The sequence below is a fragment of the Notamacropus eugenii genome, chromosome 6, assembly GCF_028372415.1.
Source record: "Notamacropus eugenii isolate mMacEug1 chromosome 6, mMacEug1.pri_v2, whole genome shotgun sequence".
In the NCBI taxonomy this organism is placed as follows: domain Eukaryota; kingdom Metazoa; phylum Chordata; class Mammalia; order Diprotodontia; family Macropodidae; genus Notamacropus; species Notamacropus eugenii.
In genome coordinates this window covers 378,839,576-378,911,664 of record NC_092877.1, presented here as the reverse complement: position 1 = coordinate 378,911,664, position 72,089 = coordinate 378,839,576, and the positions used below count along the sequence as shown (strand labels likewise).

Below are 72,089 nucleotides of genomic sequence, written 5' to 3'. Positions count from 1 at the left end.
GGTCATATAAGACCCCATGCTAGACGACAAGGATGACTTTGTTTAATCTACTAAGCATCAACCCTGAGTGAGTTACAAAGCAAGGAGACTCCCATGACTGCCCCCAGTGCCCTATGGAACTCCTGTTCTATTGTTAACTAACTACCCTTCTTATTCCCTCAGACTGAAAATTACTCTTTATATATTTTCCACTTCATTTTCTGTAAGCTCCATGAGAGAAGGGGCTTCTTATTCTGGTTTTGTCTTTGTAAACTCAGCATCTAGAGTAGTGTCTGAATATGCTAGGCACCTAATAAAAATCTTACTGAACTGAATTAAAATGAATTGAATCATGGTAGACCATGATCTCTGAAGACTCAACATTTCAGGAGACCTTGAGGGCACTGAAAAGACTCAGGGTGGCAGTACATAAACTGTGGAATATGGCCGCCAGCGGTGACCAACACACAGGAAGTTCTGTAAAAAACAACGTCCAAGACTTGGATGACCAGAGAGGCAGGTGGGTAGATCTCCCCACTGTTCCACAGACTCCCGATGAGTCTATTAACATTTCACAGCCTCCAGGGTAGTGCAGAATTCAGGCTTAGTTTATTCCTCCCTGGTCTTTGGTTCTGGTTCTCCAGACTCTGCAACCATGCCTCAACAGCCAGCGTAGAGTGGAGGGGCTTTCTCCCCCTGGACTCCCCAGAGCTTCATCATCGTGTCCCAAAGAGACACCTTCTTTTCTTTGTTTTCCTCCTTCTTCTTTCCAGATCCATTTTACCTCTCATCTTTCCTCATCCTGGAGGACAGAGACTGTTCTTTTTGGTTTGTATTTGTCCACCCAGCACTTAGCAGGGTGCCTGGTACCCAGCAACCAATTAACAAGTGAGTATTGACTAGCTGGTTGGCTGAATTCAGGCTGTCATTGTGTCTGGGCTGCACTCAGAGGCCCCCCAAACACTCCAATATACCTCATAGCTCCCAAGCAATTATTCCCAAAGCATAGACCTCATCAGGCCTTCTCTCACTCAAGAAACCATGAACTCCTTGACCAAGAAAGAAAGGCATCACCAAGAATCCAAGAGGATGAGAAAGTCTGGGAAGGACTGATATGTGGACTGGGAAGAGGGATTGCTGGCATTGCTGATGAGATCATTGATCCATCCAAGTACAGAAGGACAAGTATGAACCTGCCCCCTACCACACACACCTCATTCCTTGGATCAGTATGGGGAAGCATAATGGACTCAGAATCCTGGAGGAAATCAGGGGCAGCTGGGAGTGGAATTCATAGGCAAAGCATTCCTGAGACCACACCTCAGAGCAATGGACCTAGAGTCAGGAAGACTGCTCATATCCAGCCTCAGACACTAGTTATGGGACTGTGGGCAAGTCATTTAACTTCTGTTTGTCTCAGTTTCTTCATCGGTGAAATAGGGGTAGCACCTATCTACCTACCTTGCTGTCAAAATCAAATGAGATAATATTGCAAAGCACCTTAAAGGGTTAACTGAGTGCTCCCTGCTGCTATAATCATCGTCATCACTGTCATCCTCCTCCTCAAGGCCCTACCAAGATGCCAGAGATTCCACCCTCCAACTGACTCTCACTCTAGCCATGGGAACACAGGACATAGGGGAAACTGGAATCACACCCTGAGCCTGGCCCAGAGTCATATGGATATCTTACCTTGTTTCCCTTGGTTGGAGAAAAGAGAAGAAAGAGAAGGTTGGAGTTTGTTGGGAGGTGAAATCATCAGATGAAATTCAGTAGAGTCATTAGATACGGAAGGGGTCATCTCAGGGAGCCCAGCCTCCTCATTCTGCAGGAAGGGAAAGAAGTTCAGAGAGGTTAGAGGGAGCTGCCTAAACCTCAGGTGCCAGTAAGTGGCAGGCCCTCCATTCGAACCCAGACCCACCGTTTTCATAGTCTGTGCTCTCTCCACTGAGGTTTTCACCAAATAGTTCATTGATGTCAGCCAATAACAAAAGAACTCGGGAGAGAGAGACAGAGACAGAGACAGACAGAGACAGACAGAGACAGAGACAGAGAGAGACAGAGACAGAGAGACAGAGACAGAGACAGAGACAGACAGACAGAGACAGACAGAGACAGAGACAGAGAGAATAAGAAAAAATCAGCCAATCACCAGGGTATCTCATCTATATCCTAGGATGACCTAGGATGACAGATGTCAAGCCAAATGACATTAGGGACCTTCTTGTCCCAATGCCTCATTTTATAGATGAGGAAGCAAAAGCCCCAAGAACTGCCCTGATTGGCCCAAGGTAACAGAGAATGGCCAAGCCCACCCTCAGCCCCAGGTGTCTGGCTGCAAACCCAGAGCGGGAATGGGGTCTGAAAAATGGAGACAAAGTTTGAGGGAGGGATGAAAAGCCCCTCCAAGATCATCCTTGTTGCAATGGCTCTTTTGAGGGAGAGGCTGTGTGGGGTAGTGGAGCGACAGCTGGAGCCAGAAAAGCCTAGGTTCAAATCTTGCCTCTGGTTCCTACTAGCTGTGTAACCCTGGGCAAGTCACTTCACTTTTCCAAGTTCCAGTTTCCACATCTATAAAATGAAGGTTATGCTATCCAGACTTCCCTGCCTCCCAAGTCTGATGTGAAGCTAAGTGAGATAATACATGCAATGCGTAATGTCAACCTTTAACTGCCACATAAAAGATCCTTACTGGTGAAGCAGCCCACAGCTCCAAACCTGTTATCACAGCCTCCTCATAGTTAAGTTGGAATGATCTCTCTGAGTCTCAGTTTTTTCATCTATAAGGTGGACATGGTAATACCTGTGGTCCATGTCTCTCGCAGTGGCTGGGAGTAGCAAATGAGATCATATCCGTAACACCCTTTAAAGCCTTGTGTAAACATGAGCCGCTGTGATTCTTGTCATTATTTGTCTAACTCAGCTCTATTGTAGGACAGAGAGAGATATCTGGTCTCAGACTCAGGAAGATACGGGTTCCGATCCTGACCCTGACACATACTGACCGTGTGATGCTGAACGAGTCTCAGGTCACCTAACCCTTAGCACCCCAAGAAGGATTCAAAGACTGTGAGTTTCAGAGCAGATGCCAACATGGGTTGGCCAAGAGTGTTTCCACACTGGGAGTTACCCAGACAGATGAAATGATGTGTCCAGACCAGAGTGGGGTGGGGGTAGAGGGAGAGGGGAGTGGGACTCAGAGAATGCAAACACCAAAAGATGAAGATGCAGAGGTGGGGGAGGAGTTCTTTCATGAGAAGTAGGGCAACCTAACAGTGCTAGACTCAAATTAGGAAGACCTGAGTTCAAAATCTACCTCAGTCATTTACCAACTGTATGACTCTGGGCAAGTCACTTAAGACCTCCATGCCTTCATTTCCCCATCTGTAAAATCAAGGGATTGGATGTGATGGCCTTCCAGCTCCAAGTCTATGACACTGGGGTCACAGCCTGTTCAGATGACACACACAGTCACTCGATTCACACTGGCAAAATGTCTCCTCAAAGGACAGAGCGGTATACAGGAGCCCCCAAGATCCTGAGTGCTCAAGGTGGTGAGAGTTATTCTTGGTGATAACAGAATTAAGGGGAGGGGGAGAGAAATAAAATCAACTTACCAACTTCTTTCCCAACGAGTTGTGTCCTATTTTAAACCAAGACCCAGGCCTGGCCCAGAAACCCACAGATCCATCCGTTTCCTAACTGGGGGAACTTGGAAGCCCACTGTCTCCTGTTCAGTTCTTAACTCAGTCACTAAAGTCCACTCAGGCATTGGCTGTGGGAAGGTGTTCTTACCTAGATGCCTCTCCTCAGCAGCTCCTGCCCATCATTTTACTTTTCCTCTCGCTTAGGTCTCTCCTGCTCTTGTTCTCTCTCCCTCTGGTCTCTTCTCTCCTGCCTGCTCTCCCTAGCACTCTCTAATAGAGGGGACACTCAATGACCAGGAAAGAGTCATGAGTCAGCAGCAGGGGCTCAGAGTGGCATCCAGACAAGTGGTCCATTGTGCAGAAGCCAGGGACACGCGCGTGATTGGCAACCTCCCAGGGGATGGAAATCATCCAGGGATTCACAGCATCTAAGAGCAGGGTTGGAGTCCACATTCAGTGATGTGCACAGTCAACACCTCCACACTCCAGAAAGTGCCGGGGGACACTCCCACACACCCAAGCCAAGTGAGAATAACAGCTGGGCTGGGAGATAGCAGCTCAGAGAATGAATTAATGGAGCTTTAGGTCCTCAGAGAGGGTTTCCCTCTGTAAGGATAAAGGGGAGAGGAGAGAGAGAGGAGAGACAAACTTCATTTTTTCTACCATCTACAGTCAAAAGACAGTGTGGTCCCCTGGAAGGTACTCTGAGCTTTGACTTTGAAAATACCTCCCTCTAATAATTTATAAGATCATAGACTATGATGTCATGTACATGAGTAGATTGGTTTGGCCATGGGATAAAATATATGAGCAAGATCAACATGAAAAAGTCGTTGAGGCCAAATTGGGAAGGGCTTTAGAAGCCAGCCAGAAGGATTTGTATTTTATCCTCAGGACAATAGGAATCCAGGGGAGCAACCATATGCAATTATTGAACCTCTCTGGGAATCAGTTTTCCTATTCATAAAATGGGTAGAAAAATGCTAGTTCTATCTACCCCAGTTTTGTTGTTAGGATGAGGTAAAGTCATGTGGCCTCTTTTTTAAACCTTTGAGTGATCAACACCAGTTGTGATTATGGCTGTCCCATGGACTCCCCCTAGGCACTGTGCCCACTCTGACCCTGGCAGAGGGCTCTGTCTACACTGACTTGTTGGAATAGACCACACCCTCCTAGGCCAGGCCTGTTCCTCATTGCTGTCAGAAGCATCCCCATCTTTTCAGTGACTCAGACTTGCAATCTGATGGAAAATCAGGCCAAGTCAACAAGAAGGTATTAAGTGCCTCTTGTTTGCCAGGCACTGCTGGGCCCTGTGAAGTCAATATGTAGCATTTCCAATACAGTCTTTCCATTCCACCAGGGTGATGCCACGAGCTGTACTCTCCCTGGTGGTATTTGGAAAAGAGCCACACCCACCCACTAGCTTGTGCCAAGGTCTTTGAGAAGGTAAAGATGGCATCAATGCTCACAACCAGTCTATCTCTCAGCTAAGAAAGAAACTGCCAATGAACCATGCCTGGTGTTCTAGGATGCCCAGGATCATTGTCTGTCTAGACCTCCAACAAGGAAACAAAGGTTTGCTGGGGAATCTGGGTGTTTGTGGGATGCACAGTTTAGCATATTAGTAGAAAACTACTTTGTACTAAGTTGTTGTGGGTCTGAGCACCTTGCCTATTTACAGAGCTGTCCCAGAGAATAAGGGGGACAATTCATGTAACTGTTACTTGTTGCTGTCTGAGGAGAGAGAGGGCAGAAGAGTTGGCACTAGCCTCAAACACATTGTGACCCAAAGGGCCTGCCAACCAGCTGCAGACAGAAGACATTGTCCTCAGCCATACCTGAAGCCAAGGGGAACCTCAGCTCAGATGGACCCCACCTTCCCTGCCTAGAGCTTCGGCTGCAGAGATTCCTAGAGGGCACAGTCCAGACCCAGAGCATGGACACACTGAAAGCCAGTTTGGTCCTTTCTTCTATAACTTCAGGTGCAGAGAGGCAAGCCTAGAGCTGGGAAGAGGGGAGGGAGAGGGAGAAGAGGAAGAGGATTATCCAATGCCATCTGCCCGGCCCAGGTATGAGGCAGGCCAGAAGGTGAGGAGGTCACAAAAACATTAGATCCATTCCTTCTGTGTGACCAGACTCACTTCTGATGTTACAGGAAAATAGGAAACCCAACAACCACACTAAAGACAGCCTTGCGTGTAAGCGCATCCATGGACATGTTTGGAGTTAGGGTTTTTCTGTCCTATTATGTGGTTGCTACGTGTCTATGTCTCCTTGCTCATGTCATGCTTGTATCCTGGTGAGATCTGCATGCTCCTGGCACTGTCTGCTCATTTGTGGGTGTTTTCATCCTTATGATTCTACATAATCAAATATGATGGCATTTGCAAAGTGCCTGATACAGGCACAGTAACATAGTAAGTGTTTAATAAATGCACGTTTTTCCCTGCCCTCTCTTCTAAGCTCCTGAAGCAGCCCACCAAGAGAAGCTCTGCCATGCACCATGTCAGCTGCACAGCTTGGGAACGGGACTTTGCTCTGGATGGCACTGTGGGATGATCTGGCCAATGGGATGGTCATCCTTGAGTAGTTTGACTAGGAGAGGCCCTGGGAGCCAGTGCACAATTGGCATGCCCCAGAATCTACCCTCAGGGGAAACATGGGAGGTTTGGGGGTCAGAAGAGCTGGGCTCAAATCCGAACACCATAACTATTCTTCTGTGACCCTGGACAAGCGCCTCAGCCTAAGTTTCCTCCTCCATCAAAAGAGGGGTCAGCTTCTGAGTTCTCTCTGGGCTAGAGCTCTTGGTCTGTGCTCCAATTCTGCCATTTTCTGCTTTGGTACATGGCTTGTTCATGTAATGAGCGTTAAATAAAGAACCTCCTATGTTCAAGGTACTACCCCTGCCCACTAGGAAACTTGGGGCTTGGGGGAGGGGAATGTAGCATTTATCTAGATGAGTTGAGGAGAGAGTGACCACAGTCAGTATATTTGCACTTGATTTCCATCAATTTAGGTCTTAGGATTTCACTACCTAGATGAGCCATATTTATTGCTCTTCCAAATCTAGGGCATTATGTTCAGTTCTGGCTGCTTCATATTGAAGAGCAAATCTGGCCTTAGACACTTACTAGTTATGTGACCCAAGGAGATTCACTTCACCTTGCTCTGCCTCAGTTTCCTCGTCTGTAAAATGAGGATAAAAATAGCAACTGCCTGTCACAGGCATTATGAGTATTAGATGAGCCAACACACTGAGTGTTCTGCAAACCTTACAGCACTACATGAAAGCTGGTTCTTATTATGATTGAGTGAACCAATCCCTACTCGCACAACCTGCCCTCTAGTTCTGCCTCACCTCTCACTGAGATTATTATAATAGCCTCCTCGTGGGTTTCTCTTCTCTCGTTATCACCCATCTGCAGTCCAGCCTCCGTGGAGCTTCCAAGACAATCTTCACAGGTATAACCTCATTACTCACCTGCTCAACAGCCTCTCATGGCTCCCCACTGCCTCTATGATAAAATACAGCCTCTTCTGACTGGCATTAAAGGTCCTCCACAATCCAGCTCCAGCCAGCTTCTGCAACCTTCTTCCACATTCATCTGTCCCCTTCACACACTCTGACTTCCAGCCAACTGGACTGCTAACATTTGCCAATTAGACATTCCATCACCCACCTCTGTGGATTCTTTCAAGGTTACCCATATCTACTCTTTCCTCATCTTCTACCTTTTGGAATCTTCATTATCCTTCAGAAAGCTCAGGAACTTGTCTTCTATAGAAAGTCCCTCCCATTCTCCACAATTGGAAACAAGCCCCCTCAAGTCACCTTATGTTTACTTATAGGGTGTACAATGGTTGGGTTGTTGGGGCCCGGGAGAGGAAAGTAGGGTCATTCTTCCTATCCCCTTTTCAGACATGTTCCAAGGTGTTTTACTTAGACCAGACTAGGTCAGAGGCATGGTATGGGTTGAAAAGAATCTGCTTATGAAAGTTCTACCTAGATTCTTTGCCATTGTGCTAAGGATAATTCCCAGGATGATTTATGTGGACCCAGGCTGACAATCAGGTATATGATGGGAGTTAGAAAGAATTTTCTAACCATAATTCAATGAATAATTACAAGGAAAGATCCCAAGTAGCAATAGAAAATTTTATTCAAAACATGGACCAAAATACCTGAAGTTTTCTCTAACTAGCTGGCTGGATGCAGCTGCATAGGCTTGAAATCATAAAGAGCTGAAATGCCCCTGGCACCAATAGCGTAATGTATAGAATCGGGCTTAGAGTCAGAAATATCTGAGTTCAAAATCTGCCTCAGACCCTTACTAACTGTAATCCTGGGCAAAGCAAAAGCTCTGTCAGCTTCAATTTCCTCGACTCTAAAATGGAGACCTTTTTCACAGGGCTGATGCAAAGATCAAACAAGATAGTATTTGTAAAGAACTTTGCAAGCTTTCAAGCCCTGTATAAATTCAGCTACCATTAATGCTGTTAGTATTTAGTCTAAAAGCTGTCAGCAAGCACAGCTGCAGTTCGAGAGAGGTGCCAGAAGATGGCAGAAGAGTGAAACCCAGAGCAAATGCCCATAGAGACCAGAGCAGCCCAGAGAGTGGCTCAGAGTGGTTTGCCATGACTGTTGGATGGGTGACTTCGGATGATGTTGGATGGAGTCCAACAAAAACCTCAGCTTAGAAAGGAGAGTTGATCTGACCTGTTCCCCAGCCAGGCACGTCCCCTGGCCACGTGTTTTGCTTTTTCCTATACAACTCTGTCACAATTAATATAAGTTCAAATAATGAGAAATATGACTTAACGATACCAGGTCACAGGTAACTTGAACTAAAATTCAATGTGGTTCAAGCAAGCCAGTTTTATCATGCCCCTACATTACAAGCGGAAGGGAAGTACCAACACTTGTGTTATTTTTTAAAAACTCTAATAAAATAGACGAAAGGAAGAACACTTCAGATGTAAACACTACCAGTGCAAATAAATAAATAAATAAAGGATATTACATTAGAACAAAAATGTGTTGTAATGGAATGACAAGAAGGTGGTCCTAGCAAGTCTAAAATAGGATGAGATGTCAGGATGCCTGAATCTACAGTATGGAATGTTATAAAACACAAGCAAAATAAGAAGAAAAAGCAAAGCTGTATCCGCTTTTTGTGGCTAACAAACTACTACAAAGAACAGAAGCATTTGTTGTTTAGTCTTGTACAACTCTTCATGACTCTGGAATTTTCTTGGCAAAGATACTGGAGTAGTTTATCATTTCCTTCACCGGCTCATTTTACAGATGCGGAAACTGAAGCAAACAGCATTAAGGGACTCACCCAGAGTCACACAGCTAGTGTCTGAGGCCAAATTTGAACTCAGGTCTTCCTAACTCCAGGTCCACTACTCTATCCACTGCATCACCTAGATGCCGATGGATGGGTTGATTCACTTTAAAAATCAAGTTTAACTGCATAATGTTAAAATAACAAGAAAGGCAATTCGTGCAGGTAAGGAAGAAATAGCTAACTATCCTAATTTTGGGGAAAAAATAGTCAAAAGTGAATATGCTGATCAACTAAAATATTAATGTGGACGGAGTAGGTGTAGTCTGGAAAAGAATGCTTCCCAGAGCTTAGATGTCTAAGGAAATACAAACTCAAGCTGGATTTCCAGTCCTGAGCACGACGACTTGGAAGAAAAGCTGTAGACTCTTGAGCCTTCAGGTTGTTTACCCACTGATCATTTCCAAAAGAAAGCCTGGGTGCTCAGAGCCATTTTTTGACCAATAATCTTCAAATGATTTTAGCCCAAGCATAATAATATCACATTTAAAACACTATTGATTTTGAAAGCGCCAGTTCATCCTACAGTTCAGTCAATGCTGCTAAACCCATTTTAAATGACAATAATGATGGTCTGTTATATCATCAGAGTAAGATTATCTTTAGGTACAATATTCAGTCATTTTCAATTTTCAATTTTGCTTTTATTAACTACTCTGTTATTTTGTAACAAACTTGAATCAGAGACAGATTTTTCTTTTATTTTGTTATGTTACTAAACAGATTTAAAAACTTATTGAACAATTTTTATTGCAAATTTTTATTGGGCTGGAACCAATTATTATATTTTTCAAATAATTATCATTTCAAATAGTACATATTTAAATATCATTTCCTGCTTCTAAGAAAATGATGAGACATTTTCAGATGGTTGGGAGGACAAGAATGGGCTTTCTGCTTTTGTTTAACTTTGTACTCCCTAGGACAGTGCCTGGCACACTCATATACACTTGCTGACTAACTTCATGACTTCAACATAACAGATCTGGCTCTTAGGGTCAACCATGATTTTATATCCCCCACGCCTAGCACAGTGTCTTACACATTTGGAGGCATTTAATAAATGACTATTGTGTTTAATTGGTCGTAACAAGGCTCTGCCTCTTCCCTGCTTGTAGCTCAATAGGGTAATTAAGCTGGATCTATAGATTAGTCTAGAAAAAGACTGAGTGCCCCATGCCATAAACACCATACTCTGAGAGTTTGAAGGCTAGAGATGCCACTTCTGCCTGGAGAAATGAGAGAAAGTTAATGAAGGAGATTATACATACTTGTGCTTAGCCTTTAAAAGGTAAGAATTGCAAAAGAGGAAATGAGGGTAGCATATTTCAAAAGGATTGGAACAGGTAAACAAAGTCGGTGGAAAGTTGAAATTAAAGTGCAAGGAGTACTTGGCTTCAAAGTAAAGGTCCTCAAGCTCTTATTTTGAATTCCTTTCTGCCTTATTAACTTTTTCAGTTTTGTCAACTTTTCAAGCTGTAGAATTGAGGGGCTTCAACGTACAATGACTTTTCCCACAACAGAACTCCATTCACAAGGGCAGCAGCCCAGGTACAAAGCGATCAAGGTACATAAGGCACACAGGTCCCTGTTTCCAAGATCTTGGTCTTTTTCCATGCTGGGCACATTCAGAAATACATTAAGCACCTACCATGTGCTAAACTCCCTGAAAAGGCTATCAACAACACATGCCTCCACTTTTTCTCCTCTCATTCTCTTCTTAAATCTTTGCAGTCTGCCTTCCTCCCCTCTCATTCAATGGAAACTGCTCTCTCCAAAGTTACCAATGATCTTTTAACTGCCAAATCCAAAGGCCTTTTCTCAGTCCTCATCCTTTTTGACCTTTCCGCAGCCTTGGACACTATTGATCACCCTCTCCTCCTTAACACTCTCTTTTATTTAGGTTTGCAGCACACACACCCCACCTCCCCCCACCCCCAATCTGTCCACCTCTCCTGGTTCCTCTCCTACTTCTCTGACTGCTCCTTCTCTGTCTCTTGCTAAATCTTCATCCATATCTTTCCAACTAAGAGCAGGGTCCCACAGTGCTCTATCCTGGGCTCCTCTTCTCCCTCTATATTATTTCACTTGGTGCTCTCAGCAATGCTCATGGATTTAATTACCACCTCTATGCAAATGCTACTTGTATAGCTTTAACCTGCCTCCTGACCTCTGCTCTCACATCTCCAAATATCTTTCAGAAGTCTCCAGCTGAATGTCCCTTTGACAACTTAAATTCAACACAGTCAAAATGGAACTCATTATCTTTCCCCTTCTACTTTCCCTATTACTGTTGAAGGCAGCACTGTCTTCCCAGTCCCCAAACTCAAACCTCAACTACTCAAGCCCTCCTACCCAACCCACAGCCAATCTGCAGTGAGGTCATCTGTATCTTGGCAACTTCTCTCATATGTGCCTCCTTTCCTCCTCTGAAACCACAACCACCATAGCACAGACCTTCACCCCCTTTACCTCTGGGTTCCTACAGTACCAAGTAGGATCTCCCTGCCTCATATCCCCCCTCTGATCCATCCCCTACTCAGCTATCAAATCGATCTTCCTAAAACACAGGTCTGAGTCAAAAGACTCAAGTTTATTAAATGGGGTAAAGATGTGATATTTCTCCTCCAGGATCAGATATGAAGCCCTCTGTTGGACTTTCAAAGCACTTCATAATCTGGCTCATTGCTACCTTTCTAGTATCCTACCCCTACCTCCATCCTCCCCTGGACATTCTCTGTGATCCAGTGACAGTGACCCCCTTGCTATACCTTAATCATGACACTCCCCCTGCTTAAATTAGGTCATTTTTCTTGGCTGTCCCCCATGCTTGGAATCCTCATCAACACCTGTTGGCTTCTGTCAAATTCCAGATAAATCTTACCTTCTCCCTAATCTTAGTGCCTTCCTGCTAATATTATCTCCAAATATATATACATATGTACACATACATATATACATACATACACATACATATATACATACATGCATATATCTTGTTAGTACAGTCTTGTTTAGACTTTGAGCTTCTTGATAGCAGAGACTGGTTTTTCAAGTTTTCCTTTCTTTTTATCTCCAACACTCCAGTACCTGGCATACAGTAGGTGCTAAATAAATTAGTTGACTGGCTGCTATGTCCTGGGCAATGGAAAGAGTGTTAGTCCTAGAGTCAGAAAGACCTTAATTCAAATCTAACCTTAGACACTTACTGGTTGTGTGACTCTGAGCAAGTCACTTAACCTTGTTTGCCTCAGTTTCCTCATTTGGAAAATGAGCAGGAGAAAGAAATGGCAAATCCCAAGAAAACCCCAAATGGAGTCATAAAGAGTCAGACATGACTGAAATGAAGCAACAACTACAAGCGTGGGCTCATGCGGTCAGAAGATTCAGATCACAAAATTCAAAGGTCATCTGAGCTAGGGCTTCCTCCCTTTTTTTATTTTATGAACCCCATTGCCTGGCAATCTTCTGGTGAATCCTGTGGGTGGATGAATTATGCTTTTAAATGGATAAAACAAAATATGTTGGATTACAAAAAATTCAATTATAATGAATTTTAGTCATCAGTTTAAAAAAAAACAAGCTCACAACTAAGTCCAAAGGGCTATAAAGCAGTGGATATCATTTGGCCACCCAGCAATACCTCTAACAGTTTTATACTCCAAAGAAATTGAAGAAAGAGGAAAAGGATCCATGTGTACAAAAAATATTTACAGCAGCTCTGTCTGTGTTGACCAATAACTGGAAATCAAGGGGGTGACCATCCATTGGGGAATGACTGAACAAGCTGTGGTATACAATTGTGACAGAATATTATTTGGGACAAGGTAGGTAGGTTCAGAAAAATCTAAGATGGCTTATGTGAATCAGTGCAAAGGGAAGTGAGCAGAACTAGAACAGTGTAACAGCAACATTGTAACTATGAACAACTGTGAAAGACTTAAGAACGGGACATTGGAACTGAGTTTTGCAACAAGCTAGGGACTCTGAAGAGACGCCACAGTGATGACAGATAGTGTGTCCTGTACAAGGACAGAGAGGAGGCCAGCTGGGCTGCAACAAGGAGTTTGTGAAGGACAGTAATGGGTAATAGGCAGGACCCAGATTGGGAGGGACTTTAAATGCTAAATAGACAGGCTTGTAGTGTTGCCAAGAAGCAAACGTGGCCCCTGCATGACCTATGCTTTAAGAATCTCATCGGATTATAAATTTAAAGCTAGAAGAAACCTTGCAGATCACGGGATGAACTGATCTTAGATCTTGAGCTAGAAGGAACCTCAGGGGTCATCAGGATCAAACTCCTCCTTTTACACATGAGGAAACTGAGTCCCAGGGAGAGAAAGACTTGAGGTCACATGATGAGTAACTAGCAGAGTCAGAATTCAAACCTGGGTGTTCTGACTTCTAGTTCAAGGCTCTTTCCATCACATATTTGGGGAGCCCCCTTGCCAGCAGCCTTCACAGCACAGTTTAGGAGGCCCCAGTTCAATCTTCCCTCCATGGGTCTAATGAAGTCAACATGGCCCAAGCCCAAGAAAAGTCTCAGCAACCCTTGGGGTGCCCCTGCATCCTCTGTGCCAGGGAAGCTTACATTCCTCTCCCAGAGGCCCAGGTTTTCATGAACCAGTTCTTCTACTTTAGCCCAAACACTGATACCAGATCCTCAGGGTCCCTGGCCAGAGGAAGAAAGAGGCCCGTTCATCGGTGATTTCCCAGCTAGGCTCCCTTGTCTTTCACCTTCTGGCACCAGCTGTAGGAAGCAGGATCTCTCACATATCTGGCCTCTCCTGTATCATGGGGATTTCACACTTCCTTTTCTCTCAGTCTGACCCAAGATGACAATTCTCCAGGTCTATCAGGGTGGGCTTAGCCCAAGCTCAGGGGAGCTCTGGTCCTGGCAGCCCCCATGAAAACCCCTTTAAATTCCAGCTGAAATACAGATCGGGGGAGGGGAGAGGAGATCCCTGCCCTGTGATTCGGGAAGAGGAGAGGCACTATGGGAAAAACTCCCTTAGGAAAACAAAGTGTGTGCTCTGAATCCCAGAATCAAGTTATGATGATCCAATCCAATTTAACAAGTACTCATTAAGCTCTGCTAGGCCCCTTGCACTGGGCATACAAAGGCAAAAACAGAATAATCTGTGCCCTCAAACAGCTTACTGCTTACTGGAAGGAAAAAATCTGTCCCCAGCCAACAACATACAAAATAAGTACTCAGTGATGGGGGAGGGGCAGGGAGCATGAACAGCCTTGGGGATGGGGATCCCCCAAGGCCTTCGAGAAGAAGTGGCACCAGAACTGAGGCTGGAAGGAAGCTGGTCTGAGGCTCCGAGAAGGAGACACAGAGGATGGCATTCCAGGCATGAGGGATGGCCTGAGCAAAGGTATGGCTGCAGGAGGGGGAATGTCATGTTTGAGAAGAAGGAAGGAAGGAAGGAAGGAAGGAAGGAAGGAAGGAAGGAAGGAAGGAAGGAAGGAAGGAAGGAAGGAAGGAAGGAAGGAAGGGAGGAAGGAAGGAAGGAAGGAAAGAGGGAGGGAAGGAAGGAAAGAGGGAGGAAGGAAGGAAGGAAGGGAGGGAGGGAGGAAGGAAGGAAGGAAGGAAGGGAGGGAGGGAGGGAGGGAGGGAGGGAGGAAGGGAGGGAGGAAGGAAGAAGGGAGGAAGGAAAGGAGGGAGGGGGCTTGCACCAGAGTGGCAGCTACATGACTGGAGAAAAGGAGCCATAAGGAAGAGATGTTATGAAAGAAGCTACATATCCATTTGCTGATGCAAAGGCTATTGGGATAAATGACTTCTGAGATCTTTTCCAACTCTGAAGTTTTTCCAGTAGTATAAGCTGTCTGCTGCGCTCCTCCCTTATGGCACAGCCCTTGAGCAGTTTTAAAGGGAGGGAAGCCAGGATTCCCCAGGGACCCACTCCCAATGAAAACTGTCCCTTGAACCAGATATTTCCAGAGGCCCTGCAGAGGGAGGGCTGCCTTTCCAGTCTTCAGAAGGCAAACAGTGAAGCTTACGCTGAAAGGAATCTCTGACACTGTTTTCTCACCTGCAGGGAATTTCACAAATGGGAGGAAGGAAGGGGCGGTATCAGGAGTTCCCCAGAGAATTCTGGGTATCACAAAGCAACTTGTCCCCTCTCCATCTCTTCCCATTTGGGATTACCAGGGGACAGTGAGAGTCTTTCTGGTCTTTCTGCTGGGTCTGCCCACATGATAAGAGAGCATCCGCCAAACTGCCCTGGTTGGGATTTTCTGATACAGTTTCAGTTTTTTATTTTTGTTTTTTTTAAGCTCATCTTCCTCCTCACTTCAAAGGACCCTTAGATCTTCATGGCCAGGTGAGACTGAAGCTTAGTTAGATCATCATTCCTAAGAGCAAGGACTGTTGACCAGCATGAGAAACACTCATGTAACCAGGACAGTGCTATCCAACATGTGCCCATTGACCAGAGGGAAGGAACTTTCTTACATTCCCTATGTGCTCCCCTCAGCAGGTGCCCTCACCTCCTGCTTTGCTGAGATAAAGCTCATCCAAACAATCTCCTCAGGTCCCCTTTTCCACACATCAAAGATTGTGTATCAAACGATACTGGGTGTGAACTCAGATCCTAGCTCTGTTCCTTGCTCCCTGTGTAACTGTGGGCCAGCCATTTCACCTCTGCAGTCCTGTCTGCCCATCTGTAAATGAGGAGGTGGAGATGGCTGACCCCCAGGGAACCTTTCAGCCAGTGACCTCTGATCCCATGAGCCTCTCCTTCTCTCTGTCCCAGAGAAAATGGTCAGTTGGCCCCTTTTCAGGGTTACTTGCCCTCTACCTGTGCCCTTATTACCATCTCCTGCCTTCTGTTCTCCTGCCTTCTCTCACTAAAGTTATTGTTACTTCTCTTTTATGTATATTCAAGCTCTTCCTCTCTATGGCTACTTCTCCCTCCCTTCAAAGGTGCTCAAGCCTCCTCTATTCTGAAAGTGGGATACATTCTCCCACAATCTGCCATACCTCCAGTGGAAATAGCCAACTAGCAATGGTCCTGGGACCAGCCGGGAACAACAGAAAACCACCTGATGCCATCACCTAAAGACATCGACAACCCCATGGTATGGGACGTACAGGCTACCCTTTCTACACATGTACTCTACATGTGTGCCCTCATCAACAAGTAAATCCTTACTACGCACCAGGCACTGTGCTAAGTATGAATGCCCTAAAGGCATGTTCCACAATCATGACTATTTTCCGAACATGCCCTCCCCCACTAGTGATATGGTAACCTGTAAAAGTGTGCCTCACGTATGCCTGTTGGAAATCTATTCTTATCATTTTGTTTCCCAGACTGTTTGACTGAATATCTTTCATTTTGAAGTAACATGTCCAAAGTTGGCTATGTTACATTTAAAAAAAGCATAAATAACTCCATCTTGCCTTTATCCACCATTTTATGAAGTTTGGTTTCAGCTGCCTGTAAGTCACCAATTTTGGAGAAGCCACAAGATTAATCTCCCTCCCCCGGTCACTGGATTTAAAGAATGTCACAAAACTACCCCCTCCCTCTCACCTCAGTGTTTCCCGATCACCTTCACCATTAAGAAACCAGGAATCTCCATCTCTACATCCTGTTTTTCCTGTTTTTTCACTCCCTCCAAACAGTGTAGAAATCAATGGTCAAGGTCCTTGGCTACTGAGAACCTTGGACCTGTTTGTTTCCAGATTCACATGCATTGCTAAACAAATCATTGCTGTTTCTTTATTCACCATAACAGTTACGATGGACCAATGGTGAACAACAGTTACGGTGACCAATGAAGAGACTGAAACCACAAGTATTGCCATGTGACTACTAGACCTTTGCTGAAAGAACACTCTAGGACACTATTTCTACATATGGGATTCCTTGGCAAAAAACTGCCCATTTCTGGACCTCAGTGTTCTTCTAAACCAAATCCAGATGAACCTCCTTAGAAGTGAGAGATCCCTGACCAGAGTACCATGAGGGCTGCCTTTAGTAAGCCAATGAACACTCCGTTAGGGAAGTTCTTACTGGCCTGGGAATAGGGAAAACTTCTCATTCAGAAGGGTATGGCTAAAAATAGAGTTCTCAAATTGTGTAAAGATTGATCATGTATATGTGTGTGTATGTATGTATATATGTATGTATAATGTATATGTATGTATGTATGTATGTGTGTGTGTATGTATTTTAAATCCAGAAAGGTCCCTGATCTGACCTTTCAATTATTGCAAATTAAAGGCTGTGAATTGCTTTTCCTTTCTGTGATATATAGCTTGTGTTTGGTTTCTTGTTGGTTTTTTTGTGGGGGGAGGCTTTAAATTTTTTTCCAGTTACATGTAAATACAGTTTTTTCATTTCTTTTTTTAAATTCTGAGTTTCAAATTCTCTTCTTCTCTCCTTCCCCCTCTTTGAGAATACAAACAATTTGATAGAGGTTATACATGTGCAGTCATGTAAAACATATTTCCACATTAATTATGTTGTGAAAAGAAAACACAGACAAAAAAAAAACAAGAACAAGAAAGTTAAAAAAGTATGCCTCAATCTGCATTCAGACTCCATCAGTTCTTTCTGTGGAGGTACATAGCATTTTTTATCATAAATCCTTCAGAATTGAATAGCCAAGTCATTCACAATTGATTATCATGCAATACTGCTGTTACCATGTACAATGTTCCCCTTGTTCTGCTCATTTCACTTTGCTTCAGTTCATATATGTCTTCACAGGTTTTTCTAAAACCATTCTGCTCATTATTTCTTACAGTACAGTAGTATTCCATCACAATTATACCACAACTTGTTCAACCATTCCCAGTTGTTGAGCATCCCCTTAATTTCCAATTCTTTGCCATCAAAAAAAAGCCACTATAAATATTTTTGTACATATAGGTCCTTTCCCCGTTTTTTTCTCTTTATGATATAGACCTAGCAGTGGTATTGCTGGGTCAAAGCAGTTGCACAATTTTATAGTCCTTTGGGCAGAATTCCAAATTACTCTCCCAAATGGTCAGATTGGTTAACAACTCCACCATTAGTGTCCCAGTTTTCCCATATCCCCTCCAACATTTCTCATATTCATTTCTGCTATATTGACCAATGTGATAGGTACAAGGTGGTATCTCAAAGTTGTTTCAATTTGCATTTCTCTAATCGATAGTGATTTAGAGCATTTTTTCATATGACTGCAGATAGCTTTGATTTCTTCTCCTGTAAACTGTTCATATCCCTTGGCCATTTATCAATTAGGAAATTACTTATATTCTTATAAATTTGACTCAGTTCTATATATATTAGAGAAATAAGGCCTTTATCAGAGAAACTTGTAGTAAATGTTTCCTCTAGCTTTCTGCTTTCCTTCTAATCTTGGCTGCATTGGTTTTGTTTATATAAAATCTTTTTAATTTAATGTAATTAAAATTAACCATTCTGCATTTCATAATGTTCTTTATCTCTGGTTTGGTCATAAATCTTCCCTCATTCATAGATCTGACAGGTAAACTATTTTCTTACTCCCTTAATTTGCTTATGGTATCACCCTTTAAGTCTAAATCATGTAATCCTCTCTGCTATTTGCTTCTGCTTTATGGGTGAGTTCATCCCATTCACATTCAGTTATGACTACTAACTTTGCATTTTCTTCCATCCTACTGTTTCCCCATTTATCCTTTCTCTCTCTCTCTCTCTCTCTCTCTCTCTCTCTCTCTCTCTCTCTCTCTCTCTCTCTCTCTCTCTCTCTCTTTCTCTCCACCCCCTCTTTTACCCTGTCCATCCTCAAAAGTGTTTATTTCTGACCACTGCCTCCCCAAACCCACCCTCCTTTCTATTACTAACCCCTCTCTTATCTCCCTCTCCTACTTCCTTTGTAGAGTAAGGTAGATTTCTATATCCAACTGAGTGTATATGTAATTACTTCTTTGAGTTAATTCTTATGAGAGTAAGGTTCCAGCATTGTTCACCACCACATCCCATCTTCCCCTTCATAAAAGTTCTTTAGAACCTTCTCAGATGCCTATCAGAGCATTGTAGTGGGGCCCAGGATGTCCTCCCAATGTGTTCTATAGTGGAACTATGACCCATTCCTGGAAGGAGCATACTCTCTCCTAATCCCAAGGACCCTGTGTTCTGATAGGTGAGCTTTCACCATATTTTACCCAAAACCAAGCCACCACACTACTTCTTGGTCAGTTTCAAACCACATTATAAGCCTGACCTGCGCTGTCCAGCTACCATTCCACCTACATGGCACTGAATCCTCCATCTTCAATACGTCACATTTTCTGTCCCCCATGCCTAGAGCATTCTCCCTTCTCATTTGTACCTCCTGACCTGACATCCCTGATTTCTTTCAAGAGTCATCTCAAATGCCACCTTCTTAAAGGACCTTCCCACTTCATCTATTCCCCACCCCACCACCCTCCAGCCACCCTGAGCCTTCTCCCCTAAAATTCCCTTCCTTCTCCTATGTAAGATCATGTATGTGCCTATTTATTTACATACTGTCTCCCCCACTGGTGTGTAAACTTTTGGAGGGCAAAGACTGTTTCTGTGTTTTTGTATGCCCAGCACTTGGCCTATAGTTAGTGTTCAGTAAATTCTTATAGACATCCTTCACTTTCCCACTTCTCCATCTTTCCTCAGACATAATCTCAGAGCTACTCAGAAGCCATCTTGGCAACACCCTTCATGAATAAGAAGAAACTCCTTGATAGCTTCAGCTATGGTCATCTAGCCACTGCTTGGTGACTGCTAATGAAGGGGAACCAACCCATCCTTGTAGTAACAGAAGGCCAGGTGATTCCATGCCCCCCAGCTTAACATCTACTCTACCAATAATGTGCTATTGTCTAAAGAAAAGTGTTTACTTGCCTTGTCTCTCATCTGCATCCAACAAGGCACACAAATTTCACAAATCAAAAAGTTCATTAAGCAGGTACAATGTGACTCCACAATACGCTTTCAGACGGACTAGTTCTGGCTCCTTTTCATGATAGAATTCGCTTTCAAAAAGAAAATGCAACTGTGTTGTGCAGCCCCTCCTCAGAAATCTTCCCTTTTCACACACCACCTCTGGTTTCTCTTCATGTACTCACTTGGTCAGTGAAAGCAGAAACTCACCCAATGGCAATCTTGTCAAATCAGAAGTAAGACTTGCAGAGCCCATGGAGAAGTGAAGCAAACCCTGCAGGGGGAACTGATGAGGGGATAAAGAATCTATTACTAGGATTAGGAAATTCAGACTCGTTAGCTCAAATAGCCTCCTCGCTGGTGTAGCTGTCTCTTCAGGAAGGGATTTAGGAATTCCACTGTCCCTGCTTCCCAGCTACCAAGGATACTTGGTTGGCTTATTCCCCACACAATAGCGGACTATTTGAGTCAAAAATAGGAGCGATTTAATGGAGCTTTGCAAGTATATGTGCTTTCAGAGAAAAAAACATGTAGTTCAGAAAAACACATGCAAATCCATCAAAAATAATTCTAGAAATTAAGAACAAAATCCTTAACAATTAAAGACAAATTCTCTGACACCAACTGAATATAGGTTCTTTGGGGGGGATGGGGGGGGTGGAGGATTTTTGTAAATTTGTTTTAAAAAATTATTTTAAACAAATACAAAATAAGAAAAGAAAAAAAGCATTGCCATATACACAGCAGAACATGAGAAGATTCAAAATATAAAGCAAAAAATTTCCGTTTCAAGAAAGCCTATATAATAAACACCACTCATTGTGTTCAGAGCTGTTCAGCTTTACTTCCTTGAAAGTTTTCTTTTCTTCTCTGTTGTGTACTTTTTACTTTGTTCTTTTTCCCCCTTCTTCTCCCCTCCATATGTATGGGTGGTGTGTATATACACACGCACATATTATATATGTGCGTGTGTGTGTGTGTGAATGTAAGTTCTTTGGAAGCAAAAACTGGTCTGTTTTTGTCTTTATACCCTCAGCACCTAGCTGAGTTTGGCACACTATAAGCCTTTGATAAATACTTACTGATTGATCAAATGATTACTAGATATGAAAGCATCCCTTAAGGAGAACCAAAGAAGCTTACAGATAGGGGCCCTGGGCTCAGCCAAATCATTCACGCAGTCGCCAAAGAAAAACTAAAGGAGGGGGTGGAGCCAAGAGGGCAGAATAGAAAGACGCACATACACATAGCTCCGAACCCACAACCCATAGAACTGCTACAGGGAAGTAACTCACGGCGAATTCTGCACCCAGAGGCCACGGAATATTGGAGCGAGGGAGATTTCTGTTCCAGAGAGACCTGCAAACCTCTCGTGGGGGGTCCTTCGCACTGCGGACTGGGCGCCGGGACTGGGAGCTGAGTACATCCCTGCCACAGAGAGGAAAAGATCCGAGCGGGCTTCAGGGACGGGATCTCCAGAGGCCACGCAGGTCCCTCCACCCACAGAGGGACCTGCAAACCTCTCACAAAAGGTCCGTGGCGCTGCAGACGCGGAGCCCAGCCCAGACCTGCTGCGGCCGTGGCCGCGGCACCGAGAGATACAGATCCGAGCAGGCTTCAGGGACGGGATCTCCAGCGGCCCCACACAAGTCCCTCCACCCACAGGTGACGGGGGTTGGTGAGAGAGTCTCTTTGGCAGGTTGACAGGGGAGTGGGGTGCCCCCATAACTCAGGCCCCCCCCCGGGAGGTAGAAGCTGAGAGGCGGCTGCAGACCAGGGCTCCCCAAGGGGGCAGGAGCCTGGATCCATTGTGGAAGGTCTGTGCATAAACCCCCTGAGGGAACTAAGCCTGAGAGGCGGCCCTGCCCCCACCTGAGCATCTGAACTTAATCTCACACTGAATAGCAGCCCTGCCCCCGCCAAAAGCCCTAAGGCTGGAAGCAGCATTTGAATCTCAGACCCCAAACGCTGGCTGGGAGGATCAGGAGGTGAGGTGGGTGTGAGGAGAATATTCTGAGGTCAAGTCACTGGCTGGGAAAATGCCCAGAAAAGGGAAAAGAAATAAGACTATAGAAGGCTACTTTCTTGGTGAACAGGCATTTCCTCCCTTCCTTTCTGATGAGGAAGAACAATGCTTACCATCAGGCAAAGACACAGAAATCAAGGCTTCTGTGTCCCAGCCCACCCAATGGGCTCAGGCCATGGAAGAGCTCAAAAAGAATTTTGAAAATCAAGTTAGAGACCTAGAGGAAAAGCTGGGAAGAGAAATGAGAGACATGAAGTCAAAGCATGAACAGCAGATCAGCTCCCTGCTAAAGGAGACCCAAAAAAATGTTGAAGAAATTAACACCTTGAAAACTAGCCTAACTCAATTGGCAAAAGAGGTTCAAAAAGCCAATGAGGAGAAGAATGCTTTCAAAAGCAGAATTCGCCAAATGGAAAAAGAGATTCAAAAGCTCACTGAAGAAAATAGTTCTTTCAAAATTAGAATGGCACAGATGGAGGCTAACGACTTTATGCAAAACCAAGAAATCACAGAACAAAGAGAGAAGAATGGAAAAATGGAAGATAATGTGAAATATCTCATTGGAAAAACAACAGACCTGGAAAATAGATCCAGGAGAGATAATTTAAAAATTATGGGACTACCTGAAAGCCATGATCAAAAGAAGAGCCTAGACATCATCTTTCATGAAATTATCAATGAAAACTGCCCTGAGATTCTAGAACCAGAGGGCAAAATAAATATTCAAGGAATCCACAGAACACCGCCTGAAAGAGATCCAAAAAGAGAAACTCCTAGGAACATTGTGGCCAAATTCCAGAGTTCCCAGGTCAAGGAGAAAATATTGCAAGCAGCTAGAAAGAAACAATTCAAGTATTGTGGAAATACAATCAGGATAACACAAGATCTAGCAGCCTCTACATTAAGGGATCGAAGGGCATGGAATAGGATATTCCAGAAGTCAAAGGAACTAGGACTGAAACCAAGAATCACCTACCCAGCAAAACTGAGTATAATACTTCAGGAGAAAAATTGGTCTTTCAATGAAATAGAGGATTTTCAAGTATTCTTGATGAAAAGACCAGAGCTGAAAACAAAATTTGACTTTCAAACACAAGAATGAAGAGAACCATGAAAAGGTGAACAGCAAAGAGAAGTCATAAGGGACTTACTAAAGCTGAACTGTTACATTCCTACATGGAAAGACAATATTTGTAACTCCTGAAACATTTCAGTATCTGGGTACTGGGTGGTATTACACACACACACATGCACACATGCACACATACATAGAGACAGAGTGCACAGAGTGAATTGAAGAGGATGGGATCATATCTTTAAAAAAAAATGAAATCAAGCAGTGAGAGAGAAATATATTGGGAGGAGAAAGGGAGAAATTGAATGGGGCAAATTATTTCTCATAAAAGAGGCAAGCAAAAGACTCATTAGTGGAGGAATAAAGAGGGGAGGTGAGAGAAAAACATGAAGTCTACTCTCATCACATTCCACTAAAGGAAAGAATAAAATGCACACTCATTTTGGTAGGAAAACCTATCTCACAATACAGGAAAGTGGGGGATAAGGGGACAAGCAGGGTGGGGGGATGATAGAAGGGAGGGCATGGGGAGGAGAGTGCAATTTGAGGTTGACACTCATGGGGAGGGATAGGATCAAAAGAGAATAGAAGTAATGGGGACGGGATAGGATGGAGGGAAATATAGTTAGTCCTATACAACACAACTATTATGGAAGTCATTTGCAAAACTACACAGATTTGGCCTATATTGAATTGCTTGCCTTCCAAAGGGAAGGGGTGGAGAGGGAGGGAGGTAAAAAAGTTGGAACTCAAAGTGTTAGGATCAACTGTCGAGTAATGTTCTTGCCACTAGGAAATAAGAAATACAGGTAAAGGGGTATAGAAAGCTATCTGGCCCTACAGGACAAAAGAGAAGACAGAGACAAGGGCAGAGAGGGATGATAGAAGAGAGAGCAGATTGGTCATAGGGGCAATTAGAATGCTTGGTGTTTGGGGGGGGAGGGGATAAAAGGGGAGAAAATTTGTAACCCAAAATTTTGTGAAAATGAATGTTAAAAGTTAAACAAATAAATTTAATTTAAAAAAAAGAAAGAAAAACTAAAGGAAAGAGTGGAAGAAGATTGTCTATTGCCTATGAAGAAGGAAGTGATTAAAGGAACTTGGAAGCCAAGGTATCCCATGCATATCAGATGCACCCCTGGAGACAGCGAGGAGTTGTGGAGGGTCAGACAGAGAAGGGTCCTCTTGATAATGGATTACAGTTACAGTGTCATTCCAAACCCACTATGCCAATCTAATCAGGTCACATGCAATAGCTTTCCTTCTTACTGGTCCCTATAACCTGCTCTCAACAGGGCTGTGAGTTGAAAACAACATCATGTCTCCTAAGTTCCAAAGCCTAAGCTTGATCTGAACATCAGTCAAGGTACCCCACCCTTTTCAAAGGACAAGTCCTTTTTAAATCAGGAAGATCTGATCCTATTAAAACAAGAAAGATGGCTCAATTCTGGCCTCATTTGCAGCTGCCATCCCTTTCCCAAGATTAAGATAAAGGGAGCAAAGCACCTCACATTGTTCCAAGAAAGTACCAAGAATTCAGTTAATAGTCATACTATACAAAGGCTAGCCTAGCAGATTCCTCACACAATAAGTAAGTCTTCTCAGGCCTTGGGTAATCATTTTGGAGGCTTGGAATCCTATATCCCATGAAGTGGGGTTTCCCTAAGTCTGGAATGGTCCCACTCTACTCCCATGTCTCTTATGTCAAACCAGCATGTTCCCTCAAATTCCTGAGACAACAATGGGCATTGTCAATGCCTAGGCAGGATCCCAAGGGAGATATGAAGCTCCAGAGATTTTGGATTGTAGACAGAAGCAGGAATGATAATAACTATGCAATCCATTGGAAGGAGTCTACAGCTAGATATTCACAGATGTTTATTGCCCCAACATATTTGGGAGATTCCACTAGAGTTATCCATAGAAGCTTCTATGGATGGTCAAACACCTTCCTTCCCTGGGTGGAGAAGAAGCGTGCAAAAGAGTAAGAAGTATATGAGGCAGAGGCTCATGGAGGGGGATGTTTTTATCACAGTTAACTATGCTATTTTACCAGAGTGGGGGGAAGAAAAGTGAGATAGCTTAATGAGCAATTGTACCACCATTTCCATGACTTGTGTCTGCAGGATCACCCCTTGAAGGCTGGAGCTTTCAGAGGAGCCACGAGAAGGGGATGGACCTGGTTTGACCTTCCATGAACATCAAAGGACAAAACTTCAGCCTCCATGACCCAGGGCTTTCTCTTCTCTTCGGAGCTAAGCGTATGTTACGTTGGACTGCCCCAGGGGAAGACAGAACTGAAAGGAAAGAGGACATAATTTGCATTTCTCATGTCTCCTGCCTCACGGGAGAGCTTGGAACTCACCATCCTGCAGTTACTGGATTTGATTCAGTTGTAGGTGGAATATTGGAAGAAGCCTTTGAGACTCCTTCCTAAACATGCCTGAGGATCATTTTTGTAATGTTGCTTGGTGCTCACAAGGGTCAGTGCCATCAACTCCCTCCATTAAAAGAGGATTCACACTAGACAAGCAAGAGGCTTCTGGGTAATCTGGAAGCCTTTGGTCCAACTGCTTGATCCCAAATCATATTTCCTCGTTTTTTCACCATTCTCCCTCACCTTGGAAGTCACCAAGTGGCAGCAGAAATGTTGACTTAGATTAAAGAATCTGATCAAGCTCTTTGTAGATGTTTGCATGAAGTAGCATATACGGGGCTGTGTATGTATGTGTGTGCACCTACGTGTGTATTTGTGTGCTGTACTTTTATAGATGTGTGTCTCTATGCCTGGGTGAGCATATGTGTGGGTGTATGTACATGTGTGTATACATATATGTGTATGTTGTGCTTTACAGCTATGTGTATATTTGTGTGTGTATGTGTGAATATGTGCATGTGTGTACATACTGTGTACATATGTACGTCTGAGTGTTTGTGCCATCCTTTGATTTAATTGTTTTAGGCAGGTCCTAGCAAAGAAACTGCTTCTAGAAATACAGATCCCCAGCCACTTTGCTGTTCTACCTAAGGCTCCCAAAGCTTCAGGAACTTGCCCAGGACCACACAGCCACTTCAGGACAAAGTCAAACAGTGAATCCAGGTTTCCCTGACTCAAGGCTGGTCTTCTATCCAGCAAACCATACTGTCTCTTTCCCCCTCTCTCTCTCTCTCTTTCCCTTTTTCCTTCTTTCTCCATCTTTCCCTCTCTCTTGCTCTCTCCCTCTCCTCTTCTCCCAACCTCTGCCCCTCTCTCTCTTTCTGTCTCTCTCCTCTCCTCCTTTTTTCTCTTTTCCCCTCCCCCTCTCTTTTTCCCTCCCTCTCCATCTATCTGTCTCTCTGTGTGTCTTTCTGTCTCTAACCTTCTTCCTTTCTCCCTCCCTCTCTCTCCCTTCCTCTCTCTTCCTCTTTCTCTCTCCTTTCCTTTCCCTCTCCTTCTATCTCTCCTCCTTTCTCCCTCCCTCTCCCCTTCTCTCTCTCCCTTCCTCTCTCTCCCTTCCCCTCTTTCCTTCTCTCTATCTCTCCCCCTTTCTCCCTTGTTCCTTCTCCATCTTTCCCTCCCTCTCCTCCTCTCTCCTTCTCTCTCTCTCTTCTTCTCTCCCTCCACCTCTATCTCCCAACCCCTATCTCTGTCTCTGTGTGTGTCTCACTAATTCTATCTCTCTGTCTCTGTCCCCACTCCTGTGTCTCGCTGTCTCTTTCTCTCTCTGTATGTATGTGTGTATATATTTATATGTTTGTATATACATATATAAAATAACACTTTTGCATGACTGCTACATTTCTGAATTTTGCATAGAGTCTCACTGTACAAAGGCACCATCTTTTAAAGTTATGTGTAAAAAATATTGCCCCCAGGCCAAGCCACATCAGCACATCTGTGCTATGTATGATAACCCACAAGGCTAACCTCAGGTTGGGACAACCCCCTTTATTAACCCCTTAACCAACAGTGACACTCAAAAGCTCTGGGGAATAGCTCTTGAAGCAGGAAGATGAGGAGACCTTCAAAGCAGACCACCTCATACATAAAGCCACAGAGACCAGACCAGTCCCTACACAGCTCTGCCCATGGGCTCTTGACGCTTTGGACTGGCACTGGATTGCCCCCTTAGGAAACTGGACTAAGCATAAACTGATTGGGGGGCAGGGAGACCAGACAAAAGTAGCCCCATTTCCTCTTCCGCAGGACTTCCTGGTTGGGGATGTTTATCTCTCCAGGGATCATTGATTAAGAGTGAAACTATGAAACACATAAGAATAAGCACATTATTTTCATGCTGAGGTTAGCAATATTTTTGTAGGTAGGAAGAACTGACCGTTTCACCTGGATATGAAGCCGGAGAGACCTGGGTTCATATCCCACTTCAGACACTTAGTAGATGTGTGACCCTTGCAAGTCACTCAGACTCCCTTTGCCTCAGTTTCCTCATCTGTCAAATGAGGGGCATTAGAAGAGATGACCTTGAAAGTCCTTTCCAGTTCTAAATCTATGACTCTATGTTCCTTTCATTATCCTTCATGAAAGTTAAGGATGATATCTATTCCTTCCCGAGAGATGTGTTCCCTTCTCCCAGCCTAAAAGGCCAACTTCTCAGTCATGGTTATCTCTGTACTTATGCAAAAGTCCAACAGAGATCCATCACAGTTCAGAAGTAATCCATTATCTCAAAGATAGTAAGTGGGGGAGATCCACCTTCTACCTGACTCTATCCATCTGGAAAGATTCCAAGGATGGACCAGGCAACAGACAGCACAAGAACAAGCTTAGTTCAGTTCTGAGTATTCTGAAAGGGGAAAAAATTCATACCACTGTCCCTCACACCACCAAGCTCCTCCTGGGAGAAGAGAGAAAAGAAACAACCCCATGAAGCCATTATGAGAAAGACAGAATTAGAAGGCAGAAGTAGTGTAGACTAATGAATTAACGTGTTAAGAAAAGCAATGAGAAAACAGGACAATATGGAAGAAAGTGACAGCTGAATAATCTAAACAGGGAGATAATAGATCCCCCTTTTCACCAGGTTCTCCCTCAAGGATTGGAGATCTAGTTACTGATTGTCTTTAAAAGTCTTTAACATTTTAAGGGATTAACAGCCATTCTCTGGAGAGTCTGGATGGACCTGGGAATGAATAGTGTGTTAGGAAGAGGACCCAGCTTCATATCTTGCCTCTGATGCATTCTCTATGTGAGTCTGGGCAAGTCACTTCACTTCTCTGGACTTCACTCTTTATACAATGAAGGCTTTGGAATTGATGTTCTCTAAGGTACCTTTCAGAAGGGACTGCTTTCCAGTCATGACTGGACAGAGGGACAGAGGAAGAAGATGAAGAGGACTCTTTCTTTAGGGAAATGTTTTAGCCTTTATTTTGCAAAGAAAATAAAAATAATTCTAGTGAAGAGACTTCACTTGGTATCTTGAGGTAACTGAAATGGGGGGTGGTGTTATATAAGCCAGAAGTCAAGAGTTAGATATGGTCAAAGGTGAATTTTACTGTAACCTTTCTTATAGGCTAAACATTGCAAATAATTATCTATGTGGAGCACTTCCTGAAAGACTAATTTCTCTTTTTCCAACCACATTTGGAGAAAGCTATCTGCTTCTCTCCTCAGAGCGCTAAGGGGCTGAAGTTTCTCTTACTGTGGTTCACAAAGCCCTCTATAGCATGCTCTATGTTAGCAGTCAACCAGCAGAACCTTATTAGCTTTTAGAGAAGGAATTTACTGAGAAAATATAGCAAGGACAGTTGTTACAGAAACGTCTCCCCTGAACTCAGGACAAATTCTTCACTTGTACACAGAATGTTCCTGGAGATGGTGGGCTCAACTTGCAAAGTCCATGTGGCCAAAGGATATACACAACTCCTGGTTGCTAGAAGTCCTTTCCTCCCTTTGTGAAATCCTTCTAAAGTTCACCTTCAATGTGACTCTGCATGGCTCCAAGGGCCAAGGGCCTATCTTACCTCAGTACATCTAGTTAGTCCTTAACATGTCTTTCAGTTTCCTAAAGCAAGCACTAATGTTAAACACGACTGTTCTGGGGATGCTGATCTTGGCCTCTAATGGACATTTCCAATATTTTGACCTTTTGAATTTCCTGAGGTCATCACCTGATCAATGAGGAGAAGAGAGAGACAAAATGGGGGTGAGGGTGGGGTTTTAAATTTCCCTCTTTGCTTGGATGCTCTAGGAAGTTGTGTAGGATTGATAAGCAAGTAGATATATTATCAGCATGATAATAACAAAACCACCACTCACAGGCTCATAGAGTTCCCAGCATCGTGATCTTTTTGATTCAGGAGTCCTGGGAAATGCACAACTTGGCATTTGTTTGGTGTCTTGTGGCTCAGTCCTCTGGAGGTTGTAGTAGAACATCAACAATGCCATTTCCTACAAGAGTTTGACTCACAAATGCAGTGGGTCCAACGCTCAGATGCTGATATTGTAGGAATGCTGAAGAGAATCTGGGCCTACAATTCACAGAATGGGGAATGAACGCTGAATCCCAGTGGACATGGGAGAAGAAACATGAGTAAGGTCAGTTGTGTCCATTCAAGAAAAGTTCTCTTCTTTTGACCCAGGGTGATGGTTTTATCAGCATAAGGAACTTCTGGCTTCTACCAGCACACACTGACACCTGATTTACAACTTAGAGACACAGAGAGTTGTTTGGGGGAACTGAGAAGTTAAACAGCTTACCCAAGGTTGGACTGAAGTCTCCAAGGTAGTTTACTAATTAACAAGAGAGATATTACAATTTAAGTTATCAAGAAGTAGCGATTCAAGCATTAACTCAGATTACCCTACAGCCTGAAATGATGCTAAATTGGTGTGTGAATGAGGAGGGACTAGAAGTCAGATCACTCTGGCTTCAAGGCTGGCTATTTACTTGACTAGGAGGCTGCCTCTCTCGGGTGTAGGAAAATATTTTCTGATGATGGGGTAACGCCTTTGTCTAAACCAAAGAATCCATGGCAGCAAAGCACTGTTCAGAAGGGCACAGCTAGGAAGCCTCCTGACAACAGTAATGACTTTGCACATCCAGAAACCAGGGCTCCATGGACTTGGTGAATTTTCTTTTCTCTTGGGAAAAAAAAAATACCTATTTAAAGCAGAAAGTTCCTAATATAACTCACCTTATGATGTTCCCCTTAAATGTAACTCTCAATTGGACTCATAGAATCACAGAATCTGAGAACTGGAAGGCACCCAGATGGTGCCCTCATCTAATCCATACAGAAAAGGAATCCTCTATAACCTGCCTGCCAAGTGGTCATCTAGCTGCAGTGTAAAGACCTTCAAGGGCTGGGTCTCTTGAGTCAGCCCACCTTGGACTGGGCAGGACATTTTCCCTGAGAGCAAGGCTTAATTGACCTGGTTGTGACTTTCATCCATCGTTTTCCTAATCCTTCAGATACTGAATGCAGCCATTCTGTGCCCTGCCCCTACCAAGGTTTCTCTTCTCCATGATAAACACACTTTCTTCAATGGATCAGCAGACTCAAGGCCCTCCACCTCCCTGGCTGCCCACCTCTGCACACTCTCCAGCTTATCGTTGTTCCACTTCAAAACTGAATCAAATATGCCAGATGTGCTATGTCAAGGGCACAAGACGGTATACAATGGGTCCCTGCAATGACTACCTTTTACCACCTGCCTGGCACATAGGAGGCATTTAATATATTTTAATTGATTACATCAGCAATCTCATTGACCTTCTTGTTCCTCCCAGAGCAAAACCTATGATCCTGTAAACTATAAATCACCTCCTTATTACTGAGAAAAAGATAACCAAACCATTTCAAAGAGTAAGGAGACAAAAATTAAAAAGCATCTCTGCAGTGTGAGGACAAATTATGTGCCCAGATAGAAGAGATTTTAAACAGTTGAAGCAGGGACTATACATGGGGTGTATGTGAGGACATATCTGCCCTCCGACTCCTTTCAGTGGGTCACATGAGCTCTGACCCATGGCTGATGGACAGTCGTGACTGGTGGCTCCTTCTTGGTTCCTTGGTCCCTGGGATGAGGAAAGGGGTACATCAGAGGGCACTGATAGAGAAGTGGGTGCAGCCACTCCCTCAGTAGCCTTTAAAAGGAAAAGAAATTGGAAAAAATACTATTAAGAAAAAATTAAAATTAAAAAATGTGAGTCCTCAACATCCCTTAGTGAGTCCATTCTAAAATGATTGTTTTTTTAGAGATCATCTGTTCCGGCTGACATTATTTACGGCTGCTTAGAAATGATTATTACTAGAAGGGATTATTGGCTGGCACAGCCTTAGGTAAACAAGAACAGAAGCTGTATTTGTAGCCTAAGGTATAATAAAGAAACAGGGAAGACAATTCTCTTTTGTCCAGAACCAAAATTAATGATACCCACTGCTATGTAGTGAGACAAAGTTATAGCATTTTAAATAAGGAAAGGAGATTCCCAACCTAAAAAAGAGGAGATTGACTGGAAGATGCTCCGTTCTCCTCAAATGGGAAATCAAATGGTCTGGTGGAGGGGGGCAGGGAGGGAATCCCTGCCCAACTCCCTCCAGTATATAGGACAACTCCTGCAGGTTTTCAACACATTCCTAGTCAATGATTTAGGTAAAACAAATGTAGGGCTACATTCTTGTAATACATGGGGCACCTAATTTTCCTCTTTTAGCTCCCTGAAAAACCATGGGGCACTCTACAGGAGGAGTCAAACTCATCTCATGAGAGACAATGCAGGTTAACTCATAGAAAATGAAAAAAAAGAAAACAAGTGCTCATGAGCTCCAAACACATGCAGGGGAAGGGGGTGTCCACAAATGGGATTAAGCACTTGTAGTTGGGAATCAGCCCCTAATACCTTAAATGGATGCCCAAGATGTTACTCATAGCTGAGAGAGCACCCTTCCTCACAAGGTGCCTTAGCTCTGGACCTATATAGAACTCAGATTCAATCTTGGGGAAAGCTTAACCACAAAAAGAGGACACTTATTTTCCTCTATTTCTCTGGCTCAATATTCCCCCACCCCAGAGCCTTGAAAAAATTTCTTAAATAAAGGTAAGGAATGGCTCATGTCTAGGATATCTCCAAAAGGAATTAACAGGGCATCATATGAAAAAGTTATTCAATGTACAAAGTAGTAAATATCAGTTATAGGACAGCTATTTATTTTCTGTACCACAAAGGAGAGCAGCTAGGTGGCAGAGTGAATAGAACTCCCAGCCCAGTCAAGAAGACATGGGAAAAAAAAGATCTGAGTTCAAATCTATCCTGAGTCACTTAGTATCTGTGTGACCCTGGGCAAATCACTTAATCTTGTTTGCCTCAGTTTCTTCATTTGTAAAATGAGCTAGAGAAGGAAATGGTAAAGCACTCCAGTATCTTTGCCAAGAAAACCCCAATGTGGTCACAAAGAGTCATACATGACTGAAAATGATTGAACAACAACTCCCGTAAAAGAAATGCTAAAAACGCAAAAGACTCATAAGTGAACATTAACATATACTTAAAGCATAAATAGCCCATCACCTTTATTAGGTAGAAAAGATTCTTGGGAAATTTATAGGATTTCTGACTAGGTTTTACTTTACCCTCATTCTACACCGTCCCAACAGCAACTCAAGACATGGGTCTTCTGGTCCACCAGGCAGGGGCATGGCTCATCCATCCTCAAATGTTGCTCTGGAATTTTTAAGGATCAATGTTCTGTCCAGGCAGGTATGAACAACACTTCTGTCTGGGACAATAGTCCCATTCCCAGTCACCTTCTTGCCTGAATTCTCAAAGTTATTTTGGATCTTGTTTTTATACTGCTGGGATTTGTCATCTGATCATTTATAAAGGATCGTGCCCTTCTGGTGTATAATCTCAGCCACCTGGGAATGTCTTCAAGGTATCCAGTAGATTCTAAATTTTTACAACCTGTAGAGCTGCTTATCATCAAGTGAGCATCACCTTTGAAAAGAATTACATGGTTACAGGAAGCACTATCACCTGAGAACTCAGATCTTCCTGACTCCAGGTCCTTTGCTCTGTGCCACATCATTTGAAGATTATGAGCATTCAGTACAGTGATATGGTTTTAAAATGTCATTTGGAATTTTCAGGGTCAGTATATCAGTTTATCAGTCCAGACGCTTGTGAATGACAGTTCTCTCTGTGATAATGCTCCCATTTTCATACAACTTATTCGTTCTCAAACTTCTTTGTCCCAAGACACCTTTACACTCTTACAAATACCTGTGGACTGTCCCCCTCAAAGAGTTTTTGTTTATATGAGTTAGAGACACAAATATTTACCATATTAGAAATTAAAACATCAAGATGAGACAGTCTTAAAAATGGCAGATTAGGAGCATCTATGCAGCGCAGATTAGGAGCAACTATGCAGCTGAACTCCCCCAACATTCCTCTCCAAACAACTGTAAAATAATGCCTCTAATCAAATATTAGAGCAGTAGAGCTTTTTCCAGTCTAAGAAAATTGAAGAGGTCAGCAGAAGTCTGTAACCCTCAAGGTGGAAGCCTGTCTGCAGCTCACACACACGGTAATAGCAATCGCAACAACAGCTTCTAGAGTCCTCAATTCAGAAACAGAAAGGTAGTCAGATAACTGGTCAGAAAGAGATGAAAGGGAACACTTTTCTGGCATTAGGTGCAGCTATCACTGACTGACAATTCTATTATCCATATGCAGTTCTGGGTCGCAGTTCTGGGTCACTGTTCCAGGCTGTAGTAGAGTGCTATGGGTAGATTCCAAAGGAGCAGAGATCCTGGTTACAGTTCCAAGGCAAAGTAATCACTAGTGTTGTGGCTGCAGAGGACTAAGGGCCCTTCCTGGGTAAAGAACAGACTAGGAAAGCAGTGGCCATACTTCTAGGATCACACCACCTTAGAAGCACCAAAAACTTGCTGGCCCTGGGAACTAGTTCTGAAAACAGCAGCACAAAAAAGCCCAAAACTTGGGACAGTACTGCCCCACACCCAGGTGAGCAGAGTCCAACTTTAACATAAAGCTCAAAGTCAAGGAATAGGATAGAATAAATGAGCAAACAACAAAAAAAGAACTTGAACGTAAAAATCTGGCATGGTGGCTAGGAGGACCAAGATATAAGCTCAAAAGAAGAAAACAACATGAAAACGGACACAAAAATCTCAAAGAAAAATACTAATTGGACCCAAACCCAACAAAAATTTCTAGACGTGTTAGAGAAAGGGATTCTTATCTCTCAGTCATAGAGGAAAAGTTGGGGAAAAGAAATGAGATTGCTACAAGAAAATTATGAAGGAGAATTAACAGGTTGGCAAAAGAAGCATAAATACTGAAGAAAATAACACCTTAAAAAACAGAATTGGTCAAATGGTAAGAGAGGCACAAAAACCCACTTGAGAGAAGGACTCAAAAAGTAGAATTGGTCAAATAGAAAAGGAGGTATGGAAATTCACTGTAGAAAAGAATTCCTTAAAACAAAATTCATCAAATGGAAAAAGAGGTACAAAAGCTCACTGGAGGAAATAATTCCTTAAAAATTAGAATTGGGGAAGTAGAAACTAATAACTCCATAAGATATCAAGAAACAACAAAATAAAGTTAAAAAGAATGAAAACTAGAAGAAAATGTGAAGTGTTTAGAAATAAAGGAGTTTCAAGCATTAGTGATGAAAAAATAGAGATGAATAAAAAATTGAAATTCAAATGGAAGACTCAAGAGAAAGACAAAAAAGTAGACATGAAAGAGTAAGTATAAGGGTCTCAATGAAGTTAAACTCTTTACATTCCTATGTAGGAAGATGTAATTTCTAAGAACTTTGTCATTATTATTAGTAATTATTAGTAAATTATTAGTAGAGGGAATTTACATAAAGGGCATGGGTGTGAGTCAATTGTGTTGTAATGATCTCCATAAAATAAAGGAGAGAGAAAATGGGATGCACTAAGAGAAAAAGGAAGAGAGAGGTAGAATGGGGAAAATTTTTCTCACATAAAAGAAGTACACAAGGAAAAATTTTTACAATGGAAAGGGAAGTAAGGGAAGGTGACAGGCAATGCTTGAACATCACTCTCATTGTAATTGATTCAAAGAGAGAAGAATATATATATGCATAGTCAGTTGTATATAGAAATGTAACTTACCAAATAGGGAAATAGGAAGAGAAAGGGATAAGAAAAATGGGAAATGGGTGATAAAGGGGAGAGCAAATTAAGAAAGGGAGGGAGGGGAAGGGAAGAGAGGAAAAGGAAGGGGAGGGAAGGGGAGGGGAGGGAAGTCCAGGGAGAGAAACAGAGAGACCAGAGAGAGACACAGAGAGAGAGAGAGAGACCAGGGGGAGAGAAAGGAAGAGAGAGAGAGAGAGAGAGAGAGAGAGAGAGAGAGAGAGAGAGAGAGAGAGAGAGGAAGAAACAGAAGAAAATGGATTGGAGAGAAATATATAGTTAGTGATCACAACTGTGAACATGAATGGGATGAGCTCACCCATAAAATGGAAGCAGATAATAGAATGGATTAGAAACAAGAACCCAAAAGTATGCTGTATACAAGAAAAAAATGAAACAGAAAAGCACAGACAGAAGTAAAATAAAGGGCTGGAGTACAATTTAATATGCTTTAGTTGAACTAAAAAAAAAAAAAAGATGGCAGAGGTAGCAACCATGATCTCAAACAAAGCAGAAGCAAAAAATAGACATGGTTAAAAGAGGTTAACAGGGAAACTACATTTTACTAAAAGATACCATAAACAATAAAGTAATATAAAAAAATTTACAGCAAGTTTCTCTGATAAAATGCCTTATTGCTCAACTGAGTGTGTTCGTCCTTCATTGCCGAAGACGACCACGCCATCAGAGAAATAATGACATGACTTGCACTTGACTGTTTTGAGTGAGGGAGAGCTGTGCAGGTCACCAGCCTCACTTCTCCTCCAGAGCCATCTGAATCCAGTGACCAGATATTCATCAGGATGACTGGAGATGACCCAGGATGAGGCAATTGGGGTTAAGTGACTTGCCTAAGGTCACACAGCTAGTGAGTGTCAAGTGTCTGAGGTGAGATTTGAGTTCAGGTCCTCTTGACTCCTGTACTGGTGCTCTATCCACTGCACCACTTAGCTACCCCTATTTCTCAACTATATACTGAGCATAGAACTGAGTCAAATTTATAAAAAATAAGAGTCAGTCCCCAACAGATAAACGATCAAAGAACATGAACTGGCAGTTTCAAAAGAATAAATCAAAACTATCTATATTCATGGAAAAAAAATGCTCTAAATCACTATCATCTAACTTAGAGACGTGCAAATTAAAACAACTTTGAGCTACCACCTCACACCTAGCAAAAATGACAAATGCTGGAGTGCATGTGGGAAAAATAGCTACACTAATGAACTGCTTGGTAGAGTAGTGAAGTGGTCCAACCATTCTGAAGACCAATTTGGAACTATGCCCCAAAAGCTATAAAACTATATATATCCTTTAACCCAGCAGTACCACTTCTGGGTCTGTATCCTAAAGAGATCAAAGAAAAATGGAAAGGCCCTATATATACAAAAATAGTTTATTATAGCAGCTCTTTTAGTGGTGGCAAAGGATTGGAAGTTGAAGGGATGCTCATCAATGTGGGAATGACTGGACAAGTTACGGCATATGATTGTGATGGAATATTACTGTTCTATAAAAAATGATGGGGCTCAGAAAACATGCCAGTACCTCTATGAACTGGCGCAAAGTTCAGACAAGCTGAAAGAGTGAGGTACCCTGAGAGAGAGACCCCTAATGGCTTGTGTTAGAGAAGTGACACCATCACCACCAGTTCAATTCCTGACCAACTGCCACCAAAGGCAGAGATGCAGCCTCTTTCTCCTCAGTAGCCACAGATCAGGGAATGGATGCCCCCAAAGTCCTTGGTAATGACTCAACATCGAAAATGGAAATGGCACTAAAGATGAAGCTTTGTGGCTGCACCCTAAGAACCATCAGTCAGTCATCAAAAAATATTTATTTAGCCCTCACTATGTGTCAGGGACTATTCTAAGACCAAGGGATAGAAGAAGAGGCAAAAGACAACCTCTGTCCTCGAGAAGCTCACAATTTAATGGGGGGGGGACAACACTCAAACAAATACAGAAAAAATAAACTGCATCCAGGATCGTATGAAATAATGAACAATGAACACAAGAAGTAGAGGGACTGGGAAAGGTTTCCTGCAGAAGATAGGATTTTAGTTGGAATTTAAAGGAAGCCAGGGAAAGTGGTAGGTGGAGATGACAAGGGAGAGTATTCCAGGCAAGGAGGATGGCCAAAGAAAATGCCTGGAGTTGGAGGATCTTATTCATGGGGCAGCCAGAAGGCTAGATTGAAGAATGGGTACCAGGGAGGAAGGTGTAAGAAGACTGAAAGGTCATAAAAGGTCACCTTTCCATCTGATATGCTGCTAAAGCCTCCTATGTGCTCTCCCCCAAAAGGATGTCAGTCAACAAGTACTTATTAAGCACTCACTATGTGTCAGCCAATACTGTGCTAAGTGTTGACTTACATTATATATATACATGTTGGGAATATAAAGAAAGGCAAAAACATAGTCCCTAACTTCAAAGAGCTCCCATTCTAATGGGAAAGAAAATATGCCAACAACTCTGTACCTGTTAGATATATGCTGGGGATATGGAAGGTATTCTTAGAAAGCACTAGGGGGGAGGTATAGGCAACTAGGTGGCCCAAAGGATAGAGTGCTTGGCCTGGAGTCAGGAGGACCTGAATTCAAATCTGGCCTTGGACACTGACTAGCTGTGTGACCTTAGGTAACTCACTCCACCCTCTTTGTCTCAATTTCCTCATCTGTAAAATGAGCTGGAAAAGGAAATAGCAAACCTCTCCAGTATCTCTGCCAAGAAAACCCCAAATGGAGTCACAAAGAGTCAGAAACAACTGAAACAACTGAACAATAACAGTGGTGGAGAGGTGGGGGGACAAACCAGGAAAAGTGTCACACGAAAAGTAGAATCTCATGTGAGTCTTGAAGGAAGCCAGGGAAGTAAGGAGTGAAAAGTGAAGAGTGCCAGCTTGCCATGCATTGGGAACAGCCCAGGAAAAGGCATGGAGTCAGCAGATGGATAGCCAGCATAGCTCAAGATAGAAAGTGACCCCCTTGGGATGTAACACCCCTGAGGGCAGGAACTGTTCCATTCTTTGTCTTTATAATCTAACACCTTTCAAAGTTGCTGACATGTAGGCACTTAATAAATGGTTATTGACGGCTTTGTGAAGGAGTCATGCCAAAATGACTTCACTGCCTCTTTTATTGAAGTTAACTGGAGTAAATACAGGAGAGAAGTCATAAGCCGTCCCATCATGGAGGCTATAAGGAAGTGTCATTTTTCCCAGATAGAAGGAAGGCATAAAGGATAAGGCATAAAAGATCATAGGAATCAGCTGCCATGAAAAATATGAAAAGTCCAGCCATGTTGGTGCCCTGCCAGGCCAGCAGCCAGCCAATTGCAAATGAAGGATGGTGCTCCTTCCAACTAAATACAATCATGAGTTTGTCTGGCTCACCAACCCCTGTATAGAGTGACCTGCTTGCAGAAAATTTGCTATCACAAAAGATGGTGATATTCAGGCTACTACAACTGAACAGAATTAGAAATAAGCTAAATGGTCAGATCCCAAGAGTTATCACTAATGGCTCCATGTGAACTTGAAAAGAGATCTCCAGGGAGGTGCCCCAGGGATCTCTTCCTGTTGTTGTTTAGTTATTCAGTCATGCCTGACTCTTTGTGACCCCATGAACAATAGCACTCCAGGTCCTTCTATCCTCCACTGTTTCCTGATATCTGTCCAAGCCCATATTCATTGCTTCTGTGACACTATCTGTTCATCTCATCCTCTGCCATATCCTTCTCCCTTTGCCTTCAGTCTTTCCCAACATCAGGGTCTACTCCTGACCCTGTGCTATTTAATATTTTGTCAGAGCTGTGCAAAAAGGCCTAGATGACTTACCTATAAAATTTTCAAATGATACAAAGCTAAGAGGAAGAGCTAGCATCTCTAATAACAAAATCAGGTGACAGTCTACAATATTGGGACAAACTGGTTAAAAGTTTAATGCATTAAAATAAAGTTGTTATTGACTTTACGACTTCAAGACTCCATTTGGGGTTTTCTTGGCAAAGTTACTGGAGTGGTTTGTCATTTCTAAAACTGAGACAAACAGGTTTATATGACTTGCCCAGGATCTGAGCCTGAGCCCAGATTTGAACCCAGGAAGATGAGTCTTCCTGACTCCACACCCAGCTCCCTATCCACTTAGGCACATAGCTGCCCTTCCTTGAGGGCAGGGCCTGTCTTTCTTGTTTAATTGCATGCCCAGAGTTTAACAAGGTACCTGACAAATGGTGAATACTTAATACAGAGGTTGGAAGATGAGTCAATAGTGTGACATCACATACTGTTAATGCAGTCTTTGGGATCATTGGCAGAAGTCTATCTTGCAGAAATGAGGAGGTGATCCACATCCTGATCAGCCCACATCTGAAGAATGTGTTCCAGATCCCACCATTAAGAAAGGACAGAGAAATCAAGGACAGAGAAAAGCCTTGAGGTCTTGCCATATGATGAGGCTGAAGGAATAAGTAATGTTTAGACAGGTAAAGAGAAGACTTAGAAGCAACATGATATCAGATTAAAAGGGCAATGAGCTTCCTTGGGGTGGAGGTGCAGGGGTCATAATAACAAAAAAAGACAACAACTAGCCTTTAGAGAAACCTTGAAGGCTGAAATGCACTTTACAAATTTTTGATCCTCACCTCTCTGGGTGCTGCCCTAACTTATCATCATCACCACCACCATCATCATCACCACCACCACCATCATCATCCTCATCATCACCATCACCACCATCATCATCACCACCACCATCATCATCATCACCACCACCATCATCATCACCACCACCACCATCATCACCACCACCATCACCATCATCATTACTATTATTACGACTTGTCCTTGTCCTCTCATCTCCACATTTTGCCAAACTTCATCCCTAAACTCCTCCCATTATCTGCTGCCTTCATTCCTACTCACATGCTATTGAATTGGAGGAAGTTACCCAACCATGCTTACTAGATCCACTCAATCCACCATTATTTTATCTAATGTCACCTGAGTCCTCACTGCTACAAGGCAATGCTTTTAGTTCTAATTGTTTCTCTAGCCCACTCACCATAGAAATTATGAACCTTGTCTTTTTTTCTCCAGTCTCGCATATCACTCCCTACCCATACTCTCCATGCATCCGAAAACTTCACCCCATACTTTACTAAGCAAACTGGAGCATTTCCTCTCACCTATCTCTACTCTCCTCTTCCTCCCGCATCTCCCATTCTTTCCTGCTCTTGTCTTTGATAAAGAAATGGTCTTTCTCTCCTTTAAGGTCAGTGACTTTACATACACCCTTGATCTCATCCCATCTTCCTCATCAAATGCTCCTCCATATAATTCCCACTCTCTCATTATCTAATCATCAATTTCTCTTTATCTATTGGTTCCTTCTTTGCTGCCTATAGATACACAATTTATCTCTGTAAAAATGTGTCAACAACTTACTTACAGAGACATAAAAAATACTGAAGAAAAAACACCTTAAAAAAACAACACAGGTCATCCATATCCTTAAAAAAGAAACTCTCACTAGATGTTATCATCCCCACAGGACACTATGCCAAATCTCTCCTCTCTTTCTCAACTAGTCAACAAGTCAGTCAATAAGCACTTATTAAGCATCTACCATGTGCCAGGCACCATGCTAGACACGGATAATACCAAGAAAAGACAGTCCCGGTTTTCAAGAAGCTCACAGTCTAATGAGAAAGAAAAAAAATTCATTTGATCTCTGATCTGTTAAACTCCTTGAAAAAACTGTCTGTACTCAATACTCCATTTCCTCTTCTCTCATTCTTCTCTAACTCTCTGCATTTTGTTTTTCTACCTCATCATTCACCTAAAACTGCTCTCTGCAAAGTTACTAATTGTTGGGGTGAGCTCAGTTTTCAAATGAATAGTCTCGGGTCAGGTAAAGGTGAGGGCTTCTAAACTGCAGAGCTCTCATGAGGCCCCCCAGGGAACAGCTGGGAATTGAGGAGTGAGACACGAGCTATCTTGTTTTTCCACCTCTTCTCAGTGGAAACTTGCTGGGGAGAGCATTCCACTCTTGAGATCAGTCTGTGGTTTGAGCACACCTGTTGTTAACTGGCTAAGGAGCTGACACGGTGTCCATGAGCAAACTATGTGGCTGGGAGAGCTTAAATGGGGACAGGAAAGCCTGAAGGTCCCTTTTCCTTGCTCCTCGGAAGGGAGAAGGGGGCTCCCAAGGGGGGCTCCCATGGGGGACTCCCATGGGGAGCACTAGCCCTGCATACTGAGAGGCGGAGGGTTCCTCTCTCCTCTGGAAAGAGAAGGGGGCTCCACAGAGAGCACTAGCCCTACATGCTGATATGTAGCTTGTATCAAGAATAAAGCCTACAACTTCTGTTTGATTCTGGAGGTCTCTTCTCTCATTACATTTATCCAGCTGGCCACCGAAGACCTGGAGATAGGTAAGATGACCCAGGCAGCCCACAGCAATTAGGCTGGACAACTAATGTCTCTTAATTTCCAAATCTAATGGTCTTTTCCCATCCTTCTTCCTTCTTGACCTCTCTGTAGACTTTGAGTTGATCATTCTCTCTTCCTGCACACTTTATACACACCAGACTTCACTTTCTCAGTCCCCTTTGCTGAATCATCCACATCAAACCCTCTAAATGTGGGTGCCCCTCTAACACTGTTCTGTGTCCTCTTCTCATCACTCTATGTGTTTTTGGTTACCTCATTAGCTTCCATGGGTTCAGTGATCATTTCTCTACAAATGCATCTACAAATGTACATTCTCTACAAATACAAGTTCTATATATCCAGCCCTAGTCTCTTACCTGAGCTTCAGTCCCACATCACCAATTCCCCACCAGACATCTCAAAGTCAACAGGCCCAAAACAATTTCTTACCTTCTTATTCCCCAAACCACTCCTCTTCCACACTTAATTACTGACAGGGGTCTTACTATCCGGCATTCACCCAGAGGTAGAGCATGGGTCTCTTCCATGACTCTCACTTTCATTACTTCATGGAGCTAGTCAGTTAGTCATCTTATTTCTTCTTTGCTCTTTTCTCTCCACATATTACTACTTCATGCCTTTATCACCTTTTGCCCAGACCATTGAAACATCCTCTTAATTAGTCTCTGTTCTTCATGTCTTCCCACTCTAGTCCATGCCCAACTGGACTGCCAAGGGGGTCTTTCTAATAGCACAAATATGAGCCCCCACACACTTAATAAACTTCATTGACTCCCTATGGAGTCCAGAATCAAACATAACCTCTGTTTGACATTTAAAATTCTTACAAACCTAGCACTTTCTTACCTCTCCAGTCTTCTTACTTAATAACTAATATTTACATAGCTTCTGTAAGGTTTGCACAGAACTTTATATATGTCACGTCATTTGATGCTCACAACGACTCTGAAAATTAAGTGCTGTTATCATCCCTGTTTTACAGATCAGGAAGCTGAGGCTGAGAGTGATTTGTCTAAGGTCACATATCTAGAAAGAGTCTGAGGAAGGATTTGAACTCAGTTTTTTCTAACTCCAGGTCCAGTGTTCATTCCACTGTGACAACTAGCTTTCTTTTTTAATGTAGCACTCATTTGTCCATATTCAACTGGTCTCCTTACTGATTCTCGCTCCTGGCATTCAGTCTCTTATCACTATGACTTTGCATTGGCCAACCTTCATTACTAGAAAGCTTTCTTGTTCTTCTCCTCCTCCTCCTCCTCCTCCTCTTCTTCTTCTTCTACCTTTTGCAGGACATTTCCTGACCCCCCCAAGTTGTTCATGCCTCTCCCTCCAAAGACATCAATTCCTATTAGTTGATTGGGAGCAATACCATGGCCAAAGCACAACCTTTGGAGCTGGAGAAGCTGGGCTCAGCCCTCACCTTTGATGCTTCCTACCTGTGTCACTTTGGACAAGTCATTTAATCTTCCTGCATGTCAGTTCCCTCATCTATATAATAGGGGGAGGATGTGAGCTAGGATGGTCCCTTTTAACTCTAGATCTATGGTCCTGTGAGCACATAATTGAACTGAGAAAGTAGTCTCTAGTATAGTGCCAAAAGGTTCTGTTCTTAGCCGTGTTCTGTTCAAGCTTATTTAGCAATGATTTGGATGCAGACATAAATGACATACTTATAAAATTGTGGAGGTTGAGAGGAATTGCTACAATGTTGAAGAAACATTAAGATCTAAAAAGGTATGAATGGTTCAGAATTCTGGACTGAATGGAAGAAGATGAAACTCACTAGGGATAAGTATCAAGTACATTAAAAAAAATCAACTAACTACCCCAGCTCCACACTGACTAATGATTGCCAAAGGAGCTGAGGCTCTGGGTGTTCTGAAGGCTCATGAAACTAAAGTCATCTTGGGCTCCATTCCTTGAAGTCTGCCTGGCTACTAGAACATGGCAGGTGAGAGCCATTGTGGACTCTGCTCTGGGCAGACTTCATCAGGAATACCATGATCAGCTCTTGGGGCCATCTTTTGAGAAGGACAGTAACAAGCTGCAAGTCTGGAGGAAAAAACAGTCAGATGATGAGGGATCTCAAAGTTATGCCAGAGGTCAGTCAAATGCACAGAAGATGTTTATTCTGGACCAGAGAAGACCTTGGAAGAACTTGCTAGATGCCAGTAAGTACTTGGAAGCTGTCATGTGGAAGAGGGATTTGATTTGTTTGGCTTGGACCCATGAGGAAGGGCTGCTGCCAGCAGGTGGAAATGCCACAGAGACAGATCTCAACTTGATAGAGAGAAAAACTTCTCAACAATTACACCTGTTGAAACCTGATATGTAATGAATTGTAATGAATACAGAGGGTATTCAAAACATAGACTGGATGCTTCCCTCTCAGAAATATATTCCAAGCAGCAGCTTCTGAGGACCCACTTCTGACCTTGAGATGCTAGTGTGCTTTGGTAAGCTACATTGACCACAGTTTGAACTTGCCTTGTTTCCAAAGGTATTTAGGATGTCACAGAATGGACCATCATTAATGAACCTCAGTAACTATTTCATCATAAAAACATAGAAATGGTGGTTGACAGAAACCTGGGCACTGAAATGGCCTGTAACAAGTACTGGTCTGTCTATTGAGATCATTTTGGACTATGGCTGTGAAATGAAGACCAAGGTTCAAAGATGTCCAAAGTTCAATCATTTATTCTTTAAATTAAAACATTTCTTCCCATAATATTAGAATGCATTAGAACGCAATTTTCCTTGAAACCCAAGACCATGTTTTTGTCTTTCTTCTTATCCTACCAGTGCTTAGCACATAGTAAGTATTTAATACAAGCTTGTTGACTGATTGAATGACTGACTAAAATTCCTGGAGCTAAAAGTCCTTTTCAAATGGACGTGTGTTTTACACAGTAAAAGTTACCTAGTATCTGTATTTTCCAGTCTCTAAGTAATCAATGTGATGCGATGCATAGAAAACTGGTCCAAAGTCCACAAAGACTTGGGTTCAAGGCCTGACTCTGAAACATCCCAGCTGTGTGACCCTGGGCCAGTCACCTAACTTCTCAATGCCCTAGGCAGCTTTCTAAGACTGAATTTCAGAACAATGGCAGATCTGCATTGGTGGAGGGAGTTTCCTTACTGGGAGGTCCCTTCCCCAATGAAGTCACAAATTCAGTCAAGGGGGAATAAAACAATCAGGCTTAAAATTCATCATCATGACCATTCATCTGATACTTCCATGTTAGCTACAGACCACTCTTTGGAATCCAAAGTTGTGCCCTCATTACCTATAACTATTCTGGAAATATTCCCTAGAATTCTTGGCTTGGATGCTCCCATGCAGAAGTTCTTCTGGAAGGAGGTGGCAATGCATTCAGTAATCCAGGAAACAGAGTCTCCTTTTCCATCTTCTCCAACCAACCCCCTACACACACACACACACACACAGACTCCCTACATCCTCAAAGGAACATGATACTGTTATCTTAAGGCAACATTTCATGATAGATTTTTTTAAAATAAAACTCTGAACTGAGTTAAGAATGCTCCAGGACCCCCAGAGATCCTTAGACCAAGGTGGCCCCAGTACACCCTGTCTCTTGAAATTTATTCCCTACTGGTCACACTAGAGCCAGATGAGCCTTCAGTGATCCAGAGATCATCCTCTAACAGGGCACTCAGCCCCCAATCGTTGAGCTTCCAGGTGTGGACAATCACTCCACCATCAGTGCAGCCTGATCTTGGGGGGGTTGGTAGGGAATTGCTGAGAGTACAAGTGGGACATGTATTGTATCTCAGGCATCACCATCTTCTGACACATACTCATGGTCTCATTATCTAGATGTTGTTTGAGATTGTAGCCCAGGATGTTGGCTTGCCCAGACTGGTAGGGCCTGAGCTTTGCATCTTTGATTTGTGTCTTATTCTTTGGTTTCCCATCCTGGATGCAGATGTCCATGAGCTCCTGCTGCCTTTCCCTCAAGAGAGCCACTTCCTTCAGCAGTTTCTTCAGCCCAATGACCTCCCTGATCTTCTGCCAGAAGGTCCTGTTGAAATGCTGGTAAAGCTCCCAGTCCAAAGCACACCACTCCTTTACTCTCTCCTGGTTCTCCTTAGTCAGGTTCTGGATCGTATTCTCACTCCGCGAGTTTAGCTTGAAGTAGACCACGTCATCCAGATCCCAATGCAAAGTGTTTTTCAGGAGGACCATGGACTCATCAAAATACTCGGAAATCAGGATCAGCTGGAACTGTTGCTGGATCTCCTTGATGACCCCTCGCACATAATCTTTGCCACTTTTGTTGTTATCATAGCCAAAGTCAAACCACATATTATTCTTGGCATATGCATTTCTGATAGACAGGCTTTCATTGTAGTATCTCAATGGAGATACCAAAAACTCACTCAAAGTCTTTGTCTTCTGAAAAGCAGGCGCATATCCTTTGTAATACACAAAAGAGGACTCCAGTTGGAAAATGGGGTTTCTTAATATGGAAAAATAGAAAGTGTTGTTTGGCATGACTTTCTGTACCTTTGGGGAAGAAAAAAACAGAAAAGTCCATTAGCAGGTTTGGTTGACCCCTTGAAGGGATATTCAGAGCATGAGAAAGACCTTGGGTCAGCCTCCAAGGCAGAGGACCCTAACCCAGGCTGAGAGACATAAATCAAAGGATTAAGCCTCATCCTGGAGGAAATCACAATCTGGGGGCTGTAGCCATTATCCAGATGTCAACCCCTCACCCCACCCCAACGCACCCCCACAGAGGCCGGTGCAGGGGGCTGAGGAGGAGAAATGTTCTTGCTATCATATACATTATGATGGAAAATATGCAAACTGAAAAAATAAACCAAGAGAAGTGATATTGAACCCTGTCCTCCTCCCACCATCTTCAATCCCTGCATCCTTCAGTTGTCTCCCAGGTCAACACCCTTGCACTTGCTACCCCCTCCAACAGTATGTTCCATAGAGTCACAAAATGTTGGACACAACTGAACAACAAAAATTGACTCACTCCCCCATAGGGGCTCTTCCAAACCTTCCCATCCCTCCTCAAGTCTCTTACGCTCCTATGGCCCCTGTGTCTCCACCACATCAGGGTAGGGCCTGGCCTCATATCATCACTTAACTTTGATTTGCCTCAGTTTCCTCAACTGTGAAAAGGGGAGAATAACAGCACCTACTTCACAGGATTGTTGTGAGGATCAAAGGAGATATTTGTACAGTGCTTAGCACGATGCCTGGTACACAGTAGATACTGTAGAAATGCTCATTTGCTTTCCCCTCCCTCATCTCACATCCCTCAGATGCTTTCTGTCTATCTCTGCCATCACTCCTATCTCACTTTACAAGGCAGCCCTCATCCTCCCAAAATGAACTCTTCTTCTCTGTGCTTTCTTGATCCTGTAGCCCCCTCCTTCTCTAGCTGTTTGATCTTCCCCATCTTTGTTGTTCTCCTACTAATCTCCAGTGCTCTACTGCCACACTGGCTGCACCTCCTGTCTTTCTGCCTTCACACTGGCTCTCCCTTATTCCTGGAATGCTCACCTCCACCACCCCACTTCCCTCCTCACTTCCACCACCTCAATTCCCTCCTCACCTCCTAACTTTCCTGACTTTCCTTAAGACCAGGTCAAGGAGGCAGAGAAAAGAGGCAGAGCAGCAAACAAAAAAACAAAACTCTTCTAAACACATCTAGAAAATGCACCAGACCAAATCCTGATTGGGAAATCCAGAAAAAGTCAGAGTTGTTTGTCTAAGCTAGCTCAACATGAGGAGATGGGAAAGAAGGACGACAGATACTGGGGATGGGGTTGGGCCAGGAGCATGACACATGCTAGCTCTCCAACACCCAGGGAGAGTCTGGGCGCCAGGGCAAGAGGAGGTCCCAGACTCATATTAGGGCATGCCCAAACCCAGACTGGGACACTGTAATGAAGGACAGGGGAGAATCGGAAACTTTGTCACCCACTACTCAGGTCCAAGGGACAGATTCAGGGAGAACTGAGAAGTGGACCTGCACACAAGGATGGTATGTGCAGGTAGGGAAGCTCTGACAAGAAAGGAGGATGTTCAGAAACCAGAAGCAGCATTGCTGTGGCTCAAACTCCAAGCACAGAGCTGGATCTCATTCCCAGAATCTAGCCCAGTCTGCAGAGGAATCATCGAGGCAGGCATCCCAGTCCAAAGGGAAGCCTACAGTTGTGCTCTAAGCCAGCAGAATTTCCCAAATGGCTGACAGGCTAAAATCCGGCAGCAGCATCTTCTCATGTTCAGACCCAAATCAAGGTCAGGAACTTAGAGAGCTCAGACCAGGGGGCAGCAATCAGACTCCGCCCTGGGTGGGAGCACTAAACACCAGCCTGCTTCTGAGATCCTAGAAAAGCAGCAAGCGGAGAAAGCCCAGACAGTCCCTCCAGAAGTGCTGCAAAGTCTTGACAGGAAGTCAATGGGCAAACAAAGCAAGAATGTTGTCACAGGGAGCTTGGAACTAATGGCGGCAGGGCCACTCCAGATACAAGTGCAGAAGAGAATGACCCCAAAACATCTGCAAGCAAAGCCTCAGACAAAAACAATTGGTTCAACTGGTTTTTGTACCTCCAGCACCTGGTATGGTTCCTGGCACACAGTAGGCACTTAATAACTATTTGTTCAGATTAATAATAATAATAGCAAATATTCATAAGCATTATTTCATTTGATCCTCATAACAACCTTAGAAGATAAGTGCTATTATTATCACCATCTTACAGATGAGGAAACTGAGGCAGGCAGAAGTTAAGTGCCCAGGGACACAGTTAATAAGTGTCCGAGGCTAGATTTGAACTGAAGTCTTTCTTGAATTGAACTGTTGTACAAAACATTTCCTTAGACAGATTCACAAACACCTTTTTTGAAGTGCTAGCAACGGTAAAATAAAAAAATAAATAAAGGATATTCATGAAATGGAAAAGGTCAAGCAAAACTCTTCCTAAAAATCTGTGGGGGTTTTGCCCACAGAACAGTAACCTGAGTGCCTTGGGCTGCAGGGAGGCAGCTCTGTCTGCCAGGTAATTTCCATTTCACTGGAAAAGGGACAAAAAGGTTATCTTACTGGGAGTGGAAATTGGCTACTCATTACTGTGTATTCAAGTATATCTGACCCTGTAAGAAAGTGATGGAGGGAGACTGGAAAGCTACTCCCTCAGAAGAACACCTGAATCATAAAAGAGCTGGAATGAGTCCAGAGGCCAGGATTCTGTAGAGGTTTGAAACCAAGCCATACAAGGATTAACAGCTGAAGGAAGCAGGGATGTTTAACGAAGAGATGGAAAAATAGGAGGAGAATCCTGAGAACTGTCTCCAAATATTTGAAGATTTATGATATAGAAGAGGTATCCTTATTCTGTGCAGATCCAGAGGGTGGATCTAAGATCAGTAAACAGAAGCTGCAGAGACAATTTGGGCTCAAGAAAAGGATAAAATAGGTGACAGGCAGCCTTCAGCACACACGAGATATGTGACCCTCCTTAAGGCATTTTAACTCCTCAATAGCCAGGCAAGTCTCTAAGACTCCTCTAAGTTACTGGCACCCTGAGTCAGGAGATCATTTACTGGGGAAAGGGCTCATCATTCATCTATATTCTCCAAATTAGCCCAGTCTTTCTCAGAAAGAAGCAGAAAATTCGTGGAATGTCCAACAGAATCAATAGAGAGCTGCCCTCAAAGCCAAGAAGAGCTGGGTTCATGTCCTACCTCTGACTGGTTGTGTGACCCTGGGCAAGTCACATCACCTCTCAGTGTGCTAAAAAAAATCTCTCTGAAACTCTAAGTTGCACCAAAGTTTCCCTCACCTGAGAATTGGCATTCCTATGCCAATGAAATCATGGGTATAGCCCCTGTCCCTATCCCAACAGGGATCATAGCCTTCAAAATAGGAAGATAAGCCAGGCCAATGTCATCTGTTAGAAGTACCAGATAATAACAATAGGTAATATTTATAAAGTCACTTTAAGGTGGCTCACTCCTCCAGGAGGGACAAAAAGAGAGATGAAAGATGGCTTAAAGCCCAAGAGAGGCAACTTTAGGGATCAGATTGATAATCAATCGACAAACATGTATGTATGTTATCACATCTCATCTTCACAACAGCCTTATGAGGTAGGTGCTATCAGTGTCCCCATTTTACAGATGAGGAAACTGAGGCAGGCAAAGGTTAAAGTGACTTGCCCAGGGTCACACAAGTAGTCCATGTCTGTGGTAATTTGTGATCTCAGGCTTTCCTATCTCTATACCACCTGACTTGGCCACAACCTGGTAATGAGCTGGTAACTGCATATGTTACATGGATACAGGTAGTCTGGTCTTATCTAATTTAAGTTCCTTGAGGTTAGAGCTGTCTCATTTTTTGTGTAGTCCCAGAATTTCACAGATGACCACAAGGATGCCACCTCTCCTTCTCATTGACCTGTGTGCTAAGCAGTGACTGGATTTCCTCATTCACTCTTCTGCTCCCTGTGGGCCCTACCCCTGCCTCCTTCCCTGGTCACCTCTTCATCCCAACCCCCTTCCAGGTGTTGAACCACCATTATATCAACCCTGCCCTTGTTCCTGGAGAGGATACATCCCTCTGCTTCCCTTGGACCGCTCTGACCTCCCCTGTCATTTTCCAAACTAAAATACCCCTCTCTGTCCATGACTCCGCAGGAGCAGTATCTCCCCTGTTAAAATGTAAACTTCTTGAAGGTGGGGCTAGCTTGGCTTTTGTATTTGGGTCTCCAGTGCTCAGTATATAGCACGTATATAATAAATGCCTGTTGGTTGATTGGCACCTAAGGGTAGGCTGACTAGAAAAAGGGTAGATAGAAGGAATGCCAGAGGCATCAGCCATGGAAAAATCCAGGAGGGAGAAGGGCAGGAATGCAAGGTTCACGGAGGAATTTGTGGGGGCCACATAGCAAGCAATCAGTCAACAAGCATTTATGAAGCACTTCCTGTGTGCCTGGTACTCTGCTAAGATCTACAGATACAAAGAAAGGCAAAAACACGGCCCTTGCCCTTAAGATGCTCACGGTCAAATGAGAAAGATAACACAGGTTCCTAGGATCATGTTCCTCTAAGTCTTTTCTTCTGCCGCTCTCAATCAACCTATCCACTGATTCCTAGTATATTTATAAGTTCTCACTGTGTGTCAGGCACAGTGCTGGGCTCTAGAGACACAAAGACAAAAGGAAAGCATACCCTGCCCTCAAGGAGCTTATATTCTAACAGAGCAAGTGATGTAACTATAAGTAATGATCTCAAGGAACTTGGTTTGAGGCAATGGAACAAGTGTTGGACTTGAAGTCAGGAAGGCCTGAGTTTGAATCCTGACTCAGATACTAGCTGTGAAACCACATCTCTGAGCCTCTGTTTCCTCATCTGTAAAATGAGAAGACTGGACTCCATAAGCCTCATGGTCCCTTTCAGCTTTAACATTGTGATTTATATTCCTATTCTCTAAGTCCCCTTCCACACTAATTCGTTGGTCCTCATAATCAGATCCCTCCTCAGCCACAATCAACTTCCCTGCCTAGTGGTCTAGTATCACTCAGATCTGTCCCTTCCCCCACCTAAAATTCTGACAAAGAATGAGGTTCTCAGTAACAGGTCACCATTCCGAATCAACCACAAAGGCATTCTTATTCATTAACTTTACTCCAGTTTCCTACTGTTAGTCGAATGCCTACTAATCAGCTCCCTGCCTCCATCTATCACAGCCCTCCATTCACCCTCCACCCAGTTACCAAATTGATGCTCACTGGCATCCAGCTTGAGCCAAGCTGCCCTCTGGGGAACATGGGTGGTACCATATCTGCCAGGGGGAGGGCATCATGGGCCATGGACCTCACCTCTGTGGGGTTAAATCTCAGGTGATTGCACATGATGTTGAAGGTCCCATTCAGGGTTTTGAATCCTTCCACATACTTGGTCAGGAAGAGCCAGGGGTAGCCCAAGTGGAAAAGCTGTCCTGCAGGCAGAGCCACCGTGAGGTTCCGCTTCTCTGTGAACCGATACAGGATGTTCATAACAGTGCTGCTGGCAGTCTTGTGGGTCTTGAGGAACATGACGTTGGTCACAGGATGAAAGGATTCCTGGCCACTGAAGAGACTGGGGAGAGAAGAATGGAAGATGTCTTCCATCAGTATCTACTACTGTTATCAATAAAGTCTTCTTGTTCACTATGAATGAAAGAAAACCTTGGCTGAGAATTCATCCAGTCCGTCCCTGTCCTGAGTTCACACCACCCACTGGCCATCTCTGTCTGGATGTCCTATAGGCATCCCAGACTCAACATGCCCAAAATGGAATTCATTACCCTCTGAATTTCCACCCCCTCTGAACTTCCCCATTTCTGCTGAGGATACCAACATCCTTCTAGTCTCAAGGTTTGCAACCTAGAATCATCTTAGATTCCCCATTCCTCTTCATCCTGATCAGTCACCAAGTCTTGTAGATTCTATCTCCATATCTCCTGAAATGCCTTTCTCTTCCCACTCTTTCACTCACATTGAACCTGGTCTTCACCCTTATTTTCTCCTCCTATTCTCTCAGACCACCTTTCATCAGTCAGCCAGCCAATAAGCATGTATTAAGCATTTAACTATATTCCTGGAACTGTGCCAGCCTCTGAGATACTTTGATACAGTTGATATCCACTGATGATTCTGTGGGTCACAACCCCCCAAGAGCACCTCTGGTGTCAACAACCAACTTACGGGACCAAAAAGCTGACTTGCGTGTTGAGGAAGCTTCCCAGGAGAAAGCTCAAAAGCACCAGGAGGATGATGGTGACCCAGAAGTACCTGGAATGACACCAGATGGGAAGAAACATTCTGCTTCAGCAGGGGGGAGATGGCATCCTGGCAGCACTGGGGACTTGGGGGTTCACTAGGCCCCCCTCCTCCTCTGCCCCTGGAAATCCCTGACTCGCTTCAAGGCCAAGGGGAGTCATGAATGCCTAAAGGATCTTCCACTTTTCTTGATCACGTCCAAGGGGCACCTTCTGTGCACTCTGCCTGTGTTTTGTAGATAGATATCTGGGTAACACACCATTTTCTCCCCTCTGCTTCCCTCACAAGTGACGTCTAGATTCAGATCCTGGTGTGGGAGGCTTTTCCCATCCCATCCCCTCCCCCCCACCTCCACCCCCAGCTGCTAATGCCTTCTTGGAGATCACCTCCCATTTCCAGTATCTGTATTTACAAGTTACACAGTTATCAGCCTATTGGCTCCCCTGATAAAATGTGAGCTTCTGCAGGGCAGGTTCTGCCTTTTATGGTATCCCCAACACCTAGCCCATAGTCCAAGAAGATTCTGTAGGCATCCAGAAAGGAGCCATTCAAATATCAAGGAACAAAAGCCAAGACCACTCAAGACCTGGTATCTTCTGGACCTTAGGATGCTCTAGTTGCCAGACTCCTACTCATCCTCCTCTTTGAATCTCTTTGATTCAAAATCACCACATGCTAAGACAAAACCCCTCATTCCACAGATGAGGAAAGTCAGGTTCCGAGAAGTGAAGAAATTTGCCCAAGTTGCCCAGTCAGTAAATGGTAGAACTGGGATTCAAACCCAGGTTCTTTGACTCTAAAGCTTCCCACTGCAGTATCCTGACACTCTCATTTGATCCTGGCAAGAAAGGCATGCATCTGTGGCCTTCACTTGGGACTCATTGGTTCTCATCTCAACATAGATGGAGGCAAGTCTTTCCTTAATCATAAAACAGGATGGTTGAGAGCTCTTGTGTACACAGAAACCCAAGATTGAAAAGGGCCCCTCAAGAGCTTCTGGCCCATCCCCCTGTGTGGGCAGAATACCTCCCGCATATACCAGGAAGAGCTGCCCAACCTGTTCTTGAAGCCCACCAGGAAGTTTTTACAACCTTTCTTTATGATGCCATCCAGATGAGGGTTGCACAACCTTGTCACCAGGAAATCCTTGTCCTGTAGCTTTGGGCAGGGGGGGGAGGTTGGAGACTGGGCAGGTTAGCTCTAACCATTAGGCTGTCTCCTTAGTGAAAGGTACTGGGCAAGCTTAAGTTAAAATTACCAATTTCCTCCCTTTCATTAAATGAGAACAAAGAAAATCATGGAAGGTCGATGGACTTAGAGGCAAAAGATCTCAGTTAAGATGGGATCCACTGCAGAAAGTCCCATTAAAAATGTTCTCTACTGACATCCTCAGTAGTGAAGGAGGCAGCCAAGTGGCGCACTGTGCCTGATGTCAGGAAGATCTGAGTTCAAATCCACAAAATCAGATACTTGTTAGCTGTGTGACCGTGGGCAAGTCATTTCATGTGTTTGTCTCAGTTTCCTTAAATGTAAGATGGAGATAATAATAGCACCTACCTTTCAAATGAGATACTAGTAAAACACTTAGCAGAGTGCCTGGAACATTGTTGTCTTTTAGTTGTTTCAGTTACATCCTACTCTTCAGGACCCTGTTTGGAGTTTTCTTGGCAAAGACCTTGGAGTGCTTTGCCATTTCCTTCTCCAGCTCATTTTGTAGATGAGGAACTGAGGCAAACAGAGTAAAGTGACTTGCCCAAGGTCACATAGCTAGCAAGCATCTGAGGTCAGAGCTGAACTCATGAAGATGAATCTTCCTGACTCCAGGCTTGGCACTCTATTAAACATAATAAGGATTTAATAAATGTTTCCTTCCTTCCATCCTTCATCAAGAATTTCCTCAATTTGCATGCAGATGATTCTCATAAGTAATTTGTCTAAATGAGAAAGTAGGCATATAGGTTGGTAGTTATTAGAGTTCTTTCTGTCATCTTTTGGGGATATTAATAAACCCAAAATTTTTTCTACATGTCTGGTATCTTTCCCTTCCTTCAGGTACCTTGTGAATCAGTCCCTCAATACCCTCACAATTATGTCACATCCAGTTTAGATTATCTCTGTATGCACTTGGCCCAGTCAGGCTAATTTTCCTGCTTTTGTTCCAGCAAACACTCAGCTCCATAGGAAAAGCCCTGGCTCAGCTCTGAAGGACTTGTACATGGGGATGATGGAGGACATTCCAGGAATATATGGTGTGCGGTCTACAGCCTAGACTAGAGGCTCCCAAACTTATTTGGACTACAGCCCCCTTTTCAAAAAAAATTACTCCACGCCCCCCTGCAGAAATCTACTTTTTTTAACCCTTTAAGGGATTTTTTTAAAATTTGTGCCATTTCAAAAAACTGTAAAATATTTTTTTAAAAATAACCCATCTTAAATTTAATAATTTATTGTAAATTTGTTTTTTCCTGAACTAAAAATTTTGATGATAAAATACTGCATCATGTAACCATATAGTATTACATTGTAAACAAGTCATTACACACACATATTCCTACTGATGCATCCTGGACTTCCCAACAATTCATGACACACTCGCCTGCCAACACTTGCTTGTTAAGACCTGTCAGTGAATTTGACCACTGATCAGTTATAACTTGAATTTTGTATGTTTATATGGAAAATAATGCAACCACATGTATGAACCATTTTTCAAAATATTCATCTCTTTCCTACTTTTATTATGCTTCCACTACCCCTTTATCTTTATCCAATGCCTCCCAGTCGCATCTGAGGTTACTGCCACCCACCTGGATCATTCCAGCACCCCTCCCCCCAGGTGGCAATATCACCCGCTTTGGGAACCCCTGGTCTAGACTCTCGCTAAAGAACACGTACAGCAGAAGTTCCTGGGTGATCTTTGTAGTCACCATCACTGGAAGCTATGTTGAAGAAGATTGACAATGAGGCCAAGAAATTGCTTACTTAGTAGGTGAAAAAAAGAGAAATGATTTCCACTCTCCCTCTCTTTCAAACAGGTGGCCTGGGATTCCCACAGCTCTAGCCTGAACTTCCAGAAAGGGGGAGCAAAAGGAATCCCTGTGCCTTCTCCTCTTCCCTAGCACCTTCTATGGTGACTACACAAACATGGCAGCAGTAACTCATGCTAGGCTAGATCCAAGACTAGATCTCAAGGCACTGGCTACCACTTCTGCTTTGTGTTTTTCCAGCTGAGTGTAGATGGTCCTTAACTTGATGGCAACCTTGTGAAGAGATCAGAAGAGCCTTGTTGCAGGTCCTGGTTGGCTAACAACGACTTCTCAGAAGAGGAGATGGTTACTACCAGGAGTTTAGTACAGATGAAATGGGTAAGAAAACTCAAACCAGACTATGGTTTGCCAGGAGATCCCAACTTGTGAGCTACCACAAAAGCCTGGGTCATAGATAAAAGGAAAGTACCTGTTCAGCAGTCTCACAAATCCCCCAGGAGTCTTTACCCCCTGGAAAAATATAAGAAAAGTAGTGTGTTATGGTACCATGTTGACTTGTCAATGTGCTTGAGTCTATGGTGTGGTAAACATTTCCTTGTGGTCAAAATAAACACTCCCTGGACATAATATCTACTAATTCACACACTGAGTAATTTTCAAGGGACCTTGCCCATCCCTTCTGTAGAGATCTTACACATTAGTCAAACTATAACTTTGTTTAAGAGTCACAATGAGCCAGAGAGTATGAAAAAAAGAGTGATCTTCCTGTTTTAGAGGTCAGGCTGGTAGGGAGGGCCCCCTGATCTGTGGGCAACATGTTGACCATGAACATGCCCCTAAGATTTTACCAGTGATGCAGGGAGAGCCCTTTCCCTGCAAGGTTCTGCTCTGGACTTGTAAAGGTCCCAAATTCATCCCAAGAGCAGCCTGACCTCAATAAAAAGGGATCAGGCCTATCTCTCTGATTTCTTATATCTCCTCCCCATCCCAGAGGAGAAATTAGAGGAAAATCTCTTAAACAGAAGCTTTAATTTTAGTTCATGCCCAGGGTCTCCTCAAAAGGAATTAGCAAGATCCCTTTTCAGGAAAGGTATTCAAGAGGAAAAAAATAAATATTGCATATAGGGCAGCTATTTATTTCTTCCACCACAAAAGAAATGTTCAAAATACAAAATCCACCTAAGCACACATTAACAGATACTTAAAACATAAAATAACCAATCACGCCCATTGAGAGTGAAAGAAAATAGAGGAACCCAGAGTTCACATTCACCTGAGCTTCACACTTTAAGAGCAACAGGCAAGCCCTGACCAAGGCACAGCGCTCTGGATCCTTCAGAAGCAAGATGCACTGATCTATGTAGTCCTCTTCTCCGCCCAGAAGTACAACTGCAGGAACTGCCTTCTGTTGGGTATCCAGCATCAACTCAACAACTCCCCAGATCTCCAGATCATGAACAAAGCAATAACTCAAAAGAGAGACAGAGTAAAGACTTTCTCTTATTCTCACAACCTTGGGGAGGTGGGAAGGGCCCCCTGATTCAGTTGTTCCCGGTCACCAGAACCACCATTAAGGAGTTGCTGTATCATCACCATATGCCTGTTCATCAAAAAGGGCTAAAAGACATGTCTCCCAAAAGAGGGCTCAAGGGAGGTGCTCTAATCCAGCCCCACTACACTTCAATTGACTTTGTCACTAGGAAGAATTCAAGGGGGAAGACAAGGAGGCGTAGAGAGAAATGATTGTTTTAAAGGCATGAACCAAAGGTATTAAACTGCAGGAAAAATATAATATGCCATAAGTAAATGTCTGCAGCTCCTTAACTACACACATATGTGCACACACCAAATACATATACATGTACACCGCATATGCATACACATACACACTACAAACATCACATACACATACCACACACATACATGTTCACACTCCACATGCACACACGTACATACATCACATAAACACATTACATCCCAAACACATATACATGCATACCCCATACATACATGCACACTACATACATGCATCACACACACATGTGCACACCCCTCATACACATACCCATCCCATACCTCCTACAATCTTCACATGGCCAGAGTGCCAGGGGCTCCCACATGTGCTGTGCTGCTTTGCCCATCAGGGACAGCTGAAGGTGGGGGAGATTACCACAGAGGCAAAGGGCACAGGTATTCCTAACTGCAATAATGCATCTATCAAAGAGGACAGGAAGGAGCTTGGGGAACAGATTTAGTAGTCTCAATTAGAAACTGTTTCCCTGAAGACAATCAGTCACCAGGCTTTTGGTAAGTGCTGCCTCTGTGCCAGGTACCAGGCAAGGAGCACACTGGGCTGTGGGTGCCAGCATTCCAAGTTTGCTGAGTTGCTTTGCTAATTTCCTGGAAAGTCACCTCTCAAAGCAAGAGGCTAGAAGACTTCTTAAAGGCCTGAAGCACTGATTACTTCATCTCCACCAATGAGGAGAATCCTATATAAATAGTCTTTGAGGAAAATGACAAATGCTGGAGGGGATTTGAGGAATTAGGGACACTAATACATTGTTGATGGAGCTGTGAACTGGTCTAACCATTCTGGAGAACAATTTGGAACTATGTCCAAAGGACTATAAAACTGCGCATATTCTTTGACTCAGAAATACCCCTACTGGATCTATATCCCAAAGACATCAAAGAAAATGGGAAAAGCCCCATGTATACAAAAATATTTCTAGCAGCGTTTTTGTATTGGCAGAGAATTCGAAATTGAGGGACACCTATCAATTGGGGAATGGCTGAACAAATTGTGGTATATGAGCATGATGGAATACTATTGTGCTATAAGAAATGATAAAGGGGGTGGTTTCAGAAAAACCTGAGAAGACTTATGTGAACTGATCCAGAGTGAAGTGAGCAAAACCAGGAGAACATTGTATACATCAGCAATTTTGTATGATGATCAACTGTGAAAGACCTAGATACTCTGATCAAGACAATGCTCCAAGACAATTTCAAAGGACTCATGATGAAAAATGCTTTCTACCTCCAGAGAGAGAACCGATGGAGATTGAATGCAGATCGAAGCAGATTTTTTTCACTTTATTTTTCTTGCTTTTTTTTTCAAAAATAGCTAATGTAGACATATATTTTATGTAAATTCATATGTATAATTTATTTCTTGCCTTCTCAATAAGTGAAAGAGAGGGTGTAGGGAAGGAGAGAATTAGAATATGAAAATTTTTAAATTTTAAATAAAATTTTTTGAAAGTTTAAAGTCTATGGACCCCTTCTCAGAATGTCTTTAAACAATTAGAGGAAAACTCAGTTTCATTTAGGGGTTAGTGAAAATCAAGATGTAATTGTTCCTGTCCAAATTCAAGAATTCCCTGCCATTTCTCCATAGAGGCCAGGTTAAGAACAGTTGTTCTAAGGCTGTGAGAGAGAAGATGTTGGTCTGCATTTGATGAAGGGCTTCTAAGGCAAGGAGCTCTCTACAAGTCTTCTAGAGTCCCTCTCCCCCCCAAAAAAAAAGCTCAGATGAAAGTCCAGATCAAAGTTCTGACACGTTTATTGACTCAAAAAGAAATAAATATTCAGCTAGAAGATCATTTCCCTTATCACCTCTAAATACCTGACTTACGGGACAGGGCACCAAAATCCGGGCACGTGAAAGTGAACTAAATCCTAACTTGGTTTCTACAATGGAAATCTTATGGAAGCAAAGGAGCTTGTTAAATGTAGAATTTGTGGGGAGTTTTCAGCAGAAATGCAAGTATGACTTTCTCTTGTTTGCATGTATGGTCTTGACTTACTGATTTTGAGGAAATGTGCCTTTTCTGTCCATGAATAAAATCCACAAATAAAGAATGTATGTCATCTAAACACTGATGATAAGAAAGAAGACAAGTACATCACCTAGCAAGTGGCAGGAAGGCAAAGCGTAGGCAAGCAGAGTGCATCACTCCTGCACCTCTCAGGGAAATGACCTCCAGCATGTACTATTGCTCTCCAGTGCTGAATCAGGGGAAGATGTGAACAAGAGGAACACAGAATAGAGGAGAAAGGAATGGGCTGTGAGCAGCATTATTGCAGGGAGCATCCATAAAGATAAGAACTCAGATCCACTTGAGGATGTAACATAATAGATAGAAAGAGATAACTCTGCCATTTACTACCTATATGACTGTGTAGATAACCTTTCTGTACCTCATTTTCCTCATCTGTAAAATAGGGTGGGGTAGGCTAGATGGCATCTGTAATCCTTTGCAACTACAAATCTGTGGTTCTGTGATCATATACACAAATACATATATAGATTAACATACACACCTACATGACAGCAAGTACAGGCTGAGTGTGTACAGGGTTGATTTTTCCAGATGACACTGGAGTTATTAGAGCAAAGCCCATAGCAGCCTCTAGTAGGCTTCCGGAAAGCTTCCAGGAAGGAGGATGTCACAGGAACGAATCATTCCTTAGCTCGGAGGGAGCTCTTCTCCACTGCCATTCGCCAGCAGCCCAACCTCCCCAAGCTTCGGGCTTAAACCAGCCAAGGTAGAAGGAAGCACTCCTTGGCCCAGATTCTGAATCCCAAGGTATAATATAAAAAATGGCCCCAAATGACCACAACAAGAGAGTTCTTCCTCTTGGTCTTTGGACCTCCACTCCTGCTTTTGCTATCTTCCTTTCTCATTCAGGACCTTCTGTATCTATTTGTTTTCATTATTATGTGGTCACAAAGGTGACTCACCCACAGCCATGATGTTTCTATTGGACAGAACAAAAACCAGGAAGGCATAATGATTAGAAGGTTGTTGTCCTTCCTTCTCAAGGAGGGCCAGACTGGCTTCATTATGTTGTGGCTGATCAGGCCAATATGAGCTTGAAAGGTTCTACCACATGTTTTGGGGGGGTTTTGAGCTACTGCAATTCTGCTTTGCTCATAGAGCCCATTGCCTTCTCTGATGCAGACATGCCATGCTGGATAGTCCTATACTAGTGTCTATCGTGCCTCACAATCAATTCCGAAGTTCTGCAGAGAGATCTTGACAGTGTCCTTGTATTGCTTCTTCTCCATGTGAATGCTTGCCTTTGTGAGTTCTCAGTAAAACTGTCTTTCAGGCAAAAGTATGTCAGGCATATGAATAACATGACCAGCACATGACAGTTGCACTCTCTGCAACAGAGTTTGAATGCCTGGCAGGTGATCTTCAGAATCTTCCTAAAACAATTAGAATGGAAGTGATTATGTTTCCTAGCACGGTGCTGGCAGACTGTCCAGGTTTCACATACACACAACAATGAGGTCAGTGACTCTGTAGTCCTTCATTTTGGCAGTCTAACACATCTTCTCTCCCACACTTTCCTGCAGAGCCTCCCAAGTACTGAGCCTAGCTCTGGTAATGTATGCATCAACCTCCTCATCTGTGTGTACATCCCTGGAATGTATACTGCCAAGGTAAGTGAACTTATCCACAGCATTCAGTAGTTTTCTATTTGCTGTAATTCATGGTTCCACATATGGATGGTGTTGTACTGGCTGATGGGGAACCTCTGTTTTCTTGGTATTAGTTGTCAAATCAAAATTAGCACAAGTGGCAGAGAATCAATCCATACTCTGCTGCATCTCATTGTCATCAGATCTGATGAGGAGGGAAGTACACATCATATCTGACTATAGTCAGGAAGACTGGAATTTAAATCTCTTACCAGCTTCTTACCAGCTTTAAGACTTAGGGATGACCTTGGCATTTCTGATGTCTAACCAAAAGAAGTTGTTGGGACAAAGTGTTCTCATCCACCCATTCTGCCAGGGGAAGTCCTAACATGCTTGAGGTGGACAACCCTCAATTCACCACTGGATTTGAGACCCCTCAGTTATCCTCAACCTGGTTCAATCTATCTGTCTAAACAGTTTATTGGGATGTAGCCACTACACATCTCACAGCTTCCTGGAACCACAGGTGAGAGTAGAATGAATCAGGTGGACACCAAAGGTGGAAAGCAGCCCTGAAAAGGACTCAGTAACCCTCAGACCAGAGGTACCCATCTTCCTTAGTGCACCCATACACCCCAGCATGATGATAAATAGAGTAGAAAGAACACTGGATTTGGAGTCCCAAGAACCTTGGGTCAAATTCTTGTGTCCACAACTCCTAACCCTTGTTACAACATTTGTTACAACACTTACATGTTACAGCATTAAATGTTACATTTCAAATTCCTCAGCCTCAGTTTCCTCATATGTAAAACAGGGAGGTTGAACAAAGAGCCTCAGAGGTCCATTCCAATTCTAAACCTGTGACCCTAAGATCAGTAGAAACCTCCTTTGACTCCCCTTTGATTTTTATCATGTAGTGAAAGTAGACAGGGAATGAGTCAAGGTGATAGAGTGCTGGACTTGGAGTCAGGACAACCTGAGTTCAAATCTAGCCTCAAACACTTGCTAGCTGTGTCACCCTGAGCAAGTCACTTAACAGTTGTTTGCTTCAGTTTCCTCATCTGTAAAATTGGGGAGTAAATAATAATAGCACTTTCCTCCCAGGGGTGTTGAGAGAATGAAATGAGATAATGTTTGGGAGGCTATGGTGGTGATGGAGGTGGTGGTGATGGTGATGGTGGTGGTGGTGGTGATGGTGATGGTGGTGATGGTGGTGGTGGTGATGGTGGTGATGGTGGTGGTGGTGGTGATGGTGATGGTGGTGATGGTGGTGGTGGTGGTGATGGTGATGGAGGTGGTGGTGATGGTGATGGTGGTGATGGTGGTGATGGTGATGGTGGTGATGGTGGTGGTGGTGATGATGGTGGTGATGGTGATGGTGATGGTGGTGGTGGTGATGGTGGTGGTGATGGTGGTGGTGATGGTGGTGGTGGTGATGGTGGTGGTGGTGGTGATGGTGATGGTGATGGTGGTGGTGGTGATGGTGATGGTGATGGTGATGGTGGTGGTGGTGATGGTGGTGGTGATGGTGGTGGTGCTGGTGGTGGTAGTGGTGGTGTTAATCCTTCTCAGATATCAGGAATCAATTTTAGTTGGGAGCAAAGAAACACTGTGGAAAGAGAACATATCCATCTACTCTCTGACCAGCTGATATGATTCTCAAAAGCCGCTGCTTCCACTCATCCCAGTTTCCCAGGCCTGACATGGCCTGCCCTAGCAGCCTTAATTCCTTCCAAGAGGTATAACAGCTAAGACCCAGACCTAGAACACTGATGCCTGCTGCCCACAAATAAAATAAAGAGCCTTCATCAGTGCAGCAACTTGCCCATAACAACTGGGTCCATGCCCCAGGCAACAGCATCATGGAAGGCACCCTAACTCACCCCACCTCTATTCTTTCCCAAAGCCAGTTGCCAAACCAATCTATTCTCCCACTGGCACTAGGTGGCCAGCCCCCAGGAGTCCCTACCAGAGTCAATCCCCTGTCCCTGGGTGCCTTCAACCAAAAGTGAGTGAGGCAGTAGGGATAGAAATGGTATCTTACAAGAGTAAAACAGTCCCTTCCCTCAAGATTACATTTTACCTACTAGAGTGGGTCAGGCCACTATCCTCTACTTTCAGTGGATTAGTTGTGTGGTCTGGGGACCCATTATACATAAGACTTCTGAGTATCAGTATAGGAAATAACCTTGACTTGAGAGTCCACTGCTGGGCATATACCTAAAGAAGGTCATTGAGAAAAAGAAAGGGCCCACGTATATACACCAACATATGTGTGTATGTATATATGTATGTGTGTATAGATATAGATAGATATATGAGCATATATTATGAGAGCAAAGAACTGGAAACAAAGAGTGACACACTGGTCAACTGGGAAGAAAGAAAAGTCCTGGCGTAGGTGAATATCATGGATGATTACTGGGCTATCAGAGCTATGAATGTGATGAAAACTCATCATTCAAAGAATTAAACTGAGCCAGGAAGCAATGGAAATAGTAGCAATACAAAATAAACTGAAGCAAATAGTAAGACCAAAGGTGCCTGGTGACCTTGGCCACCGTCACTCCATCACTCCTCCCCCAGTCCCTATGAAGCCCCCTCCATTGTGGTTCCATGAAATGAGTCAGCCTCAGAGCCAGAGGATCCCTATTCCAGGTCCTGGTTCTGTCCCTTACTTCCTGCATGACCTTAGACAAGTGACCTCAGCTTTTTGGGCCCGAGTTTCCTCATTGCAAAATGAGAGGATTGGGCTAAGTGACTTCTAAGGTCATGTGTAAGGTCTCTTCTAGCCCTAAATCTATGATTCCAGACCCCTTACTCTCATATTCCTTCTCAATTTTGGTGTTCGTTGAAAACTCAGGCAGGCAAACTGGGAAAAGAGCCCCAAATTCAGTTAAAAGAGCTAGGTTTGACCCCCACCACCGAGGTTTCCTACCTCTCTGATGCTTGGGCCTCAGTTTCCCCACCTGTAAATTGGGGGGAAAAGGGGGGAATTAGTTGTCCTCTGAAGTTCCTTCCAGGTCTAGGGCTATGATCCTCTGACCTAATCTTTTGATGACTCCACCTCTCCAAAACTGGTCACTCCACTCATACACAGGGCCAGGAGAAGAAATTCCTCTTCTGCTCCCACTTTTAGAGTCTCCTTCTGCCACCATCATTTGGCAGCCATTTCTCCTCCTTGAACAATAACTCCATCCTTTTCCTCTCTAACCCCTTGCCCCTGCCAACCAAGGATAAAGTCCCTCTCCTCCCTCCCAACAAGCTCAGAACCTGCTGCCAGTCCTCTTCTCCACCCCTACCCTCTGCCTCCCTAAAACACCCTGACTTTTTAGGTTCTCAACCTTCTCAGTTGCCATGACTTCTGCTTCTAGTCCATCACAAGCACATACAGGTGCAGCATACATTAAACTCCTGTGCTTCTCTCTGGAGCTCAACTGAATTCCTAGTGAGGGCTCTTCTTTTCATATATTAATATAATCAAGTCTTGTCTGTGGGCCAAGTCCCTGGAAACTTACTGATAAGATCATTTTCCCTGGCGTAATCTTTGGGAAAGTTCCTGAAATAAATGAAATCTGAATCCCAATTGTAACTTAAAAGCATGTAACCCATGTCTCAAAGCCCATTTTTAAAAGATTTAATTTTAAGGTATTTTTTTTTTATTTTTCGAGTTCCAAGAAAAATAAAGTAATTTTTTTCAAAAGTCTGCTTCAATCCGCACTCAGAGTTCATTACTTCCCTCTCTGGAGGTGGACAGTATTTTTCCTCATGAGTACTTTGGGATTGTCTTAGACTGTAGTATTAGAGTAATTAGTCATAGTTCTGAAGCTATGACTCATTTCACAGCACCACAACAAATGGAGCTTCACAGGGCCACAGGGAAGGACAGTGAGTCACTGGAAGAGGGTAAGAGATGAGTTTGTGATGGAGCAGTGGTGGCTATGGCCAAGGCTATACCAGTCTTTCACAGTTGATCATCTTACAGCATTACTGTTATTGTGTACAATGTTCTCCTGGTCCTACTCACTTCACTTTTCATCAGTTCGTATAAATCTTCCCAGGTTTTTCTTAAATTATCCCCCTCATCATTTCTTATAGAAAAATGATATTCCATTGCATGCCTGTACCACAACTTGTTCAGCCATTCCCCAATTGATGGGCACCCCCTCAATTTCCAATTTTTTGCCATCACAGAAAGAGCTACTATAAATATTGTTTTGCGTATAGGTCTTTTTCCTTTTTCTTTGATCTCTTTGGGATGGAGACCTAGTAGTATTGCTAGCCCTTTGGACAGATTCCAAATTATTCTCTAGAATGGTTGGACCAGTTCACAACTCCACCAACATTACATAATGTCCCTATTTTTCCACATCCCATTCAGCATTTATTATTTTCCTTACACACCCTTTAGATTGACATTGGCAGAGATTGCTTATTCAATGCTCCACACTTGCAAGAACTCTTCTAGCTTCTTGCTTTGAGAGAGAAGACACATGGTTCCAGACTCTCTTCAGGTCCCTGAAAAGAGAGAAAGACTCTGGAAAAAAGCTGATATGACTGAATCTTCACTTCTAAAACTGGAAGTCAGAAGACCAAGACTTCTCATTACTCAAACTCTCCCCAACTCTGGTCCTCTCAAAGACATAGATCACTCTCCAGCAATGAGGAGAATCCCATGCAGATGGGCTATGAGGTGAGGGTTGTAAGCAGATAGTAAAGCTCTAAGCAAAGTCTCCAGTAAGGGTTTTTAAAATTGCCATTAAGCCTTTAATTACCAGAAGGGAGGGACTCTTTTAATTTCAAACAACTGGAGTTTCAGAAAACTGGGGGTTTCATTCAACACAGATGAGAACCACAATCAAAAGCTAATAGCAGGGGGGGCAGAGCCAAGATGGCAGAGTAGAAAGATGCACGTACACATAGCTCCGAACCCACAACCCATAGAATATCTGTAAAAAGGAACTTACGGCGAATTCTGGAGCAGCAGAGGTCACAGAACAGTGGAGCAAAGGAGATTTCTGTTCCACAGGGACCTGCAAACCTCTCACAAAAGGTTCATCGCGCTGCGGACGTGGAGCCCAGCCCAGCCCTGCCACAGCCGCAGCACAGAGAGAAGCAGATCCAAGCAGGCTTCAGGGACGGGATCTCCAGCAGCCGCATGGTGACGGGGGTCAGTGAGAGAGTCTCTTTGGCGGGTCAAGAGGGGTGTAGGGTGCCCCCATAACTCAGGCCCCCTCGGGAGGCACCAGTTGAGGCAGCGGCAGACCAGGGCTCCCCAAGCAGGCAGGAGCCTGGATCCATTGTGGAAGGTCTCTGCATAAACCCCCTGAGGGAACTGAGCCCGAGAGGCGGCCCTGCCCCCACCTGAGCACCTGAACTTAATCTCACACTGAATAGCAGCCCCACCCCTGCCCAAAACCCTGAGGCTGGGGAGCTGCATTTGAATCTCAGACCCCAAGCGCTGGCTGGGAGGATCAGGAGGTAAGATGGGTGTGAGGAGAATATTCAGAGGTCAAGTCACTGGCTGGGAAAATGCCCAGAAAAGGGAAAAGAAATAAGACTATAGAAGGTTACTTTCTTGGTGAACAGGCATTTCCTCCCTTCCTTTCTGATGAGGAAGAACAATGCTTACCATCAGGCAAAGACACAGAAGTCAAGGCCTCTGTATCCCAGCCCACTCAATGGGCTCAGGCCATGGAAGAGCTCAAAAAGGATTTTGAAAATCAAGTTAGAGAGGTGGAGGAAAAGCTGGGAAGAGAAATGAGAGACATGCAGTCAAAGCATGAACAGCAGGTCAGCACCCTGCTAAAGGAGACCCAAAAAAATGCTGAAGAAAATAACACCTTGAAAAATAGGCTAACTCAATTGGCAAAAGAGGTTCAAAAAGCCAATGAGGAGAAGAATGCTTTCAAAAGCAGAATTAGCCAAATGGAAAAGGAGATTCAAAAGCTCACTGAAGAAAACAGTTCTTTCAAAATTAGAATGGAACAGATGGAGGCTAATGACTTTATGCAAAACCAAGAAATCACAAAACAAAACCAAAAGAATGAAAAAATGGAAGATAATGTGAAATATCTCATTGGAAAAACAACTGACCTGGAAAATAGATCCAGGAGAGACAATTTAAAAATTATGGGGCTACCTGAAAGCCATGATCAAAAAAAGAGCCTAGATATCATCTTTCATGAAATTATCAAGGAAAACTGCCCTGAGATTCTAGAACCAGAGGGCAAAATAAATATTCAAGGAATCCACAGAACACCACCTGAAAGAGATCCAAAAAGAGAATCTCCTAGGAACATTGTGGCCAAATTCCAGAGTTCCCTGGTCAAGGAGAAAATATTGCAAGAAGCTAGAAAGAAACAATTCAAGTATTATGGAAATACAATCAGGATAACACAAGATCTAGCAGCCTCTACATTAAGGGATCGAAGGGCATGGAATAGGATATTCCAGAAGTCAAAGGAACTAGGACTAAAACCAAGAATCACTACCCAGCAAAACTGAGTATAATATTTCAGGGGAAAAATTGGTCTTTCAATGAAATAGAGGACTTTCAAGCATTCTTGCTGAAAAGACCAGAGCTGAAAACAAAATTTGACTTTCAAACACAAGAATGAAGAGAAGCATGAAAAGGTGAACAGTAAAGAGAAGTCATAAGGGACTTACTAAAGCTGAACTGTTTACATTCCTACATGGAAAGACAATATTTGTAACTCCTGAAACTTTTCAGTATCTGGGTACTGGGTGGTATTACACACACACACATGCACACACACATAGAGACAGAGTGCACAGAGTGTATTGAAGAGGATGGGATCATATCTTTAAAAAATGAAAACAAGCAGTGAGAGAGAAATATATTGGGAGGAGAAAGGGAGAAATGGAATGGGGCAAATTATCTCTCATAAAAGAGGCAAACAAAAGACTTTTCAGTGAAGAGAAAAAGAGGGGAGGTGAGAGAAAAACATGAAGTTTACTCTCATCACATTGCACTAAAGGAAGGAATAAAATATACACTCATTTTGGTATGAAAACCTATCTTACAATACAGGAAAGTGGGGGATAAGGGGATAAGCAGGGTGGGGGGGATGATGGGAAGGGAGGGCATGGGGAGGAGGGAGCAATTTGAGGTCGACACTCATGGGGAGGGATAGGATCAAAAGAGAGAATAGAAGTAATGGGGGACAGGATAGGACGGAGGGAAATATAGTTAGTCTTATACAACACAGCTATTATGGAAGTCATTTGCAAAACTACACAGATTTGGCCTATATTGAATTGCTTGCCTTCCAAAGGGAAGGGGTGGGGAGGGAGGGAGGTAATGAAGTTGGAACTCAAAGTGTTAGGAACAACTGTCGAGTAATGTTCTTGCCACTAGGAAATAAGAAATACAGGTAAAGGGGTATAGAAAGTTATCTGGTCCTACAGGACAAAAGAGAAGATGGAGACAAGAGCAGAGAGGGATGATAGAAGAGAGAGCAGATTGTTCATAGGGGCAATTAGAATGCTTGGTATTTGGGGGGGGAGGGGAGAAAACGGGAGAAAATTTGGAACCCAAAATTTTGTTAAAATGAATGTCAAATAAATAAATAAATTTTAAAAAAAAGAAAAAAGCTAATAGCAAAGATAAGACAGAATTTTGGTCTCAGCCAGACCTATGAAGGAAATGCTCGCTTGAGTCCTAGCTTAGAGCTGCTTGGGGAACTGAGAGATGAAGAGATTTGCCCAAAGCCCGTCTAGTTCTGAAGAAGGCCTTGAAGACAGATATCTCTAATGCCAAGCCTGGCCCTCTAGACTCTAAACCACTCTGCCTCAAGTAAGAAAGAGAGAGGACATTTTAAACAGCAACTCAACATACTGATGAGCAGGTGTAGCCTAGCAACCCTGGGAGAAGTCATTGGCATAACTTTGATCCTTCCTAGGATGTGATATTTCAGGAATCAAATCCATGTGGCATCCCCTGGGGAATAGTTATGTTTAAAAGATGGGTTTTTCTGCAGGGGAATGACTTCAAGTTGTTGACAGTGACACACAATTTCCCAAACACAGATTCACCCTTTTCAAATTTCAACCATTGCCCATTTAGCAGCAGGCTCCATCTCAGACATGCACACTGCTGACCTGCTGGTGGACTGACCTTCCACCTGCATGCCGTCGTGTGTTCCAGAGGCATCTTCCACCCAATGAGCTTATTTCTACTATAATCGAAAGAACACTAGCTCTAGAGAAAGGGATCCAGGGTGCAAATGATGTCTCTGACACTCACCACTTGTGAGAGTGGGAAAGCTAACCTCCCTGGGCTGCAGCGTCCTCATCTGCAAAATGAAAGCATTAGACTAGTTGGTTTCTGGATACCCTTATAGTTCTGGATCTATGATTCAAGGACCCCAACTATGACGACAAAATTAGAATTATTACACAAAAACTGTGGGTATCCCTCCCCGTTTGGATGTCAGGAGAAGAATGTTTCTATCTGAGGTCCTAGGTGTACATACATAGAGTACAGAAGTGGATCTGAGATATTTTTAATGACCTGGATAACTAATAGGACATTTGAATAACTGTCTTGAAAATATTGGCCCTGACAAGGTCGAATGAGGGAATAAAAAAATTAGTGGGGATAGAGTAGGGTAGAGGGCAATATAGTTAGCATTACACAGCATGATCATTATAGAAGTCTTTTGCAAAGCAACAAATACATAGCCTCTATTGAATTACTTGCCTTCTCATTGGGAATGGGGAGGGAGGGAGAGAGAGAAGTTGGAATTCAAAGTATTAGAAACGAATGCTGAGAATTATTATTGCATATAACCGGGAAATAAGAAACACAGCTAAGGGGATATAGAAATTTGTCTTGCCCTACAAGAAAAGAGAGAAGATGGGGATAAGGGAAAGATGGGGTGTGATGAAAGGGAGGGCACATTGAGGGAAGGGGTAATCAGAATGCAAGGTATTAGGGGGTGGGTGGAGGGGAGAGATGGGGAGAAAAATTGGACAGGTTACAAAGTGATGTAAAAGCAATTGGTATTAAAACAATTGACTGAATTAATTACTGAGACTAAATCAGAGACGTCTTTAGTTTGGGGGAAAGAGTTTTAGTCTAAATTTCCTAGAGGAAGGTAACTTCGGGTCAAGTTTGGCATTGACGGAAAAGTGAAGGTTTTAATGGTAAATTTGATTTATTTATTTATTTTATTTATTTAACCAGGAGCTAGAACATGTACAGAAAGGCGTGGAAGCCACTTAAGACTTGCCTCAATGTTCCTTAGCCAAAGTGAGATTATCATCATATCTGAAACCTGGTTATAGGAACTTGCCATTTTTTAGATGCTACAAGACTATTAAATGACTGTTCTTCTGAGTCTAACTCCAGGTATAGATAGCAAGAAAGGCAGTCTGAGCCTCCAGTCCAGGATGCCAGTAAGCTGGTGAGATACTGGTATGAACTGCAAAAGGTGATCTCATGGGAAGGGTGGGAGAGCAGCTGTTCAGCCTGGGCTGAGGTAGGATTCTCCTGACTCAATTTCCCCACTGACACCTGGTAGACTCTAGGCCTCACTGAATGCAAGTTGACAATCTACTCCTGCCTGGAACTGACATGAAGTTGGGGAGATATTGTATCCCTGCAATGTCCCTACTCTTGATGGCAATTTCCTATAGTCAAAAGGTTTGTAAGCTTAATACCAGATCTATTCAATTATAGATTATTGGTAGGGGAACATCTGAGGTTAAGTCTAAAATTAAGCTATTAGGCTTAGGGCTTTAGACCAACAACAACAAGTTAGGGTCCTTTAATTCTTAGTAATAGTGTGGAGACAATTAGGTCAAGGGCTTATGAAGTTAGCATACATAATTATTATTTGTGTCTCGGTTAATGTTAAAAAAAAATTCGTTTGTGGTCTATATTGTAAAATATTTAAATTTAAAAGAAGTATCACCTGACCGAAAGTTGGAATTGTTTTATGTGATATGAACTGTGTTAAAAATGAAAAATAAAAAATAAATTTTAAATATATTTTAAAAAAAGAAAATGTTGGCCCTAACCCTCCCATCCTTCAGGGCTTCTACATTTTGGCCTGTAGAACCAGCCATTACAGTTGACTCTATGACTTAGAGAAGGTTCACACCCAAAACTGAGAGCTGACAGCTCGAATCGAAATGGGAAGACTTGCCCGGAAATACAGCCAGGTAGCAAAATGTCAAAGCTGCCTGGTGAAGCCATGCCCTCATGGCTACCTCATCCTGGCCAGAGAATCTAAGCACAGCTTAGGTAGAGGGGAGGAGGTATGGAAACTGACTTGGGTGCATTCCCCAAATGGAGTGAGAAGAGACTGTCTGGGACTTCCAGGCACCCACTTCCTGGAGGTCAGTTGATTTGCCACTGTTTCCCTTCCCTCCGTTCTCTGGAATCTGGACAAAATCTGGGGCTAGGCATAATTTGATGACCATCCCGAGTAGTAAAAGAGATGGGGAAGGAGCCATACTCACCCCCAAATTAGGGTGCCAGAGTCACCAGAACCAAGCTTCATGCTCTGTCTGGAGAAAAGGCATGGTTAGAATTGCATGGTGGGAGATGGACTTCATGACACATGATGGGATGTCTCCAGATGAGACCGGGGTGTGGGCATGTTTCTCATAATGGAAGAAAACCAAAGGACAACCAGAAGGAAATATCGACAAGCAGAACAGCTTTGAAAACTGCAGGTTAAAGGTTTGTTTTCCTTTATTGTAGCAAGCTGGATGTGACTGAGCCCTCTGGTTCTGGGCACCATCTTTTTTATTGTTACTATTCTATTTTGCCTATGGAAATGCTCAGGGTTTGGTTTGGTTTTTTCTGTTTCTTTTGGTTTTAGCATTTACTAACTTGGGAATTTGATCCTTCCTACGATGCCTCAGAGGTCATGATGCTACTAATGTCCAAGCCTGTTTTTCTCTGTTCTTGGGCTGATCTTTGCTACAAGTTCCTAATTTATGCTTGTTTTATCCTAATATGTAGAAGTGGGCAGTCTTTGTAGGACTCCATAAAGTGCGAGTGGAAGGCATTCCACTGCGGCCACACCAATTCATATTATCAGTCAAGGGGTGGAATGAAACACCACCTAGAAAAGGGGACAAATAAGATGGCTAACCATCCATGAGTACAGGTTGCCCACCATGGTCCCTGCCCAGGCACCAGAGAAACACTCCTAACACATATTCATACTGGTCTAGTTTAGTCATCACTGGTGGATTCAAGTTACCTGTTGGCAATATTTGTTGATATATTTGAAAAAGGT

General features: G+C 43.3%; 2 protein-coding genes and 1 long non-coding RNA gene across 4 annotated transcripts in view; 1 reads left to right on the top strand and 2 right to left on the bottom strand.

The window, feature by feature from the left end:
* The window catches only part of NEU4 (neuraminidase 4), a 16,872-nt gene extending 15,111 nt beyond the window's left edge, over positions 1-1,761 (bottom strand). Inside the window, 2 exon segments of the mRNA XM_072618789.1 lie at positions 1,672-1,739; positions 1,741-1,761. Of these exon segments, the coding sequence (XP_072474890.1) occupies positions 1,672-1,739; positions 1,741-1,761 (89 nt within the window).
* An 11,866-nt stretch (positions 1,762-13,627) lies between these two features.
* LOC140510293 (uncharacterized) lies at positions 13,628-17,347 on the top strand. 2 transcript variants are annotated; one of them, XR_011969172.1, is made up of 4 exons: positions 13,628-14,358; positions 15,025-15,309; positions 15,874-16,066; positions 16,730-17,347. It is a non-coding gene; the product is annotated as an uncharacterized lncRNA (long non-coding RNA). The 2 variants fall into 2 exon arrangements; XR_011969173.1 differs by having other exon boundaries at positions 13,629-14,358; positions 15,263-15,309.
* A 26,909-nt stretch (positions 17,348-44,256) lies between these two features.
* GAL3ST2 (galactose-3-O-sulfotransferase 2) lies at positions 44,257-66,442 on the bottom strand. The gene is made up of 6 exons (XM_072618788.1): positions 65,215-66,442; positions 56,647-60,591; positions 55,843-55,883; positions 52,312-52,398; positions 51,445-51,703; positions 44,257-46,108 (listed from the first exon to the last, which is right to left on the bottom strand). Exons 2-6 carry the CDS (start codon positions 56,794-56,796, stop codon positions 45,302-45,304), a joined length of 1,344 nt encoding a protein of 447 aa, XP_072474889.1. The 5' UTR covers positions 56,797-60,591; positions 65,215-66,442; the 3' UTR covers positions 44,257-45,301.
* Positions 66,443-72,089: the final 5,647 nt, after the last annotated feature.

Bases quoted from the DNA above. Each gene is read 5' to 3' on its own strand.
- GAL3ST2 (XM_072618788.1), bottom strand. From the start codon at position 56,796: ATGCTGGATACCCAACAGAAGGCAGTTCCTGCAGTTGTACTTCTGGGC. The intron at 55,884-56,646 runs GTGAATGTGAAC...ATATTTTTCCAG, and splicing joins TCTTAAAGTGTGAAGCTCAG to GGGGTAAAGACTCCTGGGGG. The intron at 46,109-51,444 runs GTGAGGTCCATG...TCTTCCCCAAAG, and splicing joins TGAGATTTAACCCCACAGAG to GTACAGAAAGTCATGCCAAA.